The sequence below is a fragment of the Pezoporus wallicus genome, unplaced genomic scaffold, assembly GCF_028554395.1.
Source record: "Pezoporus wallicus isolate ANWC-B61680 ecotype Strahan unplaced genomic scaffold, APGP_CSIRO_Pwel_v1 contig_13614, whole genome shotgun sequence".
In the NCBI taxonomy this organism is placed as follows: Eukaryota; Metazoa; Chordata; class Aves; order Psittaciformes; family Psittacidae; genus Pezoporus; species Pezoporus wallicus.
The window spans coordinates 294,272-365,313 of NW_026642178.1; the positions used below are offsets into that span (position 1 = coordinate 294,272).

At 50.0% G+C, this 71,042-nt stretch overlaps 2 protein-coding genes across 2 annotated transcripts; one reads left to right on the forward strand and one right to left on the reverse strand.

Annotated features, from left to right (window-relative positions):
• Nucleotides 1-7,373: 7,373 nt before the first annotated feature.
• KCTD16 (potassium channel tetramerization domain containing 16) lies at nt 7,374-58,316 on the reverse strand. The gene is made up of 3 exons (XM_057427811.1): nt 58,079-58,316; nt 56,669-57,806; nt 7,374-8,277 (listed from the first exon to the last, which is right to left on the reverse strand). The coding sequence occupies exons 2-3, from the start codon at nt 57,498-57,500 to the stop codon at nt 7,826-7,828; spliced, it is 1,284 nt and encodes a 427-aa protein (XP_057283794.1). The 5' UTR covers nt 57,501-57,806; nt 58,079-58,316; the 3' UTR covers nt 7,374-7,825.
• Nucleotides 58,317-64,521: 6,205 nt separating this feature from the next.
• YIPF5 (Yip1 domain family member 5) lies at nt 64,522-69,923 on the forward strand. Its single transcript, XM_057427812.1, has 6 exons — nt 64,522-64,642; nt 64,841-64,951; nt 66,453-66,625; nt 66,758-66,903; nt 68,007-68,188; nt 68,833-69,923. Exons 2-6 carry the CDS (start codon nt 64,851-64,853, stop codon nt 68,993-68,995), a joined length of 765 nt encoding a protein of 254 aa, XP_057283795.1. The 5' UTR covers nt 64,522-64,642; nt 64,841-64,850; the 3' UTR covers nt 68,996-69,923.
• The last annotated feature ends 1,119 nt before the right edge of the window (nt 69,924-71,042 follow it).

Below are 71,042 nucleotides of genomic sequence, written 5' to 3' on the forward strand. Positions count from 1 at the left end.
GGCAGCTGGTCACTGGGGCGTTAGAGCTGTGGACAGGCAGCCTGTCCTCTGACAGGGTTTGAACAGTGATGAGGGGGTGCCACTCTTCCTGCTACCACTTACCTATGTGGTACAGAGCTGGCCTGGTGCTGCCCACCCTGACCACTGCAACTCAGTGAGGGAAAGAAATACTCATATGTGTGTGTATATATATATATATATATTTCTATATATATAAGCTCCTTTAATTATACAGTTGTAAGGCAGATTAAAGTTATTTTCTCATATCAACTGGCACCAAAGGGAAGCTCTCCTGCTTCCCATGCACATCGCACAGTGCCGAGTAGGGAAGGTAATGAAATCCTCAGTAATTATCATGCAGGTATTGTAACCTGCATTATCTTACCGGTATTCTAACCCGAACATCCACTGCTCTCACATCAGCCCTCACACGACAAGAGGACCAGGCACTAGTCACAAGTGCCAGGACCAGCAGTGTGCAGGCTCCTGCCCTCAGAGGCGTGCGGGCAGCACGGTGCTGAGCCCTGCTCGGGACAGAGGCTGTGTGAAGGGGGAGATGCAGAAATGTGTGACAATGGCCACATGGCTGCTCCAAAACTGAAGGCTTGCGACTTGAGTTCTCATTTTTCAGTTCAAACCTGAACTAATTCAAACAAAAAAAAAAAGAGCAGAAATGGGTATAAGAAATCATTCTTCATTTCTGTGTTGCTTGAAGCATTTCTTTCATTGCAGCTCAGACAAAACGATTCTTGTAGTTTCACATTAAAAATCGACTTTGTTTTTTGTTTGCTCCAAACTGTCGTTAAAAAGCTCTGATCAGTCAGCGCAGGCAGGATCCAGCAGTCACAAAGGTCTCGGGCACACACACCTCATCTCCTGGCGCCAGGCACAGTGGGTTCCTCTGGGAGCCGCAACAGCAGCGTGGAGCTGGCAGGGCCCCACTGCTGGCCCCGCAGGTCCTGGCATGCAGCCGCCCATGCAGGAGGCAGACGGCTGGGGTGGGAATTGTGCTCTTGTGTGGCTCAGGGGCTTCCAGTGCCGTCCATCTCCAGGCTGGAGCAGGGCGAGCATCCCACTCACCATCTGAGGAGCCTGAACCTCCGGCAGCGCTTTGCCTTCCGTATGCTTGTTCAGACACTGTTAACGTCCGAATCCCTGCGATGGTGAAGTGCCATATGGGGAGAGCTCTGCAGTGCCGGGATCCTTCACCTTCTCTCGGGAGGGGGCCACTGGAAAGGGCTTCTTCTGAGGAACAGCCGAGTGCCACAGATTAAACTGAAATTAGAGTCATTTGGGGCACTCAGCCCCCAGATGAGCAGCACCTGGTTTCTGGCTCTTTCAGACCCAGCCTGCAGTGACGCTTCCCAATTCGAGTGGGGTGACTGCATACGGGGCCAGAAGAGTGATGTGAGCCGGACGGGCACTGAGCCCTGATCCCACTCCAATGGCTCTGCAGAAGGGAAGCAGCTGTGACAGTAAACCCAGCTGGTGAGCCTGTCATCCCAGGACAGCACTGCTGGGGGAGAGGATGGCAAATGCCTTCCTCACACCCTCAGCAGCCGTTCCCTCTTTTCATCTTTGCAGCAGCCCTGAAGGAACGTGGAGCCTGTTCACCAGGCATCATCTGTGGATGGACGGCATGGGGACAGCTCTCCATCTCCAGAAGAGACACCCCAGCTTTCCTTCTGTATCCTTCTCCTCCTGCCGTGCCCTGCGCTTTCTCCACTTGCAATGAAGCCAGCACCTTTGGAACAACACAGGATAAAAGTGTTTCAAAATATCCTCGGAAATACCCTGGCAGCTGGCCCCTGATGCAGCGATGGCTTTTCCAGAAGTATTGCTGCTGGTGACAGTGCTCTGAAACCACGGAATCAGAAAATCTCTCTTCAAGTCAGGAAGGCAGAAGAACCTCACCCTGCGACCACCAACTGGGTGCCAGCCCAGCCCAGAAATAAATGAGACAAAAACAACCCCATCACCTTCTAGAGAGAGTAACCCCCAGCCTGCAGGAACTGGTTAACAGGAACCAATGCTAGATCACAGTGGGCAAGAAAGCACGTATCTAGGTATGTATGTATGTATCTATGTGTGTGTGTATGACAGTTGAAGGATACCGAGTTACTTATTCTTGTCTGTGCTCTTATAGTGCATAAGCACTGATTTATCTGGATGGCAGGACACAAATTAGCTGCAGTTTTCAATGCCCCAACACTAATGGCTGCACTTCTCACCAGCACGCTATGTAAGGCCTAACTAGCACATGGGGATGAGGAACACCAAGCAGTTCCCTTCACCCATCAGCACTCTGAACACAAGGTCATCTCTGCCACCAGCACCCCCCAGCCTCTAGAAACAGGTCTTTTTTTAGCAGCTGAATCACAAGTACCTGGCAGGTGCCATTGCAGGAATGACTCCACACAGGTCACTATGACACGGTTGGGTTTTCCAAGCTGTTCTTTCTTTCATGGTGTTACTTGTACCAGGGAAATACAGCAGGCTAAAAGCTACATGGTTATTTTCTTTTTTACATACCACAGTAGAAACAGTTACCGAGTTACATTTGTCAGAGTCACAGTAGTTGATGCATATTTGCTATTCACAGACTGCAGAATATTGCCAATAACCTCACTGGTGGGGACTGACAACACAGAGATACATGCATTCATGTGAGACCATTACCAATGATGCCTATACTGTATTAAGCACATTCATTTCTTTAAACACCTTCCAGTAAAATCGATTCCTTGAAATTTGTAGTTAAAACTTTTTGTTTTCTCCACAATTACGCACAAAATAACCTGTAAACAGTTTGACATCACACGTATGTACAAGTGAACCACGTTGGAAAGTAGAGAGGTAATTCAGTGGGTGCCACTTAATCTACGTCAATGTGCAACAGACTGACTCAGCCTCGGCAAAGTCATCGAGTGCTTGTATGAGGTCCGAAAATGTACCAGAAGCAAGGCCCCGAGTAGGTGAGGACGTCTCCAGCCCCCCCGCTCTGGTGCCGTGGGCCCTGCCGCCTCCTCCGAACCTTCTGCCTGCTCAGCTCCCAGTTCTGCCTTGTCCCGTTTGCTTTCGCATTGCTATAGTTTAAAATCTGTAATATCATAAACTGATCCTCAGCTAAGTGGTATTGCTGCCAAGAAAAATAAAGAGTGTCTTTTTATAATATAAATAATTTAAATTTAAAAGTGCTTTTTTTTTGTTCTTTTAATCTACAAAACCCCGCTGGGGCATAAACTATCCATGAGACTGGACAATTATCTTGTACCATGATACACATGGGGCCTTATGCATAAAGTACTCTGCAAGTCAAGTCCACCTTGTACTCGCAATGGTGGCAAGGGCTTCAGGCCAGGGTGAGAACTTGGGGGGTGTTCTCCTGGGGCTTGGAGAGCTGCGTATGGTGCAGCTGAAGGGTTCTGCCATGTTATGGTCATTGCCAATAAAAATCAACCTTGTTTTCTCCTTCAGCTCCCAACTTTGCAAGTAAAATTAATAAACGGACTCACAAAAGTAGGATTTCAACCCCAAAACATTCTGCAGAGAGCTGTGAGGCCTCTGCATGGTGCGTGCACGTGATTTAGGGAAAAGTAAAGCAGTCTGGTCCCCACAGGTCTATGTAAATCCCATGTTCTCCCTTGGTCTCCCCCTGATGCTCTGAGCCCTGCTCAGGTCCCCCCCGTAAGGCACTCGCCCACCGTGTGCTCACAAAGGGGCACATCAGCCTCCCCTCACTCCTTCAGCTCAGTGCCTTAAGCAAGACTACAAACAGACCATGGCAGTGAAAGCCTGGCCACGCAGGAGACCCCTAAACACCAGACCTCTTTGCCATACACAGAAGTGATAAGAAGCATAAGTGGATGTGAGCTTTACTAGAGCTTAATGGCTTCCCCTCACCCTCACTGGTGTAAGTGCCCGTTTTTCTTGAGAAAAGGTGTTTTAGGGGGGTCTCAGTCCCACTGAAGTCAATGTAAGTTTCAAATTAGTTTCAACAGAACCTGTATTTGGTCTTTGTTGTGTGCAGAAAGAAGCTCAACTCCCGTTTTGCTCCCCAGCTATTTTAGAAAGAATAAAGTACTCTGTTAACCGAGTTTTGTTCTGGCTTGCTATCGCTAAGTGACCAAATATGTCCTAGGGACAGACACAGGTTCTCTCACTGAAAGAAAGGAGAATTGACCTGAATATTCCCAGAGCTCCAAACCCAGCTACCTTACAGACAACCTGTTATTCCAGCTTCAATTCCCTCCACTGCGTTGCCTGTCTCCCACCTTTCCCTTATCACCCCATTTCAGCTGTAACATTTCCACACCCACCTAGTACAGGAATTTCTCCCACCCCTTCCAACAGTCAATGGTGCCACATCCTGAGACAGGGGAGAGCAACCATGCCAGGAAGGCAGGAGTGTTTGCCCTCCTCCCACGGTCATGTATCTAACTGTAGGTATGGGTATGGACTTGTACTGCTTTGGGGAAGAGGTCTTCCAGAGTTAACACCTTCTTGCCCTCCTGTGATAAGAAAACCTCTGTGCCTGGGCAGGGAGGGGACCATCAGCACTGGCACACGGTCTGGTTGCTCTTTCCTGACCTGCTGCCACCCACAAGTGAATTAAGGGGCTCTGGAGAGCAGCATTTCCCATGGCCATGGTGCCTGTCTCTGCCCCTCGGCAGGGTCCAGTGCCCAGCTGATGGTGGCAGAACAAGGTGCCCAAAGCATGGCTCTTTGCTGGGGTGCAGTTCTGGCAGTGGGGTACTGGTGGTCCAGAGAAAAGCAGCAAGGAAAGGAGGGGGAGAAGGGGACTTGGAGCAGCAGTAATGGATGCTGTGCAGCATCCAGCAGCTGAGACCCACTGGAAAGGGAGAGAGGGCTCCCCACCGTTGCCCAGGAGTTTCTTGGCAGCAGGGACTCTACCACCTCGAGCCTGCCAGCACAAAGCCTCAAAGCACAGCCCATAGCTCCTGTGAAACAACTGCAACATGACGCTGGACCAGAATGAGATCCCTGCATAACACAGCAGCACAAGAGCGCATGAACACCCACGTGTATCCCCATGCCCAGGCACCCGCTCTCCTCTGGCCCCATCCTGGTTGTGGTTCCTGGCAGGTTGGGCCTGCCTGTGATTACTGCAGTTTAAGACCTTTATTTCTGTAGCACTGGAGAGTAATAACCATTTCATCTAAAACTGAAGACATGAAGGCCACATAAATCAAGCCCATTCGGGCACGTTTCATTTGGTCTAATTTTTCTACAGTTATTCATCATGGCGCAATCCTGTGCGCCCTGAACGTCACTGGAACACACACACACACTCACACACACAGTGCCTGCTCTTCCGCTGTCACACATTTCAGAGCCCCAACAACTGTGGTATTAAAAAGAGAAGGGGATGATCTGGTGTGGTGGGGAGGACAAGGTTTTAGCTGCAGCCTGCTGCTGAGGGGTGACCTGTCCCGAACCACACACAGCTGGAAACTGAGGGTGAGCCCTGTCTGTCCCCCAGTTCTGTTTGCTCGGTGATGGGGGGGGGGGGGGGGGGGGTAGATGTGGGAAATATTGAGTAGGAAAATTAAAATACTCTAAACCAACCAACAGAGAACTGAGAGCAGCCAAATCCACGGGTCTTGTGCAAAGCGCAGATTTCCATGCAAAAATGAGCAGGTAAGCAGAGGGCTGCAGCGCTTCAGGCATGAACTGGTTCTAGAGCCTGATCCCAAGACGTGCTGCATTTTCTCACCGAGCCCTGCGCTTCCCAGGTCAGCCCCCGCTTCACAAGCTCACTCTGTTACCAGTGCTGCATGCTCACTGCAGGACACAGCACTCTCCTTGTGTGTAAGGCCTCAGCAGAGATGATGCCAGGCTGCCACATCCAAGCCCCATGCTCCAAAGGCTGGGACATGCACTGCTGGGGGGGTTTTCCCCCTCCCCACAGCCAGCTCATGCCATGGATCCCTCTGGACAAGTATTGCTTCCTTTTCTGCTGGTAAAATCTGCACCTCACAATAAGCACAGCTGCAGCTGCACAGTGGGTACGAACCTCTGCACGTGCAGACCCAACACCAGGGCCCCTGTGGTGTCCCAGCCAGGCGTGCGGGCACGATGGAGCCCTGCAAGGGTGAAGACATCACCTTGCATGAAGAGAACAGAAATCACCTGTGCAGACTTGACTTCACCTCCCATAGCAGCTTCTGAAAGTTAAGAGGGGGGAAGCCCTGGAACCTGCAGGACACTAGAGAAGTTAGAGTCAAAGTGCTTTGTGTTACCAGCACTATCGCTTCCCGTACTTTTACATATATATAAAATATCTCCTTCTTCCTATGCCTTTAGAAAACAAATAATTTACCTCAAATACTGCAGCTGCTTCGTACTCGGCTATGGACAAAGCAGGTAAGTGCAGTAATTCAGTTTTCCATCACTCCATAGCTCGGCAGCCTGAGCTCACCCCCAGCCTGTGCCTGCACCGGGTTTCACCAGCCCTCTGTCTGGGACCACTTGCCAGCACCCGGCACCCTCCGGCCCTTGCTGAGGCGCTGCCTGGCACTGAGAGCCTGCTGCACCCCATCGCTCCCATGCCCCGAGCTCTGCACGCCGGGATGTGATCCCTGTGATCCATGCAGGACCAGCCTTGCCCATGGACCCCAGCCAACAGGAGCTCACGGCACTGTTTGCTGGCTCCCGCCCTGCCACGGCCGTGGATGGGAGCGGCACAGCCGGGGTGTCTGCGGGCACGGGAACACGGGTACCTCCTCCTGGGCGTGTGCTGCCTCCTGGAACGTGCACGACTCCCGTCCCGCAGCGAGGATCCCCTGCCAGGCACTGCACTGCACTGCACATGGCTCCTGTAATCCCTCGGGATGGCTTCTGTGCAGAAGCTGGGGCCAAGCACGCCTGCAGCGCTCCACCATCCTCACCAGCACCGGCAGAATTCCTACAGCTTTCCAACTGGGATCAGCACGCATCCAACCCACTGGTACCGGAGAGCCTTGAGAAACACGACAAGAGGCGCAGGGAGGACACAGGGGGAACAAGATCATCAAAAACAAATGGAGTATTTTGCTGACGGCAACAAAGCCCCACACACTGCTCCCTGGTCTCCACTGAAATGCGTTTACAGTCTCAGAGAAGGAGGGGGAAGAGGGAGAGAGGAGAGGGCCCGTGGGATGGGTTTTCTATTGTTCAACCCTCAAAGACCTGAAGAAGAAACAGAACATCCACAGACTGCTAAAAAATGCTCTTTTTGGAGAAAGTGCAGTTATAAGGAGAGAGCCAAAAAATCTTTAAGCAATATATATTGATATATATATACATATATATATACACAGAGATATATATACACACATATATATATGCACATATATATATATACACATGCTAAGGTAAACTGTCATGGCATAGCTTGTTTCTGTGAGCAGTGTACAACCCTCCAAACAAACTGTGCACTACGAGGAGACGGGGGGAGGCAGCAGCCACGGACCAGGATACTGCCTGCCCATGGGCCACATCCACCACCAGCAGCAGCAGCAGCCTCCCCTCCCCAGCCGAGCATCCCTTGCCCTCGGCATGGATGTGCCCTTAAGGTATTCAGCTTGTGTAAGACTCAGAGTTTACAAAGAAAAGCGTTTGTCATTGTGCTTCCACGACTGGAAAAATCTTGTTGCCCTAGGACTAGAAATGTTAAGGTGAAAGAGGCAAATTAGGCAGTACCATAGAGATGAATTCTGTTTCGTTTGTGACCTAACAAATAATTATGATTGGGAATTATTTTCGTATCACTTAGAACCCTGCTCTAACGGTGAGCAGGTCGTGTGCTTCCCCCGCCCTGAGCCTATAGGTGGTACTTCCGCAGCAGTTCGGATTGCCAGGGATGTTTCCTCTCTGGAAACCTGTCTGGGATTTTGATTTTGAGGAAATCCTGGATGCATTTTTCCAGCTCCTCCTCAATGGAGAGCTTCTCCTTCACCGCTTTCTTCTTGCTGGAGTTGGACTCGCGGGAGCCGGAGGTGAGAGTCCGGAGCAGGTCGCTCTTCCTGCGGATCTCGGACTGCTGCAGCAGCTGCACCGGCCCCTTCTTGGGCGGCCGGTCCAGAGTCTGTATGTTGGGCTGGCGGGTGACGGGGCCGCAGATGACGGTCTCCTGCGGGGAGCTGGCCTCAGACTGGCTGTCGCAGCTCGACGTGGACAGCTCGTTGCAGGACGTGCCGCTCTCCCCCTCCTTGTCGCCTTTGCCGTTCTTGCAGCAGCAGTCGCAGTGGGACGAGGACCACCGGGAGGGCTCGCCTGCAAGAGGAACAGACCCGGGTTAGCGGCGGCTCTGACACCCCGCTGTGCCCGGGGCAGGCTGCTCACTCCCACTTCCCGGGGAGCATTCCTCAGTGTGCCCACAAACTGACACCGAAACCTCCACCGGGCTCGGCTGGGAGCCGATCTCCACTAACTTGGGAGCTCCTTCACCCACCCCTCTGGCCTGTGTTGTTCAGCTCCCTCCAGGGTCCCCTTGGCTTCCAGGACTCAGAGAATCACAGAATAAACCCCAGCCTGGTTTGGGTTGAAGGGACCTTAAATCTCACCCAGCTCCAACCCCTGCCACGGGCAGGGACACCTTCCACTGGAGCAGCTTGCTCCAAGCCCCTGTGTCCAACCTGGCCTTGAGCATTGCCAGGGATGGGGCAGCCACAGCTTCTCTGGGCACCCTGTGCCAGCACCTCAGCATCCTCATGCTCTGCACACCTTTAGGCCACAGGCACTCACCAGATGTAATCCCACAGCCACAGGGAAGAAGAGGGGGTGCAGTCCCTCATGCCATGCTGGAGGGACAGACTCTGCTCAGGGGGTGCTCTATGGGCTGGGGGACACCCCAGCTGCCATCAGGCACATCTAGAGTGTATACTTCATTACCACAAAACAAGCCTTTCATAAGTTAATTAAGGCCTAATAGATGCTAATTTCACTTAATGAATATTCACCAAGGATGGGCATACAGTGGGTGAGCCGGGAGGCAGAAATGCATCTATTCATGAGGTGGAAGAGCGAAAACCAGGCGAGATCTGGGTGCTGGAGACAGCGGTGGGTTTGGGAGGTTCCGGGGATAACCTCAGTGCCACAGATGGGAGATTTCACCGAGTTTGGGTCTGAGGCAGTGGAGAACCTTTATTCACCATGGGATGAGTGGGAAGCCATCAGCTTCAATCCCCAAAGGACCTGCATCTCGTGGGGAACCTCACAGTTCCCAGTGCTGGCATGGGTCTCCTCATCCCGGCTCTGGGTGCTGTCAGAGGGGCAGACAGTGCCCTGTGTTTTGCAGTGAGGGGAAGTGCCTGCAGCAGCACCAACCCATGCAGAACCCGTAGCTGAGCAGGATGGGTGCTGAGCCCTGGCACCAGCCACCATTCCCGCAGCAAACTGAACATCGCACTGATTTAACCACTGAATTCATTAATTAATGTCTAAATGCTTTGAGATTCTGAGATAAAAGGGGCTAATTAATTCTGGCCTGGCTTTCCTGGCTTTCTCCCTGATCTCAGCACATTCGTCTCCCAGTGCCCTAATTATAATTATTATTATTAGAAGCTTCTGAAGAAGCAGCAAAGACTCTGATGTATAATTGACACACAAACCATCAGCCTCCCAGTTTTTCTGTTCTCCTCTCCCTCTTCCACAACAAACCCGCTGCAAGCAGGGAACAGGAAATCCCTGTGCAGGGAGGCTGCTGGTGTGCAGAAAACCAGGAAGAGAACCGAGACAGAAAATCAAACGGGCACAGAACCTCCCCACCAGAATCAGTGAAGTCTCTTTGTTGTGAGAAGGGGCGCACAGACCCTCACCCCAGCCATCACAGATAACCAGCTCGCTCCAAGCCCGTGTCCAGCCTGGCCTTGAGCACTGCCAGTGATGGGGCAGCCACAGCTTCTCTGGGCACCCTGTGCCAGCGCCTCAGCACCCTCACAGGGAAGAGCTTCTGCCTAAGAGCTCATCTCAGTCTCCCCTCTGGCAGGTTAAAGCCATTCCCCTTGTCCCCTGCAGTTTCCACAGCCCTTTCCCTGAGGCCTGGGGTTGGTTTGGTCTGGGGTTACTTTAGGGTTCTTGTTTTTCCCAGGGGAAAAGCTCTGTGTGAGGCCGGCACAGGATAACAAACAGCGGGTTTGTTGCTACAGATACGGAGCTAGCAACAAACTGCTCATCAAGAGGCACTGAGATTTTTTTACTCGAAGGGAAGGGACAATGCAGGGCACAGAAGTTTGGCACTGAGTGCTCCTTGAGGCAGTGTCCAGACACTCCTTACCCCCACATGCATGGGCTGTACCAACCTTTGTCTGTGAGCATCCTAATTCGAGCCACTCTGTTTTACTGCTTTCAATCCAGTCTCATCCATTTCTGTTGTCCTTGTACTCTTCTTACTGCTTCTTTTGCTCTAGAGCCCTAAAGCTGTTAGCTTTAGGTTTCTATTTCCAGTTCATATTCCCTTTCTTCTTCCCTGTCCCTCCACCTTTAACCTCTCAACTGTTCTCAGGCTTTGTTGATTTCTCCACACTTTATCTCTTCTGCTGGGGCTAATTGCAGCAAATGACCCCCACCTGAGCAGTACCTAACACCACAGCCAGGACTATTGGCAGGTGGGAATGAGTAGCTCCTGCTCTGAGCCAAGCAGCCTCTGAGCCACCCTTGGCCAGCCTCCATCCCCTCCAGCCCATGGGGACCTATCCATGGAGCACCTGAGGGGCTGATGCCCTTGCCTCCATGCTTCCCTTTGTTTGCAACCTGGTGAAGCAAATATTTTCCCTTCCACACCAAAAACATTGAAGAGTTCAAGCTTTCAAAAATACTGCACATTATTCATATAGTAAATAAAAAATGGATTGCCTCTAGGTCTGAAGATAAGGTGATGGTGGTGAAGTGACAATTTGATTTAGATCACTCATTCATGCGTGCACAACGCCTCTAACAATTTTGGCATCCATGCATGAATTAAAGGTGTTGTGATTGATGAGAGACCAAGGTCTAATTGGTGTTTTAATAAATATATTCTGACTTGGTAATCGAGCCAGATTTATCAGCAGAAAATGCCCCTGTCTAAATAAAATTACCAAGGTAAAGCTTAGGAACAATGACAAATGCCATGCAAGTAATTGGCTCGGGGACGTGTGCTGGCAGCAGGACGGGTACGAGGCAGGTTTATTTGCATTTGGGATCAAGTATCTTCAGTCAAATTTCAGCAAGCAAACAAAGCCAGGGACGGACTTGACAGTAAGGTTATTGCTTTGAACTCTCCCCTATGTTCAAAGGAGGCAGCGAGAGGGAAGGAGGGTAACTGATGGAGCCAGGACGTGAGCTGCTCTCCTCAGATCCCAGCTTCCTTCCTAGCCCAGTCTACTCATTTAATTCTTCTATTTTAAAGGGTTTTCCATTTATATTTTCTTAACTTGCCAACCCAGTGTAAAAACCAGAATTATTTGCCCATGGCCTCTCTGTCTGCAGAGGTCTACGCCTCGTGCAAGAGAACTTGTCCCCAGCCAGCACATACACTTCTATCAGGAGGCTCTCTCCCAGCACTGTCATTTTAGCAGCGCTCCTGTGATTTTCCCTAAAACACTCAAATCTGGAAATGAACTTAGGTAAGAGTATCAGATTTTTTTGAAAATAAAAATAAGTTCCCCAAATGGTGGAGAAAATATGAGACCCGGTGTTAACATACCAGAAGGCATATGAAATGAGCCAAAATATTTATATGTGGATCTTTCTCAAAGTAACATGTGATGAAGTTAAAATTCAGGGTGGGAAGGGAAGCACAAAGTGTGAGCAGCAGTGTGGTAAGAAACAGAAAAGTGTTTGGAGAAACTGCTCAACCATGGCCATTGGCGTGGTCAGGCATTCCTGACCATTGTGATGTACCCCACGGCATGCAGGCTCCTCCTTGCAGTGCATAGCAAAAGCCTATTTATCAAAGGAAAACCACTTCCATGGTCAATTTGGTTTTTTGGGCATCACTTTTCTATGCAATAAACACCCCTGACTTCACACTGAGAACAACCAGCCACTGGAATAATCTCCCCAAGGAAGTGGTGGACACCCCAACACAGGACACTGTTAAGATTCGGCTGGACAAGGTGCTAGGACATCTCATCCAGGCTGTGTTTTGCCTTGAATCATTGGAGCAGATGATCCATAAGGTCCCTTCTCAGCTGGGACTCTATGATTCCATGATACCCAGCAAACCCACCCCAGGAGGACCCTTCAGCTTCAGGCATCTCCCACCACAACAAGCTGTTGGCAAGGGTGGCTGTCCCCACTGCAGGAGCAGCCTGGCCTGTCCCATCAGCATCCTTCCCAGGATGGGGTGATACCTCAGCAAATGTCTGTCATTGACTCAGGACATCTATCAGATTCTAATAGTTTCTGATTATGGTCTCTTCAAACCAATCTTTTTTTGAAGCCTCTATCAGCCTAACCGTAGCTGTCTGCTTCACCAGATCCTCCTCTGGAAGGCTGAGCAATACCCTTCCAGTTCTCACCTGCATTCTTCATTGACAGTTTAACAAGCATTTAACCGAAGAAGAGAAGGAAATGAATAGCCTGGTTTGCAGGCTGAAGAGGTCTGACTGTTCAGCATTCCCAGTATAAGAAGTAATTGAAGGATTAATCCAGTGCTGCTGGCCTCCTTGCTTTGTACTTCCCTTTCCAAATACTGTGATTAGAAACAATATTTGGCCATCAGGACTGTGCCGTTTATCTTCCCCTGGGAAACTGACACTGATATAAAAACGGAAGCAGAAGTGTTCTCCTGCCTACAGTGTTTGCTCTTTCCATCTCTCTGTCAAACATCTCCAGCTTGTTTAAATTGAGTGCACAGAGAACGAAGAGCTGCCACTACCAGCATCTTCCTCCTTCAAGTCCAGCCTTGACCCCTCAAATGTAAGACTTTTCTGTATCTTTTTGAACTAACTATTGCTGTATTTACACCATATCTTAATACAATCACTCCTTGGACCTTCTGTTACTTTAAATTTACACCCAAGAACTTGGAAGTGGTATGACTGAATTAAGCCAGCCCTGGTTGAAGAGCAAGGGTTTTCCTCGTCTTCCCTGAGCAATCCCCTGCCATTACCATGTGGGGAGCTGAGATCTGTGTCACCTTCTCAGCAGGAAAAGACACAACCCCCCTGGTAGGACATTGAATTGACCCAAACCCAGGGAGCAATGCAGGTGATTGGGGATTGACACCCCCCCCCCCCAAGCTGTTCTGCACTGATGTATTCCTGATGCTTATAAAGAAAGAAATTCCAATCGCCCATTAATTACAACACAGGTATAAACCAAATTAGCCGGAATCATCAGAAAACACGTCCCCTCCCAGTGCCCTCATTTTAGCATTACCCTCATGAGCATTCCTGCAGGCTCCTCAGCAGCTAAAGCAGAGAAACGGAATGAGATGAATGTCAATGAAGCATCAGTGCCTCAAGGCAAAGCCAGGGCAGCTTCCTCAGCTAGGGCAGGAGCGCCCACTGTGCTTTAGATCCACAGCTCCACACAGCTCTGGTCTGGTAGGAAAGACCTCAAGATACACGCATCTGTACATTTGCACACCTATAGGTAAGCCCCACAGTTTACATCATTGCCACTTGAGCCCTGGTTTGGACACCTCTTGTAGTTAGTCAAGCCAAAGCGTGTACTGCTCCTGCTTCGTGAGGATGTGCTCTGGAATGTGCTGACAGATGGTTATGGAAATATGGAGCCATCACGTTTGAAAATTAGAACTCATGAACTCAGAAATGCTCTGGAGATACGAAGCTATCGTGTCAGCCTATGTTGTTCCAATTAATTGCAATCAATTGCTAAATGAGAGCTATTTTCAGACTTGCCATTACTCTGAGCATAATTTGTGTGCTCCACTTTGCCCCCACCACAAATGACATTGGTGCAAAGAAATCTCAGGGAAGAGAGTGAAGAAGAGGAGCAGAAGCCAGATTCCTGATTCTGTTCTGCCTTTTTGGCAGGTACAATGAAACTAGGAGCTGCAGATTTAAAAAACCTACAGGACAAGAACTGAAACAAGGAATCACAGTCACCTGTTGGGGCTTCACCTCTAAAACCTTCCAAAAAGGCAGCTCTGATATTCCTGAGTACAGCCATTTGCTTAATCCCTGGATTTACAGACAGTACTGAAGTCTCATTTGTTGAAAGCAATGTCTTCAAAGAACACTGCACCTCAAATCCGAGCTTGGATACAGGCTGGAAGGGGTTTGGAGCAACTTGGCCTAATGGAAGGTGTCCCTGCCCATGGCAGGGGTTGGGACTGTGTGAGTTTTAAGGTCCCTTCCCACACAAACCAGCCTGGGATTCTATGAATAATGGTGAAAAAGTGTCAAAGGCAGAAGGCAAAGTAGAGCCCAGCCTGTATACACAAAATTGTGTCACAGGCTCTGGAGAGGACTTGGGAAATGTGGTTTTACAGGCAGCAAGAAGGCAAGCTTAAACCGCACCTGATTAATAGGTTTGCAAGAGCATCACTTGCACAGGAAATGGAGAAGGAGAAGGAGAGGTGCCTGGCAGCAGGGACGCAGGCAGAAAGGTCTGCACGCATGCCTCGTGTTAGTATGGTCATGCTTTAAAAACAAGGGCACATCCTTAGGGAAAGGAGGAGCCGGTTGGGATGGGTTCATGGGCACACAGCAGCTTGGGCTGGGTCTTCCCCTGGACTGGCTTTACAACAGAGGGCCCCAAATCCCAACAGAGTTGTTTTGACATAAGAATCCAATGCCCTAAAGAACTGCACAGCGTTCAGCAAGAGGCTGGGTGCTTCCTGCCAAAGCTGGTGGAGCAGGGAAATCCAGTCGGGTAAGAGGCGTTTACAAGCAAGACCAATGCACTGAGAGGCAGCGGGTCTGTCACTCAACAGCTACATTCAGACACGCACCAGCTTGACAAGCTATTTCATGATGTCAAGCAGAAAAATCCCCAGGCAAGGAGATAACTAATTCTTAAATGAGGAGTTTCTGCTAACGGTGCTGCTTTCAACCAACAAGTGAGATTTTATTTTAATCAACTTGCAGCTCTGCTGTCTTTTCATTGTATTTTACTATGGCTCCAGTTGGAACAAACTCAGCTCTCCTTTTGAAAGACCCAAGTTAAAATTGTTCTTCCTGATTATTTAATCACCTATTCTCTTCCCTTTTACTTCCCACCTGGTCCTAATATATATATATCTATCTCCTTGGATGCTGTCTGTGGACATTTACAGTTGCCATCATCACAGGGATAAATTCACCCCCTTTCACCTCACATTTATTCTGTTCTTGCAGTCTCTGTTGCTCCAGTTTCTTCTCTCTCATCTCTTACTCTCAGTATCAAGTGATTTGCTATTCTTGGAGCATCCTCCCATTGTCTCTTTGTCTCTGCTCCGGTGCTGCTCCCAAAAGTCACCCTTCCCATGAACTCTTCTTTTGGGGCTCCTCACTCAGATCTCCCCCTGGACTCTGCTGTCCAGTTCTCCTTTTCCTTTGGGTTACCACCTTCTTGCCTCTTTTCTTTACTAGTCTTTTTCCTTCACTTTACTCACTCACTGCATGGGGGTTTAGGATGCTATAAATTAGTAATTGAGCTGTAACAATAGGCAGTGAACTGCTACAGCTCAGAACTGAAATCTCTCAGTTGAATAAGAGGTGATGATGAACCTAAACCCAGTGTTACTACAGGTTCATTAACACATCCAGGCTGCTCATCCTTGCAGAGCTGAACCTCCTCCCTGGGAGAGGGGGAGCAGCCGCTGGTTCTTGCCCTGCCCCGGGGAACCTGCAGACTCCGAGCAAGATCCTACATCCATGTGGACACCATGCACAGGATGGGAGGTGGAGGGAAGCAGTCCCTGAGTGCTCCTCAAGGCCCTGCCAGCGGTACCATGTGCCTGGCAGGGAGTCAGTACCACTGGGACAGGCTGAAGCTGCCTGTTGAGCACTGCTGAACATCACCTGGGCAGGAGACAGCGGCGGCAGCAGCACGGAGGGACCAACACACAAGGAGTTATTATCCCAGTGGAGCCCCATCTGCCAGCGCTCCCCTTTGCACGCGTGGCACTGGCAGAGCTGAGAGGAGCAGCCGCTGGCCGGGTGGTGAATGGTGACATGATGGATGTCATTATTATGGCATGAAATGAACCATGGCTTGTGCACCTGGGCCAGGGGCAGAGCGAGGGGAGAGCAACAGCTCACACCAGAAATAGTTCTGCTGAGAGATCCAAGGGAAAAAGTTACTTATTGAAAACAGGCACTTTGGAAATCACTTTCTTCTTCAATGCTTAAAGCTATCACTAACCTCCTAATTTCCATGAGATGGCTTTTGTCTTACCTTTGGCTCATTTTAAACACTCTAATATCCTTCACTTACCACTCAGTGTTGTGTAAAATGTCCCTGCACACCCATTGCGGGGACACCAGCAGAGCTGCCCAGTGGCCACAGCACCTCCTGACCACAGTGGCTTGAGCACCTTTCCTCCATCCTAAGGCAGCATTCCAAATGAGGCTGCAAATTAAATCCAGAGTTACCAGGAATTAATGCTGCAACAGCAGCACAGCCGAGTGCTGTACCTGACCAGTGGTGTTTGCAGCACAGTCCCTGCTTAGGACAACAGTGGCATTTCACTCACACTAACAAACAACTCGTGTTCTTTGCTGTAGCAGCTTGTTTTCAATAGCATTGACCCAAACCTCATTTTCCCCAAACAGCTTCTTAAGAAGACCACTGCTTGGTGCTGGCAATCAAAAGCACAGACTGGTTTGGGTCTGAACTCACAGCCTGGGGCCTAGATGGTACCGGTGCTCTGCATTTCTGGAAGTATCAGATATCCCTTTCCATAGGGGCAGATGCTTGTTTTTTACCAGCTATTGAAGACACTCTCTCTGGAAGTTTTCCTTAATTATTTTTTTTCCTGTCTGAACTTTATAAAACAGCCTTCTGCTCCATAGAGATAAATTTGATTTACGTGAGAGAAGCATTCCCAGCCACAGTGGGCTTTGCCTTAAATCCCGTATCTCGCTGTTCATTGTTGCTGCGGCTTAGCCTGGTTTATTTTCTATCCTTTAAGTGGTGAATTGAACTTTAAGAAATGAATGGTTTGGTTTATCAGTTTTACCTTCTAGACCAAGGTACTTCTGCATCATATAAATGTGTGCAGTGGAGATCCTCCAGATGCTGCTTTATTGCAAACATTTTTAGCACCAGCTCCAAGACCAATTCCGTTACCCATGCCTGGGCAGTCCTAAATGCTCTGGGATCATGAGCTTTGCTCTTCCATGAAGTTGAGAGCCTCAGCAGTGAGCACTGCAGTGGGGCTTGTCCTCCTGTTCAAGGCAGGTCTGTGTAGGTCACTCTGGAGCACTCTAGCACAGCATTAGCATGAATGAAATACCTGACTCCTTCTATTTTGCAGTGTGGGCACTAGCGCGGAGGGGCACGAGTAATTCCAGAAAATGCCCCAGTAACATTTTTGAACCTGCTCCGTGCGAGTAAATCCAAGTGAAATCTGGAATGAGTGGCACTTAGTGATGTAAAACAAGGCACAGCCCCATGCCTGGGTGTGCAGGGGTGCGCTGGAACGCCCCAACCAGGCAAAGCTTGACTGGGAAGTGGAGGGGAGATGGGCACAGAGAGAGGCAGGCAGGGATGTGGCATCCCGAGGTGTCCACAGCCCACCCCATAGTCCCCAGGGCAGTGACATCCCCTGGCGCCAAACCTGGAGCTACCCGGGATGTTCATCCTGCAGGGAGGGCTCCTGCCGCATTCCGAAGGTTTGTCCCTAACTCGTCTGCAGGATGCTTTGACTGCTTCAGGGAGGGCACACCTTGGGCTGGGTGGGTTTGGGGAAGAGGCACTGAAGTGGGTTTTGACCCCACGGCTCCACCCTGCATTTGCACAAGAACAAATTACAGATTTTGATCCTGCTGGATCTATCAGACTATCGGATGTTTCCTTCCATACATTTCTAAAGCAGAACGCAAGAAGTCCTTAGAGATGTTACTGGTTTCTATTACACTTCCCCATAACAATGCAGAAAGTCTCAAGGATTATGAGTCCAGTACCTCTGTGGATGAAAACCACATTCACAGGAGATCCCACGGCATTACGCATGTATCCAAAATAATAATAACAGACGGATTTTTTACATGCTGTAATGTGGAAATCTGTCAAACACAGAAAAAATTGGACTCTCTGTCCTTTGACCTAGAAGAAATGCTGCAAACGTAAGTAAGCCCTCAGCTATGGCAAGATGTATCCTAATCCCTCTGGAAATAGTAATGTATTTCCACTGACTGACAAGGATTTCAAAGGAGCACCCCAGCAGCATCTGCAGCATCATGGTGCACTTCTGTGTTCTTTACCTTACAGAGTCTTTACTTCTTTGGAAATGCCTCCATCCCACAGCTACCCCAAAGCTAACAGGGCAGGTTGTGAGGGCAGGCTGGGCGCACAGAAAGCTTCAGAAGGACGAAGTAAATACACACACACAGAGTGAACTGCGGGACTGGTCAGTAAGGCTCCCCAGCCTGCCTTAGGGATTGCTCCTCAACACGGCACCGAGCAGCCTGGTGATGGACTGTGGTTCCATGATAGCCCATGAACACAGCCCTTGCCGAGGCAGACCCAGCCCAGCTGGTTGTGTGTCTGGGAAAGGACCCAGGCTGGTTTCACCCACTCGCACCCATCACAAAGGAGAAACAGGATCTGCAGCAGAACTCAGGACCCCCCCCAAAGGGAGAAGCAGCCCTAACTCCTGCAGGTGCTCGAGCCCAGGCTGCTTCTGACCAATAGCAAGACGTGGGGTTGCTTTTCTAATTAAACCCATGGGCCTGATGTCCTGGAAAGCAGCTCTGTAGAAGAGGGAAAGCAGAGGCATGTGGGAAACTGGGCTGCCAGAATTCAGGCTCAGCTGTAGACAGGCTTCCTTGGCTCCCTTCTATAATGTCCTAGCACCGCTTCCCAGCAGAATGAAAGTAACTGGTACAAAAACACTTCTTTAAACACAGAATTTTTTTGGCTTGTTGAGCAAAATTTGCATTGATTTTTTTAATTGCATTTCAAAGAAAACAATCACCATAAAATCCACTTTGGAGGAAAAACCTGATATTTCACTTAATGTAGGAGTGTCCGCTGACGGCAGAACTAAGAACTCACTGTTGGCATTGTGACTGTCTGGTGGGCACAGCTCTGAGCTGAGGCATCGCCATGCCCAGGTACACGAGGGCTTTCTGCAGTAGTAAACCTCATGTTTCTGCTCAGCTGAAGGCAGAAACGGGCAGCACGGTTGTGCCAGCAGCTCTCACATGCTGCCTTCAGCTGCCCTGAGAGCTGAGCTGGTTCTGCTGCAGTTCCTGCACACACCTTGCATTGCCTTTCTGAATAGTTCAGGTTGGAGGAAAACATAACCCCCATCTGCCAGAAAGACTCGGAATAGAACAGGCACAGGAGGGCTGGGTTTGCATCTCTCTTTTTTGCCATGTATTTAGCTCTGGCAGTGTGAAATCATTTCACCTCTAGTCAGAGCCTGGAAATGTCACTCACCACCTCAAGCAGCGCACTTCTGTTTCTCTGCTATAGGTGCCACCCCATTCATCCAACAAGTTGGCTGGAATAAATGCAGGGTTTATGCACTCTCTGGGGCTTAATATTACATTTCACACTCCTGAAGTTCAACCTATTGCCTTTGAAAGAACAAAACAAACTTGTATTCAACATGGGAGATTAATCTGTAACCACAATGTTTAATTACTACAGTGAAATTTCATTTCATGGGTACTTGCATTTCTGCTGTGATAAGCATTAGTTAGAGATCAGTGTGTCACCCAACAGTGCCTAAGACAAAAGGATCGTTCGTCTGTATCGCAGTCGAGCGTAACAAACAACTAAGCAGTGCTTTGGCACAGCTCTGTAATGTTTGCTGTATTAGCCCTCTACGTGAATAATTTACAGCTCAAGGCCTGTCTCGTTGCCACCATCAGATCACAGGACACTTGCACTGGTTATGATATGACAGTGACATCCTGCCTGCTCCTCCTCCAGCACCACCAAGCCCTGTCCCACTGCTGGTCCCCTGAGCAGAGGAGTGAGCACCGTCCATTGCAGCACAGAGCCATCAGGACACCAGGGAGGCTCTAGGGTATCACCACATCCCAGTACTGCTCAACTCAGTCCCCTTTGGTGTCCTGCCTCCCAGTACTAACCAGTCCTGCTGAGCTCAGAGACTCGAGACTGGGCTGTGCCACTGCTCTGAAACACTCCAAACCACAAGAAGACCGCCTGCCTTTAACACAGCACCGCTGTGGGGGGGATGTTTGAGGTTGTTCTGTAGAATGGATGCCTGGTCCTCAGCGAGGGGGAAGGAGGCTGTAGGAGCACAGGCTCACGAGCTGCCAAGCCTCAAAACCATCCCAGAGTTTACTCTTTAAGATGTTTTGTCACTTGGAAAGCTCCACAAATCCACCAGCAGTGCAGTCAGAGTCTCATGTTCACATTAAACCTTTTCCTACCTCTCTTATTGCATACGAAGGCCATAAAACAAGCAGCAATATGATTTCCTCATGCTTCAAGGCCCCTTTACAGAGCCAAAATGATTTATGGGGCCTCTGTGCACATGACCAACAGACCCTTAATATTTAACAGCTGTAGAAACACAGCACAAGCGCTTTCTGCATTACTGAGTCACTTCTGGCCTACACACACATTAGGAGAACTCTGCACACATTGCAACTGGGCAAATATTAATCACTGAATAATTTATCCTGTGAAGTGATTTTATTCTAAAAAAAATCATTCAGCAGATGTATTTGTCCACCCTAGTGCAAATACATATTTATGATATGGTTATTGCCCTAATATATGTTTTCTGGCATCCTCATTCCAGGATAAACATAATAAGAGTTAAATCCACCCCTAGGAACAGAAAGGAGGGACTGTGAGGAGTTGCACACACAGGGCTGTGCTCGGCGAGCTGCTGCTGCCTGCATCCAGGGAGCTCTGGAAGTGAGCGGGGGCAGCCTCTTCGAATCTGGATGGCTTCACTGGGGCTGTTATGAAAGCGCTGGAGAGAGGGCTGGGGACGATGCCAAACCCCAGCACATGGGGCAGCGCCCGCAGGAATCCCGGCATGGCTACATGACAAGAGGGGCCACCAGCACCCCGGGACCCTCCTGCTCTGCACCTCCCTTCCCCTCTGCACCCACAGAACAGGAATTGCCCAGAGAAGCTGTGGCTGCTCCATCCCTGGCAGTGCTCAAGGCCAGGTCGGACTCAGGGGCTTGGAGCAAGCTGCTCCAGTGGAAGGTGTTCCTGCCCGTGGCAGGGGTTGGAGCTGGAGGAGCTTTAAGGTCCCTTCAACACAAACCAGTGTGGACAGCTTTGAGGTGACTCAAGCGTGAGCATCAGCCCATCTCCAGGAGCAGTGACTGAGAACTGCCTCGAGCTGTTGCAGCTCAGCGAGCGCCTGCTTGGCTGCCCTCAAAACACCCAGACAGGAGGAGCTGGACATTGAGCTATTGAGAAAGAAGTTTGGTTTCTAGCAAAGCGTGCGAGTTCCTCCAGCTCCCGTCACAGCATCACAGCAACGAGCCTGACAGTTTGAGGAAATATACACTGAATTGTAAAACATCTGGGAAATTCCGTTAAGTGATTTATCATGCAACTGATGAATCTGCAATTTAACATCAAAGCCCTAAACAGCATTAAAGAAAGCCTCATGTGCTCAAATTAACAGTAAAATATTTGACAGTGAAAATTATTGTAACAGCAAACCACGTTGTTCTCCAATTAGCCTGATGTGGTGCAGACAAGGATCCGCAGGCGCCCTGGGATGCACACACTGGGGTTAGAGTACGAGGCCATTCAGTGCAGGCAGAGGAGGGCTACACATGATGCTGGGGCACACATCAGCACCTCTGTCCTGCTCCATCCCAGCCAGCTCCCACCTCTTCACCACATCATCCTCCAAGCACAGAAGCTGTGGCTGCCCCATCCCTGGCAGTGCTTAAGGCCAGGCTGGACATAGGGGCTTGGAGCAAGCTGCTCCAGTGGAAGGGGTCCCTTTAAGGTCCCTTCCAACCCAAACCAGTCTGTATTCTATGATCTCCTCACAGCGATGCAGCACCCAGCCGGCTGCAGCCCATCTCCTCTGTACCTCATCTCTGCAGCACTGCAGGCAGGAGGGGGGATTTGCAGGAATTTGGGTTGCAGAGAGGAAGGAGCATCCTGCAGGAACTGTTTGCTGCAGCCAACAGCACCCATGGCAATTCCCTGCACTGGGACATGAGGGGCTGGGGCAGCATCAGGCCTCAGCCAGTGCCTGCCTCGTTGGTTGACACTGTCTCCTCCAGTACGTGCCAGTGAGATCCCACTGATCAGATCAGCAGCGAGAAGAAAAATCTCCTTTTTGTTTCTTTTTCTCAGGGCTGCTGGCAGCTCGGCCATGGCTGAAAAGCCCCTTTAGCCCCACACCAATGTGCGAGGGCAGCGGGGAGGGCAGGAGCCAAGCACCTGCATCCCCACTGCCGGATGCTCAGGTGGGTTCAGCATCACACACAGCAGGGGCACGCCTCCGTGAGCCCAAGGAGGACAGCTCTGAGTGAGGCCCATGGAGCCTGCAAGCCGACTCCTGCAGAAAGTGCCTTAAACAATGGCCTTGGCCCTGATTCCAGGCTGGAACTGAGCTGAATGGAGCAAGCAGAGCATTTACTCACTCTTGTGTTTCTTCGCATCATCCTCAGACAATGCCGAGGGCTGCTCTAGTTTAGGGAACCTGGAGCAAACCTCAGCAGCAGCCCCAAGTGCAGGGAACAGTGGCAGAAGCAGCTGGAACCATCCCACTGCTCCCTCCCTGTGCTGGAGATGCACGGGCTCTGCCACAGGGATTCACATCTGACAAGGAATGCAGAACGGAGGAAGAATGCCACTGCCTGGAAATGTTTAGTTTGGAAAAGGGATGAATGGAGGGGGGAAGGAAGAAGAAATCCATTGGTAGATGGTATTTACTTATCCTGTGAAAGGAAACAAAGACTTCCCAGGGCTGAATGGCTCAATTAAGCACTTGCTGGAATGACAGATTTAGTGCTTGCTCAACAAATACATTTCAAACCAGAAGCAAAACCAGGATGAGAGAACTACCCGAGAGGGAAGGAGAGCCTCAGATAACCCAGGCCAGAGCTGCCACGCGGCACAGGGAGCAGGCGCTGCACAGCCAGCTCAGGTGATGGGGTTTGCAGCTCTTCATCCCTCGGAGGGAGGAATCACCCTTAGGAGATGATGCTGCTCCCCAGCCACAGCTCAGCTGGGCAACCCCAACAGCCACGGGGGCCCAGCCGAGCACCCCAGCCCTGGGGTGCCCACCACAAGGGACTGCAGCCGTGGCTTGCTCTATCTGGTTAAGGAAACATTGATGATAAAGCAATGACTTGATGGTTTTGGTTTCATTGCTTACCTGGGACCGGGGCTGTGATGGAGCACACGGGGCTGTGAACACACCAAACCACCATGACAAGCAACGGGCTCATTCCCTGTTCCTCCAGTCGCACACGGGCAGAGCAAAGCCCTGCCCAGGCTCTGCAGCTACATCTGAATGAGTACTCTGGTAGTTACTTAAACCTCAAAAATGAGATGCGAGGCCTTCAGTGTAATAGGAGGTGCTGGATTCCGTGTCCCCCCAGGGGCAGTGAGGAGCGTGCTTCTTATTTTGGGCACTCTGCTGAACAGCAATCTCCAGCTCCACTGAGGAGGTTTTGATTAAAGCAGAGGATCTCCCGCATTAGTTAAGGTAAAGCTGCTTCCAGCCAAGCTCTCTGGCAGGCACGTTTTATTTCAGCAAACCAGCAGCGATGGCAGGAATTCAAGATTTGCAGGTGCCCAGAGAGAAGCTCAAATCCTCCTATTGCTAAACCTCCATGCAATTATAGCAGACAAATAACTGTCCTGTCCTCATTGCCCAGGCTTAGAAAGGATTCGTGGGTTTTCCATTTCAGGCAGACTTTGAAAGGCACAAAGGACTGATGTGTGTAAAACTCCCAGTGATAATCAATGACAGTTGGGTCCTTATCCATCATTATGTTCTCCAAAATCTTCACTTTTGTGATTAACATATTGTTCCTTTGGCTCTCTTCTTGATTAACAAGAACCACAGAGAAAAAATTCTGCATCCTATCATTACTTTCTAAGGGAGCTCCACAATCACATGCTCTAATTAATATCCTTGTGCATTTCACAGAAACTTTGGGATAAGTCTACTTTTTTGGCACTCAAACCGCATCCATACGTGGTTTGAGAGCTTCCCCCCGCAGCCTGAGAGGGTGTGAGTGATGAAGACTTCCTTCACAACAACTCTTTTGTCCTTTTTCAAGTGAAAATTTGGAATTTAATCCAGCACAAACAGGAATCCATTTCTCACACCCTGCCTTGCAAAAAGCTCCGGGTTTGAGTGTAACAAACCCACCTTTGCAGTTTTTGGGGAGGTCACCATGACTTCCACCAGAAGTCATTCATCAAAGACATCTCCAGTCAAACCACAGACCCACCACCACCACCATCACCACCGCACCACGGAGCGTGTTTTAAGCTGGTTTTCACTTATGCTGCACATGGGTCAAAGTGGATCCCTGTGGACCTGGGGCCTGGTTGGGTCTTGGCCAAACGCTGTGTTGCATTATCCTGGCTGCAGGTGGGTTTCTCAGAACTGGGATGTGAAGCTGAGCATGGTCAGGATGTGGATGATGCTGCAGCTCCCACGGGGGCCACCTTCTTTCTCCCCACTTGGACCATTCCCCTTCCTTCTCACCCTTTCCCTTCATCACTCCTTTCCATGGCTGGCTTCTCTCATCAGCCTCTCCTTTTGCCTTCCAATGGGATGCAGGGGGAAGCGGTTGGAGCTTTGCCCTCAGCCAGCCCGGCGCTGCAGTAACACTGAGCACAGGATCCTCCTCTGAACCACATTACACAGCTCATCTGTATTGCAATCTGCTGTCATAAATTCTCTGCTCATTCGACACACTGATTGTACCAGGAGTCCCATGGAAGGAACAATTGCACAAAGCCTGTCAAGTACCAGAGTGTGAATCAGAAATAGGAATTTTCCCTGCAATTAGAAGCAAAATGGTGCTATGACTTGCCTTGTGAGAGGGTGTGCATTCAGAAGCAAGGCAAGGAGGAAACGATCTTAGTTTTAAAATAGGGGAACATTTCTGTAGGGAAATAGAAAATGGTTTCAATTCTGAAATGTCATTTTTTTGCCAAGTCTTTCTATGTGAAAAATTACGGTTATCTCTGCTCTGCTCTGCCTCCTTGTACCAGCAAAAATGACCTGATGCCTATTGCCAATTCCAAGCTGAAGGTTGTCAGTGCTTGGATTTAGGATCCAATTTGTCCTCCTGGAAAGTGTGGATCACAGAATTTGCATTTTGGGCATCCCCAAGATTCAGAGAGAGATTTTCATCCTACATGAGAAATAAGCCAAGCAACCACTGAAGCTACAAGCGATGTTCCACACAGGCATCCTTTTCACCCTCAGCCTGCAGGCACTGTCCCCTAAGCCTGTGCCTTTGCCTTGGAAAACCAGGTCAGGGGCTGAGGGAAGCACTGCTGTCCTCTTCCTCGCAGCACCAGGGTGCCTGTGCACCCTCCGAGCCCTGCTCCCCGCCCGTGGCACCCGTGCCAGTGCTGTTCACAACCAGTCACAACGCGACGAGCAGTTGCTGATTGCTTTGATCTGTGCTCTGCCGAGACCCACAGAGCGTAATCATATTCTTGCTTTAAAAAGAGCGCAGAAGAAAGGCAGGCTTTATTTTGATGTTTTAGTGTTTGCTTCTCTGCAATATGTGCTTAAAGGGAACTGGGGTAATTTATCTTTCCAATGCCTGCGTTCTGCATCGGGAGGAAAAAAAAGCAATAGCTGCTGTACATTTGCATTTTTAGCTCGAGCAACTTGACAAGGATTCAGTTAAATGAATCGGCACAGTTTGCAACGAAAGCAGCTGAAGTAAATAAAACCTCCAGGGATGCTGACAAAAAAAGGCACTAAAACCAGGACCTGTTCTCTCACAATGAAAGAAATCCAGCAGCTGGGGTATGATAGGATGTTCACTGAGCCTCCCATCAGCTCCAGCAGGCTGGGAGGACCACAGCCCCCTGCGGCTGAGGCCACAGTTCGTTCTGGGACCAAACTAACGCTGGGATCCACTGCAGGGGATATGGAGATAAGCAGTGAGCAATGCCGACAGTTCAGGGGAGAGCCTGAAGAACCAGAGGAGTGGAGGGAGCCCCGCAGCATCCCACACCAGCAGAGGGGAGGCGCGGGCTGCAGGACCCACTGATGGGTGTCTTGGACCAGCACCACTCCCGCCGAGCCCCGGTTTTGTTCAGAGTTTCATCAAAGAGCATGAAAAACACCTTCATTTCCCATTCACTCAGGAAAGAGGAAAAAATATTGGCCAGCTGCACTTTTTATGGGCAAGTTATGAGCTCTGATCTTTGAGAGCTGAGAAATATGGTGCCGCTTTGGCATAACAATGACGTTCTGTGGTTCAAGAGGATGCTCCCTCGGCTGCCTCCTCACTCCAGGCCACACTGCTTTCTGCTTTCTCCCGGCCTCCACCGCTGCAGCTCCGCTGCCTCCAGCCACACTGGCAATTTCCCCAGTCTGAGGCTTTTCCCCTTTGTTTTAACCCCGTCTTTGTGTGAAGGTCACGGGGCTCGCAGGGAGCTGGTTCAGAAGCACGGTGGATGTGGCTGGTGCTAATCCCTGGCTCCCAGGGAAGCGGATGCTGCGTGCTCTCACAAGCCCTTCCCGAGTCCGTATTATCTTGAAGTGCAGCGTGCTGGAGAGGCTGAAAGCAAAGGTGGGGCTGATCTGGCTGCCCCTGTGGGAGCTGAGCTGAGCAGTTTCATTAGTGAGGCTGAGCTGAGAGAGAAAGCTTTCATCCTTTGATGCAGCAAAGAGGATGCAGCAGAGCAATGGTTTAAAAGGTGCCTGGTGCCCTGGGCGGGCTTTCACTGGGTACCGTTCCCTTTGTTACTCAGGTCCTTTTGGTCCGGTGAATCTGGTCACTCCAACGGTTTACTTATTTTGTTTGAAAGAGCAGGAGGAAAATCCACCCCTGCTACAGGCTTGTGGCTGGTTGGATCAGACCCAGCAGCAGCTCCCAGTCCCTCAATACCTCTTTCCATCACAGCTGCCCAAGGCTCCCATCTTGGCCAGCAGAGCTGCAAGCAGCAGCCATGGTCAGGTAAAGGCTCACAGGGAAAAGTTGTCACCACTGGGTTTATTCCAGGACAAAACAGCAACAGGCATCACCGTAGACGTGTCTTTGCCACCTGTGTATCTACATCACGGCCGGTGTTCCTGCAGCTGAGTATCCACAGCACCCACCGAAGCAGCACTCGCTGTCCCAGCTGGCTCTCATGGGCTTGGGCTCTAACGTTCATCCCACAAAGGGTACGTGCTCACACAAACTCAGCTGCTTTTGAGCTGTTGGCAGCGAAGCCTGAGCACTCTGAGCACAGGGCTGTCATCTCCATGGCATTCCCAAGCACCCGCTTCTTCCTCAGATCTCACCTCTGTCTCTCCTCTGGCAGGTTAAAGCCATTCCCCCTTGTCCTGTCCTTACAGGCCCTTGTCCAAAGCCTCTCTCCATTTACATAAAGATTCCACTGCAACCCCCTTAGACACAGAACAACACAAAATGTAGAGCTCATCTCAGGACGGTGGTTGGGACAGGCCACCACGTGCACAGTTCATCCAGGCAGGAGCTGTGTGTCAGCATCACCCGCCATTCACACTCCTGGTCACCCAGTGCCAGCATCCTCTGGTCACAATAAACCTTCCATGGCTGCTGGATACTGCACAGCTCCAATCTCAGTGCAGCACTCGTGCACCATCCACATTAGCGAGAATCTCAGCAAAATGCTGCCATTTTCTGAACAGGAAGAGACAACATCCCAGCATTTTGTTTTACTAAGAAAAGCTTCACACAGGAGGGAAAAAAACCCAAGCCTATTTCTGCTTGGCAGTTGTTTCCCTAGTGCCAGATGAGGTGACACAAGAAGTTATAAATACTTTTTCTCAGAGAGCACCTGTATGGACATTTTCATCTGAGACATAAGGAAGGAAAGGCCTTGGACACAGTGTTTGCAGTGAAATATCTCAAGAGTACTTTGAGCTAGAAATGAATACACAAGCTCCCCTCCAGCAACAGATTGCTTTCTAATTCACGGAATGCAAATGCAGATGCTGTTCTTGGCGCTTAACCAAATTATTGCACAACACATTTGTTTCTAGAGTAGCAGCATTTAATACAGCACCAGTAAAGGGAAAATAATACCTGGCATGCCCTGTATTTGCCTGTATTACCTGTGTTTTGGTGGGGATGCAGGGGAAGCATCTCCTTCCCCAGGCAGAAGCCCCCACCTTGGGCAGCTGGCTATAACCCCCTTTTTTCACAGGGTAAATAAAGCCTCCTACAGCTCCTTACACTCCAAAGCAGTTAAGTGTAGCAGGTTTTACATGCAAGGATCATCTTAATTAGGCTGCAAGTAACATTTTGCCCCTCAAAACAAGCCCATTTCTCCCCACCAGGTTTCAGCCAACAGCCTCCATCAGGAGAAACGTTCCCTCTAAAATGATTTGGGAATGTGAGGGATTACCGATTTGCTATCAGCTCACACAAATTACATCTTATCAAAGAGGCACTGAAGTACATAATACAATTACTCAAAGAACAATTCGCTGGTGCCAGACAGCATTTTACATGTGCCACTGAAGGTATGATGTAAGATTAGGTACTGTCAATGAGCACCGATCCGACGCGCTTCCCTCCTCTGGCTTGTTCCTTGCTTCCTCTTACTTGTTGTAGCCCCAGTCACTCACTCACATACAACTGGAATGACTGACAGGCTAAGGAGCTCCAGAGAGACAGGTGCCCACACAGGAGCCTGTCAAAACCCACTGGTGCTCCCCCAGTGCAGGAGATGGAGCAGTGCGGTCCATACGCTGAATCTCATGGTCTTTCCCACCTTTGAGCAACTCAGCTGCTCGGTGTACTCCTTGTACAGTTCTACCTATTTATCTGGATTTATACACATACAACAACCTTATTTACCTAGACAGGATGCTGTGTAGCATGTAAGCAAATATTTGATGAGCATTATCCGAACTTTAAATGTTATTAGTAATAAAAATGTCAGCTTGAAAATCAATTAAGTCCCATGGAACCAGATTCTCAGCAGAGATGAATCAGTTTGCTTCTGCGGAAGTCAATGGAGTTAAACTAATTTACACAGCTGCTAATGCCATCCAGATTTCTGAACAACAATAAATAGTCTGTTCCTCCCTCCATTTAAACAAAAGTGTGATGCTTGTTTTAAAAGAAAAAAGCCTCACCGTGAGAGCTGCTGAGCTTTTCACCCCGAAGAGATCTGCCTTTTCCTTTAAGCCAGAGAGCCAAAACTGTCACCTGGGTTCTTTGCTGTATATAATATCAACTTCACTTGACACAACCTTGATGAAATCAATATCAGAGGCGAAAATGCATCCTGCTTGGGTCTCAGATGGATTCTGCTTTGTTCTCAGAAACTCCCACCTATGTCTTTGAGCCTCTTCTGTAAGGATTGCATTGGGTTTGCCAGCAGAGCCGAGGACAGCGGCCGGGGTTCTGCAAGGAGAGAGCCTCACAAAGACTGTTTCATGTCACTAATTAAATCTAACAAAACCTCCCACATTTTACGGCCCTGTGAGGTACCACACAAGTATTTCATGCCTAGTTTACTAGCTTGAATTACGGACACTGACAACATGATTTAAGAGGACAAACGCTAAATGCTGCCCCGCTCCTGGTGAAACGGCACACGTTCTGACAGAAGACATTGAATTAAGAGCAACAACTGAATTAAGATCCCTGCTCTGTGCCCTGCCTGCTGCCCCCTCTATGTTCTGGGTTCTCACAGTTGGTGCCAGGCTCGCGGCTGGTCAGAGTCCCCAGTTCAACTGGAAGCCTTGGATGGAACAGAACCCAACGCTGCCGAGCATCACCCCCATGGGGCACAAACCAACCCCATCCAGCACTGCGCTGAGCTCTACACCTCTATAAGCCAGGTTCTCCGCTTCCTGAAAACATATTTCCTTTCTGCTGTCAATATTTTATATAAATATCAACGTGCTGTACCATAAATATTTAATTACAGGTAACTGATGAAAACACTGCAGTTAATAAAAACCTCCAGGTAGCATGCAAATAGCAAGGAACATTTCCACAGATAAGTGAGAAGACAGCGTATGCTCTGGGTAAAACATGCAATGCCTGCCTAACTGAATTCATGCAGGTTAATTAAATCCTTCTCAAATAGTTATTTGTTTCCTATTTGTTACAGAACACAAAGCAAGTCCCTCCACTGCTGTGTGCTCAGGTATTACCCACAGATTTTGGTAACTGTTTTGTCTCCTATGTCAGATTTTGTTCAGTCTTTCTAAACTCTTGCAAAATACAGGAGTGAGAATTTGTTTCCACACAGACCTTTCAGAAGCCAATCTTGGTTTAAAGGAGAGTGCAAATGCAAACCTTTGAGTGCCCCTGCCCGGGACAGAGGGTTGGAACTGAATGAGCTTTAAGGTCCCTTCCAACCCACACCAGTCTGGGGTTCTATGACTCTTCAGTGGGCTACAGTACAACCTAATAATGGCTCCTAAGATGAGGTGCTACACATTACTTTGATCTTTAAACCACTATCATAATATGAAGCGATTATCAACACACACTCAGAGCGAGAATAATTAGCGCATTATCACTAATAAAACAGGGTCATCACATAGAAGATACAAGATGATTATATAGCATAGCCATGGAGCTGAAAAGGCCCAGAAAACAAATGGAAAATCAGCTAAGACCAAGGAAAGATGAGGCTGACTGGCACCAAGGTGATGTAACTGCAGTGAAACCAAGCAGATGTCACTGTCCTTCCTCGAGGCAGCAGGAAAGTCACTGTCTGTAATTGCACCCTGCGTTAGGGAAGAAGTGGCCTGTGATCTCCACCATCCCCTCCCTGCAGGACCTCCTGCGCCCGGAGCCTGTCATGAGCAAACGCGCACAGAAAACGAATCCATGAAATTAATAACTACCAGCAAATTCCCTGAATGTGCAATTATTTCACCCTGAAATGCTCCTGAGAAACCAAAGACAAGATGGAGAACAAAGCAGCTCGCACAACTCGTGTAATGCAATAGTTATTCAGGCTGTAATTGGCACTCTGAAAAAGCCCTGTACCCAGGACTGGCTGGGCAGAGCAATACCTCCAGTGCTGCAGAGACCCACAGACACATGAACCTGCTACAGCCACACACACCCAGGGCATTTGCTCCTCCACACAGGCTTGTGCCCACATCCCATTTGTTTTGCTCATTAGGGAGCAGCAAAGCGGAGCCAGCGGGAGCCGGGCTGATATCAGCTCTGGGCACTGCAGCACCGGGCAGAAAGGATTGCTGCTATCTCAGGATACGCTTCACCGAGGCTTCTTCAGCAAGAAAACTCCAACAAACAAGAAGATAAATCACTCCTGAGAGCAGTGCTGAGCATCAGCATTGCCCCCCTTTACACTACCTTCTCCGGCTGCCCTACCAAGTGAGGGCTTGCAGAGATCGTATGGTTTTGAAGCAGTTCACGGGCTCATCACCACATCGCCATGAGCCACCCATGAGCTGGTTCTTACACAACCTCCCATTTCCACTTCCGTAGCTCCTGGCTCTCAGGGCTCAAGCATTTGGTCCATTTGTAACAGGACCATCTTAGTTTTGCTCCAAAGAGAACCTGGAGTAAAAGCAGCCCGGGATTCTGGAGGCAATGCTGATGGGAAGTCATGAACCCTGGCAGCAGGGAGCATGCTGCTGGCAGCAGCTGATTGCCCAACAGAACCTAAATGTGGCTTTTAAAGTGCTTCTGATTTTACCTGTGTGAGTATAAACCCATAAACACTTATGTGGATACAAGCAAACACCTCTCTGCACTAAATGGGTGGGTGGAGGGAAGCAGGGAAGGAATGCAGACCATAGATACCATACCCAGCTCTGCTTAAAAGGCTGCTTTTACCTGAGCTTGTCGGCTTGCAGAACCACTGAAACATCTCTTCCCTGGCGTCCTGACACTGCCCCTGCTGGCTGCACGCTCACAGCAGCACACACCAGCCCCTCTCACACCTTCAGTTTTGCACTGAAAAGGGAGATGAAGTGGAGCCAGTAGACACAGGCCGGGCAAGGGGTGGTTTTGACTACTGCCATGGCATGAAATTAGCACTTCCAACCCTGACCACCATTATATGATCCTATGAAACACATTGGGAGAGTTACAAATCCATTGCATTTTACTCAGAAATCCAGACTGGAACTGCAGGGTGGACATCACCAGCTCATGGGGTATCCGTGGCCCCCAAATGACAGGGCTGAAAACAAGGAGCAATTGCATTGGGCCATGGAATTCCCTGCTGCCACCCAGGTTCTCCGTCCTTCTTCTGTCCCTAAAACCAGCTTTCTTTTTTTCCCCTGGAAGGACCCATAAAAACAGAAACACTAAAAGGCTGGTGGGAATTGGGAGATATACGACTGCAGCCATGCTGGGAATGTCTTCACGTGCAGAGCTGCGGCGTTCAGAGCACCTCGTCTGGGAGTCAGATAAATCACAGGCTGAAAGATGATCTCAGGGAAAGGACTTTATGGAGGAAAGGCAGGCAGGGAGGATAGGACCATCAGGCTGCTGGTGCAGTGGATGTAATGAGTGCAGGAACAGCAGCGTAATAACATAACCCTCACCCCCACTGAGCAGGGGAGCCAAGAATCCCATTACGTGCATATACCTATATTACCTTGGGATGAATTACACTTGACAAGATGCATTTCTACATCCCTTCGGCTTCTATCAGCCCTCACACACACATCCCAGCATTACCATAACCTATAATGCTTCCCACGGGCAATACATTACATGTATCATTCATGCTTATCATGTACATAGCACTGATTTCCACAAGCAGGGACAAGAATGAAATCACCCCATTTCAACAGAAAATGAGTTTAGGAAAATCTGTTCTCATTTTAGGGCTGGCTCATCACTGCTATGTGAACAGAGAGTTCCTGCGTGTACTTATGGCAGCCACAGACATCAGTGCAATGACTGCCCTTGGTAATGAGCTCATCTGCCCAACAGGGCTTCCCCTTGGGGCTGGTGAGACCCTGCCAGGCACCAGGCAGGCATGTGAGCATCACAGTGTGTGCACCACAGGGTTCACAACACCCCCATTCGGGTCAGAGCTGGCTGCCGGTAGCACAGGTTGGGATACGGAGTCATTCCCCTTGAAGGCATTAATGCAACTTGTCCAGAATCTGCTTCCAGATCTTGAAATGCAACCACTGCCGAGGGCCACAGCCCCACTTAAAGCCAAGGGCTTTCCCCAGGGCCCAGGGCAAGCTCCTTACCCTCAGAACTGCTGTTTGCTTGGATGCAGCCTCAGGGCTCAAACTCTTCACTCTCCTGTTCCCCAGATTATCTCCTGTTACACCTGCATTTGCACAGGCCTCTTCACTGGCAACATCAGTTATCCCAGATCATCGCTTCTGAACTGCACACTTCTAAAATAACCTACTTTACACTACCACCACTGTCGTGTTTCAGAGGAATGCATTCATACAGATATTACAGTTATTCAGATTAACTATTCCATTTTAAATCCTTAATCAATAGCCCAGGTCTCGAAAGGGATCGGGGGAGTGAGCAGAGGGCAGCAAACCCTTCCCAGCTGCTTGCACCAGGGCAGGATGCTCCATTTGAAACGACCGAAGCCACAGATTCGGGGGACCAAGGGAAAGGCAGTGCCCTGTGGTGACACTGGAGGTGGCTGCAGGTACCAAAGTGGTATTTCTGGCTGTGAATGTGCACCACTGCTGTGGCACCGGACTGTGGTTGATGGCAGTAATGCCTGGTGCTGACCCTGTCCCAGGCTGGGGTCCTCACTTAAGGTCCTTAAAATCACAAGCAAAGGAGGGAACAGAATGGCTGGATGGCATGCGTGCAAAAAGTGGGCCTGAAATGCAGGGGGTGTTATTACAAGTCTCTCAGCATCCTCAATGTATTTTTAAGCATAAGGTCTCCTGCGCTGCTTGCAGCCTTTCTAGAGTAACAGCTAACAGGCATTGATTTTCTTTCGTAGCTCCACTTGTACTGAACACTTGCTTTGGTTAGAAAGGCAAATAAAAACAGGGAGGAAAGGAAGGCAGCTCGGGGTTAGCAAACAGGACATACACTGACCTTGGCTGTACTGACCTGGGCTCAGCTGGGCTCTGCTCCGGAGCAAGGTAACAGAACGCTCGTGGCCTCTCCCTAGGGACACCAGCCGGGGACCATGGACTGTGACCCAAAGCAGTTCAGTGTGGCAGGGATTTAGGAGAGCACAACCCCAGGACAGCCCCTGGGAGTGCACCATGCTGAGGCCCTGCTGCTACCCCCTGCCCTGGCCCTGCAGGGGACGGTGCCTGGGGAAGCAACAGGGCTGAAAGATGAGCACGGGGAGCAGGAGCAGACAGGACGTGTGTGCACCGGCTCTCAGCCATGGGCTGTTTGCAGGCAGGGGGAACAACGCTGGTGACGATGACTGCAACGGGAGATCTCTTCCTACAAGCCCCAGTTTCACACTTTCCCACAGGCAAGGCGGGATGGAGGTAAATTAAAAGCTGTTGACTGATGCTGCAGATGGTGCTCGGCTGCAGCACCGAGGCAGAGGAAGCACGAACGCTGTAATTGGAAGGTGCGAGGGAGCCGTCGGCACCAGCAGCTGCTGCTTGAAATTAATCCTGGTTTTCTACTTTGTTACCCTATCGGTATTCCCTTTTTAATGTCGGAAGGAGCAGAACAGGAGATCCCTTGGCACCATTCACCCACAAGGCAGAACACAGTTGAAATGCAGCACGCTCCTGCCTGGCAGCAAATTTCTTCACCTCAAGTCCTGAGCCACCTCTTTGGCTTTCAGCATTTTCCAACATAATTCCATTTCTCCACTGGCACCAGACTGGTCACCTGCAAACCCAGGTCAAGAGGATGTTGTCATCATCTTGATTGTACAAGTAACTCAGCCTCACAGTTTGGGATCATCCTCATCTTGGGTCAGTCCATGTCCCCATGTCCTGGCTATATCCACATCTTGCCAGTTCTTCATCCTAATGATTAATGATGCATTCTCTGCCCTATTTCCATGCAAACCAAATCCTCATCCCCATAACTGCAAACCTCTTCTCTCTGGCTGCTTTACCTTCCTGCCACCAGAAGGTCCTGGGAAAGGTCATATCCCCGAGTGTCACTTCATCCACATGAGCCTGCAAACCCTTCCTCTGCCTCCCCTTCCTCACAGCCATGAGCTGATGCTGCTTCTCTACCCACCCTGAAGCGGCATTCATGATGCCCATGAGACCCCTCCAAGGCTGCTGGGGAACAGGCTCTCATCCTGACACCCAGCAGCAGCACAGCCCAGTTTAGCCCTGCAAATACCCCCTCCAACCTCCAGCAGTTCTGCCCTGGGCACCATCAGCTGAGTTATCTCTGATCCTGGATGTCACCATTCATAGGAAGCAATGGGGAGAATCACGGGCTCTGTGAGTGCGCAGGGGGTGCGTGTGTGTCTTCACCTTTATCCCATGCAAGCAAAAGGAAAACGAAGCTTTGGCACCTCGAGCACTCAGAGACCAGCCTCCAAAGGGAAACAAACACAAACCCATGATGTTTTCCTTGCAGCAGGGAAGGCTGACACAATGAAAAGAGATGCCCCAAAACGCAGGAGACCATGAGCTGCACTGGATGGCTGAGGAGGCTGGGAAAGGAAATGGAAGGAAAGCTGCGAGTGTCAAAAGGGAACCAGGGCTGATGCCTGTTCCTTGTAAAACTAAACCCCAAACCCCAGAACCTCTTCCAGCACCGCCTGGGTTTGCAGCCCGTGCTGTAAACAGGCTCATAAACACGCCAGATGCCTTTTTCTCTGCTGTCCCTGCTCATTAGGAAGCTGCAGCCCCCTGGGAACAGCACTGCCAGAAGTAAATGATGAGAGAACATATTGCCTGGTGCTGGCGCTCACCTTCCTCCAGGATGGAAACAACCGTGGACATTTTGATTGTTAGGGTGAGAAAACCGCTGATGATGTGTTGATGAACACAAAGTTAATTTTCCAAAACATCTCCTGCAAAATGTTTCTTCAGGAATTCTCCTTAGAGCCCAGAAAGCAGCTTTAAAGAGCTCAGTACTGGCGGCTGCTCTGGGATGCCCACGGAAAGGGATTTGGGCAGCATTTTTCAGGGCAGGGCGTGATTTCTGTTTGGAAAAATGCCTTTTCTACCTCATTAAGGAGGAGGGGGAAGCAGGGCGGGCTGAGCTGGTCACTGCTCATGTGTGGTTGGGTCTTCCCTCCCCCAGAAACCTCAAGTAAACCTGAGGACAGCAGTTTCCCAAGCAGTGAGTGCAAATTCAATGGAAATATCCCTCACTGCACCCCAGGGGAGAGCAAGGAGGAGTCATCAGGGAGGGGAAACAGACCCATGCAGAGGTGACTGGGACCAAACAGATCCCAGGGAACAAAACCAAGTGAAGGACAGAACAGGAGGTACAACGTGCAGGGTCCCAGGAGAGGAGCCTCTGCTTGGCCACACGGACCTTTCACGGCCCCAGAGCTCACCACTGCGAGCTGCAGGTTTCCTTGCCAGGGTCAGCAAATAAATAAATGTTAATAATCAAGAATAAATAAACACAAAAGAATCAAAGGCATGAAAAAGATCTGGCAAAGTTGCTGCACGGAGCAGCTGGGGGTCAGTGCCGAGAGCTCCCACCAGTGCCCAGCTGGGAATGCCCAGTGCAGATCCGTGCTCACCGCGCTCCCCTCCACCCCCAGCGAGTGGAACTGGAGCGAATGCACTGACAAATGCTTAAGCAGCACTTAAAAGGGAGCGTGAGAAACATAGTCTGAGGATGAGAAATTGAATTCTAAGCCCATAAAGCAGTGCTCGAGCGTGGCCGTTCCCAGGCCCTCCCGGCTCACAGAGGTTCACCCATCCCCAGGCTGCAGCGGGTGGTGATGCTCGGGGGGGTGCTGAGCCTGCACCCCACAAGGGGACTGTTTCTAGGAATTTTGACAAATTCCTGATATCAAAAGACATTTCCAGCATTGGTGCAGGATATGGGAGCCTGAGCAGGGATTCTTTCTATACCTAAAGGGGCTGCAGGAAACCTGGAGAGGGGCTTTCGACAAGGGCCTGTAGGGACAGGCCAAGGGGAATGGCTTTAACCTGCCCGAGGGGAGACTGAGATGAGCTCTTAGGCAGAAGCTCTTCCCTGTGAGGGTGCTGAGGCACTGGCACAGGGTGCCCAGAGAAGCTGTGGCTGCCCCATCCCTGGCAGTGCTCAAGGCCAGGTTGGACACAGGGGCTTGGAGCAAGCTGCTCCAGTGGAAGGGGTCCCTGCCTGTGGCAGGGGTTGGAGCTGGAGGAGCTTTAAGGTCCCTTCCAATCAGTCTGCGATTCTATGAAGAACACAGTTAAGCTCTGCACACCCAGTGTACAGCAGATATTCTCCACACGGATCTAAGCACCCACAGCATCAGGTACTTTGCATTTCTCTCATTTTCTGATTAAGAAAGCATCAACTTCACAACATGGACAAATGGCTCAAGAATAACACAGTTTTCCAATATAATTTGTACCATACACTGCAGCTAACATGTATTATGTTGAGGGATTGCCACTTCCCTGATTTTCCAGGCTTCTTAAGCCCATAATACAGAGCACATGTCAGGGATTTCATCGCCTGCAGTCAGTGGCAAGAGTTATTCTTCCTCGCTGCCTAAGAAGGTAAGGCACACAGTTATGCTCTTCTGCAGTGTATGTCACTGGAAAATACAGATCTCTGCTGTAAATTAAGGCCCATGGAGCAATACATCAGTTCAAAACCCAGCAGCACGGGGAAAATGGCTTGATCCATCATGTTGTATGCAGAGGTTGTGGTGTCAGTCTCCTTAACCCTGTGGCAGAGGAGGGAGGGATCCATCCCTGCACCCCCACATCCCCTGCTGGAAGAGATGCACCAGCTTCCCACAAGGGCCAGACACAGCAGAAACAGGCACCCGGCTCCTCATCAGAGCCACAAAAGCAGGAGGGGACAGACCTGGCTTGCATTTGCCTTGTTATCGGCACCAGTGCCATGGGTGCAGGCAGCCATGGACCATCACCTGACAGCTACAGTTCATCATCTCGCTTTCCATTTACCCCAACACAGAAATGCTTGCAATAAAGTCTGGGGCAGAGATACATAACCCAGGAGCATGAGGAGCTGACAGGCTTCCCGTTCTTTTCCTCCAACACTGACACATACCAGCTGCAGAACGTTTTGTCCTTGAATCACTCGGGCATGACATTTATTTTCATGTATCACAAACTGTATATGGAGGATGGAAAAAAAACAGATTCATTTTGTACTTTGGATTCAACCACACTTAGCACATTATCTGTCCAATGCCCCATGCTGGTTTGGTTTTGGTTTTTAAATAATCATACTGAAAATACAGAAAACCCCCACTTTTTCCTTTAAAATTAAAATTCACTGATGAAACACACTCAGCAGTAAAATAGTTCAGTTTTGCTCGTCATCATCAAGAAGCATTTGAGTGACAGAGTTAAGTTAAAAAGCCCTGATTAGCACATGAAATAACATAAAAGCGCCAAACAAAAGCACAGCTTCAGATCCCTCAAATACAAATGCCCCAAATAAATGAAACCTGGGTGTTGGCAAAGCTTGTTTGCAGGATACACAGCTCATGGGAGTAAAGAATCCCCCTTTTCTTCCGGAGAAACCTCAGATGGCAGCACCTCTTCCTCCTCTCCAGTTTCCTGAAGGAACTTCACAAGCACAGCAGAGCAAAAGGAAGAAAGGGCCTCATTTAGTCTTGCAGGTATTTAAAGCCTGTTGATCCTAATGAGCTATCATACTTCAAACCAAAGCAGATGAGATGCATTCAACTGGGCTGCATCCCCGAACACCAAGAGCTTTTAGAGCTGACCTCAGAGCACACCCATCAGAACTCCAGCAGATAATTACCACCAATTTGGCTGGGGCAGACCTTTGACCCCGCACTGCATAATCTGGGGGAAAATCAAACCCAGCTGTAGCTTCCTCCTTGTTAAAGGTGTTTTAATGGGCTCTTCTGCTGCCTCACATGCTCCCACTTGTATTGCCTGGGTACTGATGAGTCCAGATCTGCATAAGCCCAAGGGCTCTGCCTTTGCTTCTCACACGTGTATTTTTATGTTGATGACATCCTAACTGGACAAAAAGAGGATCTCATGCCATCAGGGATACTTCACTATAGGTGCCAGCTGGGCTTTTGCATTCCACCAGTCCAGATCCACATCAGGAGCCTTTGTCCCACCGAAGATGAGTTGTGGCCCCATGATCTCCCCATGGTGCAATAGGAGCTCCAGGACACAGCACTGGGCCCCATCCCACCCTCTTGCTCCCCAAAAGGCCAGGCCAGTGCTCCGCAGAGCTGCCTCCTGTTTGCTGCCAAGGTGGCCCTGATTCTACAGACACATTTAACCTGGTCCCATTTTAATTTCCGCATGTGGATCCGGTAATTGTTTGGATTTTCACAGTGAATCCACGTTTCAGTGATTTGCATTTAAATGTGTTGTCAGAGAACTTCCAGAAATCTTTAATAAGCCAGATTTGCATTTTAATGTGCACTTAAAGAATTTCAAGAAACCTTTTCATGTGAAGAGTGTTATCTGAGCGACGTTCACATGTGAGGGGGACGAGAGCTGCCGAATCACTAACCACAGTTCTACCGTGGTGACACAGCCCAGCCCTGCTGGACTTGGTGTAGGGAAGAAAAGGTCTTCCTGAAGATGTGCTTTACAGGGGGGCTGGAGAGGAGGCAGTGGCACCTGGGCTGGTGCAGGGGAGGCTGAAGAGCAAATCACGGCGGGCTCAGCCTTCACCGTGACCAAGAGCACTTTAGAGAGGCCTGAGCCCATCAAGGGCTCCTCAGAAGTCTCCTCCCCATGGCCACAGCCGTCTTGCCCAGCCAAGGCTTCCACGGCAAAAGGCAGAGACCAGGACACGGACAACATCCTGCAGCCTTCGGAGGAGATGGAGAGCTGCCCATGGGCTCAGGGAGCGGCTGGGGCTGTGCAGATGTTTTGGCATCTCTGGCTGACATTCCTCCCTAAATCCACAGAATACCAGCACATGTCTCCGTTACGGTAATCACTATGAGCAGCATGGTTTAAGCGCTAGGGAAAGCATCTGTGCTTCTGCTGATCAGCTTTATCCCATACTCATTCCTAAGCAGAGCAAAACTCTAAGCCGACGTGAAAACAAGTTTATCTTTCCATCTGTAACAGCAGTGAAGAAACGGCTCCTCCAGCTTGGGCTGTCTTATGACAGATTTGTACATTCCTGCAGATTATTTTAACAGAAAATTAGGTTTCTACGTTGCTCAGGTTCGTTATGTTCTCACTTAAGCTCCAAATAAATTCAATATGCAGAATCACTCAGCTGATCGTGCAGTTAAATCATGCACTGAAGTTTCACTTTTACTGAGTTAGCTTGGGTGTTTTCAGATTACCAGAACAGACACAGGACCTTGTCTCTACAGAAAAAATTCTCAGGCCAGGTTTAGCTTTAAAATCAACCAGTCTAAAAATACATTTCTAAGCACTCAAAGCAGCGGAGAAGCCACTGCTCCAGTGCTCTCATGTCCTCACATGTCCCCACATACCCCTCACCAATGCTCTGCCCTCTGCTACGCCCCCAGAGCCCACCCCTGCAGATAAATGGGCTTCACTTCAAACCCAATTATAGCTGTACCAACAGAAGAAGTCGGGCTAGGGACTGTTTCCGATAGGTAACTGACAGGGTCATCACCAGCAACAAGTGGAGGAACTCAGAGACTATTGTAAGATTAAAATCTGCTCTTTTAGGCCCCAGGAGTTACCAGCAGCTAAGGCAGTGCCAGTGGAACGCAGGAGCCGTGTCCTGCTGCTAAACCAGCGCAAGGCTGAGGCATTTCTCAAGACCAAATGAGTTCAGGAAACAAAGACCAGGCTGTGCTCAGGTCACGGAACTTCACTGTACCGGTGGCTCAGGCTGTTTCGTCACCTCCTGGGCACTGCTCCTGCCATCACCTGCAGGCTGCACCCCAGCGCTGCGAGAATGAGCTGAGGAGCTGGAGGAGGAACCAAAGAGCTCGGACCCAGGCTCCTCTGCCCTCCTTTCCCCGCTGAGCCTGGCTAAACCACAGAGCATCCCCATGCTGCGCTCAGCACAGGTACCAGTGATGCGAACACCGGCACGCTGCTCCCCGTGCGGAGCTCGCAGCTCACCCTCCACAGCCCTGCCGGGTCTTGCAGTGCCATCAGGACCTTACAAACTGCCATTAGCAAGGCGGAGGCACTCGCAAGGAGCCAGCACAGTAATTAGTGCAAAGGCAACCGGATACTTCGGAGTTTAAATTATAGAGCAGATAATTGGGGCATAAGTAAGAATATTTGTGTGTTTACTCGCGGTGGGGTCACCGACTGCTTCCAGAACAGAGCTGGCATTGATAGGAAACCAAAAGGCTTCTGCTGCTTCAGCCAATTATTTTCTCAGCACAGATCAGAGCCTCAATGAGAACGAACAAATACGGCAGTTTCTGATCAGCTGAAACATTGGGTATGTGAGATTTTTATCACATTCTTTATTGCAACAAACATAAACAGAGTGTTGCAATGCACCAGCACCGCCAGCTCCGGTGGGTTTTCTGAGCATCTCCTGACAGCTGATGTTCAGCCTCCAGCTAATGGTGTTCAGCATCTAGAGATAGGGTGCTCTGGGCATGGGGGACCTGGGGGGTCTGTAAGGTAAGTACAAGTGCTACCTGAGGTTTACAGACCATCAGTAAGCTTGTGCCTGGGGCAAGGCTACTGGTGGGGGCATTTTAACCCTGTCAGAGGCAATGCAGCTGGCCAAGTCACGGGTTTTACAAGCCCAGGTTCCTGCTCCACTCCTGCCTGCCCAGGCAGAGCAGCCGGGAGGGGAAGGCTGGCATGCCAGGAGGACACGTCTTGCTATGAGCAGTAAATCCCACACTAGTACCAGGTGGAATTGATCCTTCTGCATTGTTTTAAAGAGCTGCTGGTCCACGTCACACATCCTATTTGGGATGCTGGTGATGCATTCCTAGGGAAAGCACAGTAATAAGCTGTTAAAGAGAAAGCACAATGACAAGAGAGGTTTTGCATCATCCTACATTGAAATGGTGGTTCTAAGCACAAGGAAACCTTGTTGTAGAAGCTAGCTCTGTGTTTCTGATCAATTTGGGAGGGTCCAATAAATACACGGGTTATTTGGCACACTGGAATCGGGCTGTGCATGCACACCAAACAGAACTGCAGCTACAAAGCCTGGAAAGAATGTAAAGGTCTCACTGAAATCATCTGAACAGTGCTGGTGAAAGGGCACAGCAGCCCTGCTCCCACAGCCACCAAGGCCTTCACGGGTTTTACTCAGGACCTGTGGGTAGCACATGTCAGCTCGAAGGGCTGATGAGCAAGAGCTGTCAGATGGATCTGGTCTCCTCCGGGGACAGACGTGACATGTCCCTGTCCTGCAGAAGGGGGTTGTTTTATATAAGGGTATATCCAGGTGGACATGTTCAGAGCAGCTCAGTAAAACTGTGACTCCTGTACACGCAAACAGCTTTTGGCAAGCCACATCTCCATGAATCTATCAAACCTGACCTGTCTTCCCAAAGTGGCTGTGTTGCTGCACACCGAGTTGGTGCAGAAGATGATGGGGCGTGTTGTGACAGGCAAAACCACGGATGAGCACTTCACCACATACACAAGCATCCCCTGGTCTGCATTTTCAGATAGGAGCACAAGAAAAGGCTTTAGGTTGAACACGGTGCTGTTGAGGTCCATGGCTCCAGCCTGCCTCCCCTGAGCCCTGGCAGCCGCACAGTGCAGGGGGGCACAGCAGAGGCCAGGGTGCCCCCTTTCAGCACAACCCTCCCACCCCAGGCCCATGGAGAGGAAGTGGTGGGAACAACCTCTCCTGAGAGGCTCCTGAAACATCCCTGCTTTGGCTCAGGCATGTTTCTGTATCGGACTTGAGTGTTGCAGTAGGACACTGATAACCACGCGCTGGCCATGGACAGCAGTGAGAAACACAAACAGTCTAATACCTAATAACCTTCTGCAAAGCCGATGAAAGGAAATATGATTTTCCCTCACGGAACATTCTTTAAGGTTTAAGTTAATCTGTTCTCTTCAGTTACTTCATCCCTTGGGAATAAGCACATTAAAACACCGACGAGCTGTACAAGCAAGAAAAGGCATTACAATGCCATTATCAATACAAAGCAACTTAAAATGCTTCCAATATTTAGAGACGAGCCCCAGCATGACTGCAAACAAAATCTCTGATCACTTTTTCAAACAATACTTAATCTGTCCTATAGCTATTGCTCTGGAAAACTGCATCTGCAAACAAAAACACAGCGTGTAACTGAAGTTGTCACTACAGCTGAGCAAACACATCCTGCCTAATAGTTTACTTGTTGTGCCATACACTTTACAGACCATTACATACTTGCGTGGAAAGAAAAATGACTCCATGCCATGGAGAAACACGGCAGGGTGAGGTGCAGGAAATCTGGGTACAGGAAGATTTCCCTTTCACCAGGGCAATGGTTTATGTCACCAAATGGTCCAGGGGAAACTTGGAACACAACACTGAGGTTCAGGTTTGGTTTTATGGCTATATTAACACAAGCAGCTCTACTGACACTGGTTCCAAGGCTGGGTTTGATTTCAAGCCATCTGGGGTGTGCCACAAGGGGTTCAGTGCAATGTGCCTGTCCTTTCCCCTGCAGGTAACCGGGGAGACAAAACCACGCTGTCTAAAGCAAGGAGGCAGCTGTGAGGATGTGATGGAGCTGCTCTCATACACGGTGCTGCAATGCTTCCCCATGAAATATTCATCACTCATCCCCGCTCACCCTGTTCCCATCAGCACTCGAGCAGCCGAGCAGAGGAGAGGCCGAGCGGCAGCCCCGGCACTGCGCACAGCCTGCCTGGGACTGCAGGGAAAACCAAACCAGCTCAAAGCCCTCTGGCTATGGCACGGCCTTCTCGGTCAATGTCATCCTACCCAGGATAATTATGGAAAACACTAATTATCAAAAACATGTGGAGCACTTTTCTGTGCTCCAGGGATCCCAAAAGCCCTCTCTGCATCAGCGCGGCCGCCCCAGCAAGGGGGGACATACCAGCCCCATGGGCATCTCGCTCCAGCAGCGCTCTGGTCTGCAGCTCGCCCCAGTGTCCCTGCGGCCCCCAGCCAGCCCTGCTGCTCCCTCCAGCCCACCAAAGCCCTTCACATCCTGCACCAGCTGCCCAGGAAGCAGAACTAACTGGAACCGAGGGCCCCATGGAGGGAGCTGGGGTCCCTGGGTGCCGGCTCCCTGGGTGAGGGGTCCCTGCTGTGGGAAGGTGCCTCCATCCCAGACCCACTGTGGTTTAAGGATAGGAATAGTGTCTTCTAAACCACTGTGGGCTTGATGAGCAGCAGGGAGATGGGTACATTTGCATGCGAGAGGAATGAGTAATGGCAGCAGGCACGAGGGAGGAATAAATGAACCTGATTATACCTACACCTGCAACTGGAGGCTTTGCCCTTCTGCCATATGTTTGCAGCGTGTTTCATGGAAACCCTCCCTGCAGTGGCATGGCCGGATGAACACGTGGAATGCATCCAGGACAGGTAACAGACCAAGATTTATCTTTGCTGGTCCAGTCACTCGATCACAGTCAGAGCTCAGAAACAAGTTCCCTTATTAGAAGCAAGCTGGGCAGATGCTCACTCAATGATCTAACCCTTGGGAAACGTCTCCCCCAGTCTAAAGAGCCCAGATACCTGCAGTGTGTTTCAGAGCAGGAGGCACTGGGACCCTCTGCTCCCTGGGCTGGGCTCCCAGTTAAACCCCAACACCAGAGGCAGGCACGAGCTGCCCTGTGCCCACCTGCCCGCAGCAAACAGCGCAGAGAGGAGGAGCAGCAGCAGCCACGTCAGCCTCACCCCCGGGAAGATGCCCCAGTGCAGCCCCCGCAGGCAGGCAGCCAGAGCAGGATGGAGCTGGCACACAGGACACAGCCTGGAACATATGGTCACAACCTCCCTGAGTGTGGTACATGGGGTGGGAGAAACAGCACAGAGAATGTGTGCAGGGGCTCTGTGACACTGGGGTCTTTACAGGAAAATCAGTGCCATGCAGTGGGTGTGAGGTGCTCACACAGACATTGATGATTTGAAGCAGCAGAGATCTTTTTCTATTAAATTAACCCAGAAATTTCAGCCTGGAGAAGAGAAGGCTCCTTAAGGGGAGACCTTAGAGCAGATCCAGTGCCTGAAGGGACTACAGGAAAGCTGGAGAGGGGCTTTAGGAACAGGACAAGGGGAATGGCTTTAACCTGCCCGAGGGGAGACTGAGATGAGCTCTTAGGCAGAAGCTCTTCCCTGTGAGGGTGCTGAGGCGCTGGCACAGGGTGCCCAGAGAAGCTGTGGCTGCCCCATCCCTGGCAGTGTTCAAGGCCAGGTTGGACACAGGGGCTTGGAGCAAGCTGCTCCAGTGGAAGGGGTCCCTGCCCATGGCAGGGGTTGGAGCTGGAGGAGCTTTAAGGTCCCTTCCACCCAAACCAGGTTGGATTCTATGATTCTATGCCACAGCCACACACATAAATGCACACACGCATGCAGAGGGAAAGGAAAAGGACAAGTAGCGCGATAACAACAATAGTCAAAAAGTAATTTGTTCTTAACCTGTTTCAAATAAAAATAACAAGTGTGCAAGTTCACTCCTCGGACCATCTGCAGCTCGAGCTGAAATCCTGACACCATCTGTTCAATTGGGACTTTAATGCTGTACCAGTATGCCAAAGCACGACCACGCGAGCAGGGACGCAGCCGCCTCCTGCACCACGCAGCTCGCTGCTCTGCTGGAATGATCTGGGGAAGGAAAAGCAGCCAACCTGGAGCAAACTGCACCGGGGTGTTCGCTGCTCCCCGCGGGGTGCGGACACAGGCCCAGGACATTTGTGCTCCCAGGGCTGCTCGCACAGCCCTAATGTAAAGAGGCCGCTTGGGCAGGACATCCAGGGAGTGACAAACAAACAGAAGGAACCCCGTGGGCTCCCGTGGGATGTTTTGTTCTCAAGCACAGCAGCACGTTCGCCATCCTGCAGAGCTGGCAGCCCCAGCAGAGCCCTTCCAGAGGAGGGATTTACCACTGCTGGGATGAGGATCAAGTCCCTTGGCACGAGCCTTTGCTGGGCCATGGAGGTGGCTGGGACTCGCTGGTCCTTTTGCACCTCTGTCAGACCCATGGGGTCACCCCCTGTCTGCCTCTGTGATGGATGGAGGAGGAGATGCTGAGATCCCAGCAACACCCGGGGTGGTTGGGATTGTGAATTCAAGGATGAGTTTGGACTCAATGGCAAAAAAACATCTTGTGAAGTGTCTAAAAAAACCTACCTTGCTAAATTAGCCTTGCAAGATTCATACCCTCTTTTAACTAATTATAGCTGGAGAGGCTGTTGAAAGCCTCTGCTTCCTTTTTATTGGTCCTAGTGGGAAAAAATCCATTTTGAGATGGAAATTAATATAATATCTGCCCAGCCTTCTTTAGTCATTTCTGTTTGGGTTTTTTTGCTTAGCAATACTGTAGAGTGACAACCCATACATCATGTCCTGTGCTGATTAGGATCAATTTCCTCAAGAAAGAAAAACAGAAATGCATTTCCTTTCCACTGTAGGATATAAAGCGAATGTAACTGAGGGAGGGGAGGAAGACAATACTGTCAAGCACTTAAATCTTAAAGACAGAGCATACACCCTTTTTTTCCTGATCAATGGAACTACGTAGGCATGTTCACAAAATGTAATTAAGTTTGTTCCCAAGAAATCTATGTGCAATATTTCCCTGCAATTATTTATTTACTACCTGGCAGGTAGCTTTTAGATTTCATCCAGGAGAAGACTGGCTGTGCTGCAGGAGATGCGCAGCAGAGTGCCTCCATGAGGGATCGTGGGGAGGTTGGCTCTTCCTTCGCTGTTGGGAGGTTGGCCATCTTCTTGCAAAGAAAAGCTATTGATGCCTTTAGACACAGCTCCAGTACGATGCTGTTTGTACCAGAGCCACCAGCCACAGCTGGAACAGGAATGTAAAGTGAAGAAGAGCTGGTTCTGCTCAGCAGCAGTGAGTGCTGCGGGAGCCGTGGTCGTGCCCAGATGTGGCATGATCCCCGGTCTGCTGCTGCTGGATTGGGAATACACAAACTCAAACCTCTGCTCTGGAGCCAGGCTGAGAGAGCTGGGCTGGGTCAGCTGGAGAAGAGAAGGCTCCTGAAGGGGAGACCTCAGAGCAGCTCCAGTGCCTGAAGGGGCTGCAGGAAACCTGGAGAGGGGCTTTGGACAAGGGCCTGTAGGGACAGGCCAAGGGGAATGGCTTTAACCTGCCAGAGGGGAGACTGAGATGAGCTCTTAGGCAGAAGCTCTTCCCTGTGAGGGTGCTGAGGCGCTGGCACAGGGTGCCCAGAGAAGCTGTGGCTGCCCCATCCCTGGCAGTGTTCATGAAATGGTATCATTTGACTTCTGCCTTCACTCCCAGGACTCTAAAGCAGCAGATTCTTTAATCAAATCTTTACTGGTGAAAGCACTTTTATCATCATTTTTAATATTGTCTGTGGAATAGAAGTAAGGCAGGCCAGCTTTCTACCTGCGCTCTGAATTGAAGGAAGGGAATGATTTAATCCTCACGTAATACAAGTGCATTGACTTGAGAGAATGGAGGATTTGTTCTCTTGAATGCTCACAAATGAATGGAATCAAGAATAGCTAGGAACTCCTCTGCTCCCAGCTGGGAAACACGCTTTTGCATCCTGATAATTGTGGCTTCACCAGGGAAAGTACAGACAGGCTCGGGCTGCCTGTGGCTTAGGGGAAACAGCATCCAAAGGAATGACAGAATTCATTCGAGCCATGGGTACAAACCATCTCTAACCTACAAGTCCTGTGCTTTAGGAGGTGATGGCAGGATTGAGAAAGCTCTTGAGGACCAGCTCCCTGCACCAACCTTGAGATCACCTAAAAACTAGAGAATAAACTAAAGGCAACATACTTCTGAAACAATCAGCAACTCATCAACTCCCTCATTACTGATCTTTTTGTGGTTTAGATCTCATTTTCTTCGGATGCCCCAGTCTTCCTGCTCCTGCCCAGCCTACGCTCATCTGCCATATGATAACACACTAAGGCACCGACCCTGCAAGAGAAAATCCTGTCAAGGTTTGCCTGAAAGCATCCACTGTCCATACAGGTGTGACCAGTACCTTATTGATGCAGGTGTGATCAGTGTGTTATTAATATGGGTGTGATCAGTACGTTATTAAAATGGGTGTGATCAGTACATTATTGATACAGGTGTGATCAGTACATTATTGATACAGGTATGATCAGTACCTTATTGATACAGGTGTGATCAGTACGTTATTAAAATGGGTGTGATCAGGACATTATTGATACAGGTGTGATCAGTACATTATTGATACAGGTGTCATCAGTACATTATTAATATGGGTGTGATCAGTACATTATTGATACAGGTGTGATCAGTACATTATTGATACAGGTGTCATCAGTACATTATTGATACAGGTGTGATCAGTGAATTATAGACAGAGGTGTCATCAGTAATCCTGCTGTCCTATGGGCACGCAAGCAGTAAATTTGCAAGAAACCCTTTTCATTTCCCGGTCCCGGGATCAGCCTCCGCAATCCTCCTGGTCCTTTAGGGAACAAAATGTTGGACTTGCCAGCACCACCAGAGAAAACTGTGAGCTGAGAAAAAGTGGTAAAATTCCTTGTGTAGGGGCACAGTCCCATTTCCCCGGCTCTCCAATGACATGCCTTTGCTTTTGCCCACTCAAGCTTTGCTCTCAGTTTTTGGCTTTGAGAATATTTAAAGTGCAAAACTCAGTCAAAATCAGCATGATCCACTGGGTTCTATTTCAGCCTGATTTAATTCTGGTGTAAAAATACACTGTGATTCAGTTTGATGGAAATTCAAGATGAAGTCTTCAAATACGTCTCCTCCAAAATATGCAGGGAGAGAATTTTTCCTTTAAATTTGGCTTTCAGGCCCTGGCCACAGCCTAACACCCAGCAGCAGCACAGGGGCTCCATTCCCATCTTCAGCCCTGGCTCGGAGCAAGGACGAGCATCCCCTGGGCTGTTGCTCCCTCAGAGTGATCCTATTCCTCTAAAAACACACACCAAAGCGTGGGGTCATTTTCCTGTTTGGAATGAGAGGTTTGGGGATGTTGCAGTCATTTTCCAACAATCCCCAGAGCCCCATAGCACAGCGACAGGTCTCCACAGGCAGACTTAGAGCAGTTTGTCTGGAGGCTTTCAGGATGGATTGCGAACCGGGGCTCTCTCCACTCTATTTTCCGCAGAGGAATTTTTTAGCTGCCTTAGCAGCTAATCAATGAGCTCCTATAAATCACTGATCACTTGGTGAGTAGATTCAGAAGCAGCACAGGAAAAATCTTCAGTGATTTATGAGCCAGCTTCCTACATCCAGGGGGTTGCTGGAGCCGCGCAGTGCTCAGCCCAGCACCGGCCCATGGTTCTACACAGCTGATAGTCAATGCAAAGTGGTCAACAGGAGTGCACTCTAAGTGAACACCGTATATTATGGGTGTTTCAGCAAAGCTTATACCCAGCCATTGAAATGTAAAAACTATTCTGACTTCCAGACTTCCAGCTTTCCTTTAAACATCATTAGAAAACTTATTTAACAGGCTAATGTGGGAAAACTAAGGAAAACAGCCTACGCAGTACTCTGATGCTCAGTGTACTGCTGCTCATTCTCTCTGTTACTGACCCAGATCCTACCAACAGAGACAAAACCAACGGACATTCACTCATGAAGGAAAGCCCAAGGTTCCTGGGGCAGCCTCAGCAAGGCCATTAGCACAGAAATGAACACCAGCCTCCAACACGAAACAGCAAAGGGAGACCTCACCTCATGCACTGAGCCTTTATACCATGCATCAGCCACCAGAGCTGCCTCTGCATGGACTTCAGAGGCATCAGCCCTTCCCAAATCAACAACACATCATCAGGGCTGGAGCCTGAGCTCCACTGCTCCTTAAGCAGTTGGGTCAACATCAGGAGGCAGAATAACAGCAGCAATGTTTTATGTATTCCAGTACTAACTAGAGCTTGTCTCCTGAAAGTAGCACAGGGAAACCACTCAGGCAGGGTTCCTTGGCCAGCTCATTCATCACTACTGAAGCAATCCCACCAAGCTGAGCTACTCCCTTCAGTCTGTTTTCCTCCTTTACAAAAAACCATACATATCCGGACAAGTTTCATAGCCGGTTCCTCTTTCTCTTTGCAAAGATGTAATTCTGAGTTTGCTTCTTGTCTCCATTATTTACCGTGTGTCAGACTTGAACTTGAGAAGCCGGGAAAAAAAAAGGAGAAGAAACTGAGAAAATGTTGTGGTTACAAATTTAAACCAATGCAGGATGGGTGGACAGAAAAACCCAACCTGCTGCAAGTGTCCGTCTGCCTGCGCAATATGTTGCTGCTATGCAGTGAACGGCAAGTATCTGTGCTGTGTTCTCGGAGTTACGCTCCTTTGCCCTTCCTGGGTTTGGTTTCATGAGAACCACAACCACATTTCAGCAAGTTTTACAGCAGGCCAGACCTGCCCAGGCCGGGGAGAGCTGCACCAACAGGCTGATGGGAGCCCCTCCATGTGGCCACCACTGCTGTCAGGGCAGCAGACTGGGCATTCCCGCTTCTGCACCTCCCAACTGGAGTTGCATGCATCTCGCCAGCACACACGTACATCACAGCAAACCCCTCCTCTGATCAGCCTACCAAAATGGTGCTCTGGGACCTCATGTGCATGGAAAACATCCAGCTCAAGGCTGCAGTTCGAAATACATTGAGTTTTTCCTTCCCCCCTAAGTGCCAGCCCTCCCTGGTTAATCCTTTATTCCCCACGGCCCCTCCTGGATCACCAAGCAGCAGCAGTGCTGGTGTCCCCGGTGGGGTTCTGCCCCACAGTGCGTGCCCGTCTGTCCAGTAGCAGCAGGAGTGGTGGCCAGGCACAGTGAGGATGTGACCACAGCCCATGCCCACGGCCAGGCCCCCACATCCCTGAACCCTGCACAAGTATTTCCAGTGCCCGCCGATGCCTGCAGTGCACGAAGCACCCGCAGTGCTCAGCACGGCTTGGAGAGAGAGGGAAGACGCAAGCACCAGGTCAAACCCCACTCAGCACCCTCCCCCGGCAGCGCTGGTTTTGCCTCCTGAGGTCAGAGCCCCCCTTGCACTGCAGAGACCTCCAGGGACGCAGGGCAGAGGATTAAGGGCTTTCCTTGGCAGGAATCTGCCTGGCTGCTGCGCGGCTGTTGCGCCAGAGGGAGGGTCTGCATTGCCAAATGGTATTTGGGAGCAGCCAGGCAACAGATCTGTGCAATTATGCTAAATATCTATCCCAGATATTCAAGTCAATGAAGATCATACCCAAAGGGCTATGAAACAATCAGCTGCGTGTGAACACCGGAGAGAGACAGAGGCCAGTACCCAAATGCCATCCTTGCCGGCTCCTGAGCATCACTGTTCATACGCTGCTAGAATAAACTCCGAGCCCTACATCCAGCCAACTTTTAAACCAAGTTTTGCTTCAGTTACCCATTGAGATGGAGATTCTTAGACTTTTCTACCTGTCAGATTTGACACTGCTGGCTTCCAATACATAACAGCACTTTTCATCTATGGAATAGCCCTAATCAAAAACTGCAGCTTTTCAGCCTGCCATGACAAACTGGTTAGAATTCAGCTGCTGCTCCAGTCTGAGCAGCAAAGCTGAGAGCAAGGTCCTTCTGACATGAATGTGCTGACAGACTTGGCTGGTTCCAGCCTCACCGCCTGCAGATGATCATCCCTGTGAGAGGAGTTTTGTTTGGCAAGATGGACCAGAGTCACTGATGATGACAATAATTACCTGGAAGCAGAAACATCTCCTGTCCACAGGGAAGACAGCTTGCATTATCCGTTGGATTAGACATTATTTTGTTAACTTTTGGGTCATTTTGGTCTCCACTGATTTAAAAACAGACAGAACCAACTACTGGAACATATGACAGTACCAGTTCAAAGAGAGGGGAGAACAGGCAATGTTCCTCTTCCCCACGTAACCCATTTGACAGCACAGCTGTAGGTGTCACTGTACAAGAGCATTCAGTTTTGTTAGTCAAATTTCTACCACACAATTAATTTATGAGTCAGTGGTAGGTACATCAGAATGGGATCTTTCAGCTCTGTTCACACATGCAAAGTGACAGGCTGCGGCTGGCTGCATTAATCCCAAGTGGATCATCTTGTCTAAAGAACACCAGGATCATCCCAGATGTACATGTCCGATGGACGGCCATCAGCGCGCATTCACAGAGGGTTTCACATCTCCTTCCTGATGCACATCCCCACTCAGGAGGATTCTTCTGTTTATGCCAGGATAATCAGAAACCTACTTCAAGAGCCTCCTACCAGCAAGAGGAAAGCTCTCCCAGTCAGCACCTCCTTGAAAGAGTACGGTGAGGCAGCCCAAATTTACAACTGTCCCTAGTGCGAGCAGAGGCAGCAGCACATGCCCTTGAGGAGCCAGAGCCTGATCACTCATCTGGGGCTTTCCGAGCTACAGAGCCAGGAACATCTCACAGCAACATCTGCAGGTGCTTGAGCTGCTCCCCATGTGCAGACATGCAAGTGGCCGGCGCAGGGCAAGGTTTCAGCAAATCAGACCGGCTGTCCTGATTTCCTCATGCCTGCTCAGACTTCAAAGCACGGCCTTAGGAAGGGCAGGAACAGTTTATCTGAAATCCCTCTATTCTTTTCTGCTACTGAACCGGAAGGAGAATTTGTCAACCCCTCTCCTCCTATAGGAAAACATTAATTCTGTTTCCAGGTAATTATTGTCATCACCAGTGACTGACCTCAGAGAGAGCAGGGACATGGCATCAGAGGCTTGGGGGCAGTAGCACTATGTAGACGGGCTGCTGTGCTGTTTTCCCCACGCCATCCCACTGCCATGTCATGCGGTTCCTCACTGCTCCACAGACACAAGCACCCAGCCTGCCCTGTCCCTGATCTGCTCTCTGAAGCTAAAGCCTTCTCCATTCCCAACCTGCTCGTTTGCTCTTCTGGCAATCACAGCATCCACGTGCAGGGCTGTCACCACAGCCTGGCAAGGCTGCAAGACTGGAGCGAGGCAAGAGGAGCTGGTTTGTAGGTTATGGGAGGCGGTGAAAAGGAGTGTGCTGCTGCAACGTCAGGAATGGGGCCAGGCTGCAGAAGGCTGAGCCAGCCCATATGCTTTAACACCCCCCGCCCCCAGCACCACATTTACCAGATGTTCAAGTGCACACTTTTGATTCATCCCATTGCAAAGGTTGGAAACATGTAAAGACGAAGATCCAAGCACAGGCTGTCACCCTCTCCAAAAATGAGAGTGTTTGGAGATGAGGTTTTACTTAAAGATCATCAAACCAGAGGAGGGGGCAGCACCCACAAAATGGTTCAAGTCTGAAACGCAGCCTTTGCCAGCATGGAGTTTGAGTAAATGTCTTTGACATAGGAGAAAGTGGAGGGAAAGCAGATGCCTGAGCAGAACCTCACCTCCTTTCTTCAACCCGTATCCACCTGTGAGCAGGATCAGGCTGTGCCTCCTGCCCACCCACCACGCAGGAACTGTGCGTGCCTCAAAGCACTGTTTGATTTCAGCTGTACCACACCAGCACCGCCTCCCTCCAAACCCTGTTTGAAGCTTCAGTGGAGCAGAGCAGCACTCCGAGGACTGCAGTGTCATCCACAGCCCTTCCCAGCAGCCACGCAAAACAGCTGTGGGTTCCCTGCACTGGGCTCCCTGCGTGCCCTGTGCTTCGGGAAAGCCTCCTCCCCAGAGAGCTGGAAGCTCCATTAGCCTTAATAGCACCTAAATTTGAACAAGGGGAGAAGGCGTCATACAGCATCCATCGTGCCGTTCTGTTAACAGCCCACACTGTACCCATGTGAGCCACTGCAGGTTCCAGCCCCTTTGGACCAGCTGATCTGCTTTTAGAGGGATCTGCACATGAAGAATGCTCTTTGTCTTCATGCCAACCGCAGGCAGCTACCTTCTGAGCAGCTTTTGTACAATGTATTTGGTGCCTCAGAAATATATTCTTCCCTCTATTATTCCTCCTTCCTCTCTCTCTTCCTCCTCCTTCTCCTTCCTTTCCCATCTCTGAAGACTCCCTCTGGCCATGCATCTCACAGGAGTCATGGCATGGCTCTGCACAGGCCACCTCTGCATCTGCCTAACCACTTGGATAAGACACCTCCCATGCTTAGGCCCATTAACCTGCTCACAACAGCCTGATGAATTAATGCTTCTGTAGACACAGTTGGCAGCTTCTAATTAAGTAACTATGGCTAAGCAGCTGCAGAGAAGATGTAATGCCACCAGAAAACCAGATGTCAATTTTATTGGTCCTCAAAGTTCCAAATGACATGATCTGGGGAAATTTGGTATGAACTGACATTGGAAACTTGGGAAGGGGGCTCTTTCCCTCCCGGAGCATTCTGTGCCGGCTCTCAGGCTGCAGCCAGACCCCGGGCACGCGGCTGGAGAACCTCGGCAGCCCACCAGCAGCTTCAGAGCCAGCAGCCATGGCACAGAGCGCAACAGAGTGAGGAGCATAGAGCTAAGAGAGTGGTTTGGCATCATGGTCGCTGCTTTCGCTTTTACCTGGGGAAGGACCCTTTGGAAAACCCATCTCTGAAACTGCAGCAGTGTCAGAAGTCCACAGAACTGGCATGAGCCAAACGCAAAGCCAGGGTAAGGGTTTCCAGGAACCTGAATTGGATCGGGCTTCCCCTGCACTAGTGAGAGAAGATTTGTGACACCTACTGTAGACTTCCGCTCTCCAATGCTCCCAAGGCACCTCTGGGTACCCGGCCCTAGCTGGAGCGATGTGGGAGCAATCCCTAAGGGTAGGAATTTGAGTAACACACAAATGGAGCCTGTGTTTGCTGACTCATGCAAACCCCCCTTCCATCCCCCTTCAATGAGCAAACCCTGGTGCCCATAAGGAACTCATCTGTTTTTCTGATTTTTATATATAAATGCTAACACAATTTATCCTAATCCATTCCTTTAACTACAGTAATTCTCCTCCTAAAACTTGTACAAGACACTGCGATTTCAAGCAGAAGAAGCCTAATAACAGAACTCATCCATCCCTGTTGGAATGTAAGCGAATCCATGACCTTAGAACCATTTTGCTAAGAAATCCAGCTAGAAAACTAATTTTAAGTAAATCTATGCACGTCAGAAATACAGATGGCTTCAGGATGCTAACTTAAGCACCATTACATAAGCAGATCAGGGCTGCCTGTTGAGCCCCGACACCAGAGTAGATGGTGCTGACTCCGGTATCACACACAAACTGTTCACTTCCCAATACATCTTTCATCCCAAACTTTTGCCATCTCTCCTTGGTACCAACCTGGTCCCAGTGAGCCTCGCACACAGTGCCCATGGCAGAGCATCACCTTCCCCAGCCCCGCTGCCAATGCAGCTGCTGCCTGAAGCCCATTTCTACCAACGGGCTGGGAAATGCCCCATCCTTCTCCCTCCCGAAGTGAAAATGGAGGAAGAGCCGCATGAGCCTCTCAAATATTTAAGCACAGCAGTTGTGGAATGACGTTCTGGTATGGAATTATAGAATCAAAATTACCCTGGAGTTACCATTAGTAACGGTGCCTCCACCTGAACAGCAACTTAGGAAGTTAATGAGCCTGCCAGAGCTATCAGGTGAAATCACCACAACAGCATACGATCCGCTGTGACTGCGGGAAGCAGGGCAGGCACTTCCCATTCCGAGGCCAGTTTGGTTCTCACAGGCATGTTGCATAACACGGCACAGCAACCGCATCCTTCTGTTCCGAGCCCTCATTCCAGAGCACACCGGCTGGCTCCGAGGAGGCTCCCTGTGGAAAAGCAGCCAGGGACGGGACTTTGTTTTCCCTTCCCTGCGGGCAAGCGTGTCAGCTTTGCTGACAGATGGCTTGGCTGACTGCGCCTGACTATTACCAAGCAGCCATTACCTTTGTAAATGGAATCCCATCTGAAGACTTTCTGTAATTAACTCTGCAGTGTCTTCGCAAGGCTCAGGCTCCATCCCGCGCCGCCTCGAGAGCGTGCGGGGCAGTCAGAGGCGTGATTTACACCGCCGGAGGCAGCAGCACCCTCCAGCCACAGGGCTGGGAGCTTCTGGCAGTCTGTGCTGCCACCTAGCCAGGACCAAGCCACCGGGCTCGGCCTTGCCTTACACTGCGAAAGCTTAACCTGAAGCGTATCCCCAGACCCCAATGAGCCTCAGAGCGCGGCAGGCAGGAGGCAATTTGCACTCTGGGCTTTGAGAACTGCACGGCCAACAGAAGGCAGCAGCTTAAAGCAGGTCGTATTCCCCTCAGCAATGGCTTGTACTTACGGTAGAAGACATATTCGGTGTAGCTGGACCAGACCTTGTCATCTGTGTACTGGTTGACAAAGGAAGCTGTCACCGAGGAGTTACAGGCCACCATGTGGAATCCACACTCAGATAACATGTCGAAAGCCCTTTCCAGGTGCTTGAACTTGAGATAGAACCGGGAGGTGTACCTCTCTGGAGCCCTGTCTGGGTCTCTGCTTTCATTCAAACTTTCTCCAAAGACCTCTTTGACCAGAGCAATCCTTCCACAAACCAAAATCCTTGGGACCCTCCTGAATTTGGCGTCTGCTTGGCTCTCCCTGCCCACAATGCAGGACCCCCGGTACCCGATGGTAATGAATCCCCACTTGCGATCAGGCGGTAAGAGCGACGAGGGTGGGCATATTCTTGTGTCACTGCCTTGGGAGACCTCTTCATAGTCACTGTGGCAAAAATCATCAGGGCTTTGCTGCTTGTCATCAGGAGTCAGGAGTTTGACCAAGTCTGGGAGCTGGAAGTACTCAGCCTCCCTCTTGAGCCTGCCCTTCTCTGGGAAGTGGTCAGGCAGAACCACTTGCTTGTCCCTGAGATAGTCCAGAATGTAGCGGAAAAGGAAACCGTCTCTGTCGATGAAGAATCTTCCCTTGGAGTCCTTGGCCAGATCATTGGCCGTGTCTCTCTTTGGGGTGAACATCTTCCAGAGCAGGGAGTGAGGGGTGCCAACCAAGGTGGAATGGCGAGTGAAGTAAACCTGGCCACCCACATTTAGCTCCACGACCTCTGGGAAGGAGTGCAGCCCCGACCCCTGCTCTCGAGAAGGAAGGTAAGTCCTGCAGTTGCCACTCAGAGCCATTGTACTTCAAAACAGAAATCAGCAGCAGGAAGCAGCAGGACTATCAATCACATTAAAGGGTAGAATAAAGCTTCCAACACTGAGGAGAAACAGGGGGCAAAGGGGAAGTGAGAAAAGAAAAACAGCCAAAAGGTTTGTTCAAAAAAAACCCAAACTGTCCATGAGTGACAGGGAGGCAGAAGTGGCTTCTACCCTAAGCCACAGAGGCTGGAGAGCAATCACTTCACAAAACGCGATCACATCATTACATCTTCCAACAAAGCCATCAAAATCAAGGTCAAGCCAAGCCTATGGTCCTTCATGGGTCTGTCAAAAGGGAAAACAACACAGGACACAAATTACCCTTTTAAGCATCACAGAAGCTGCACCAGAGAAAAGCAGCTCGGTTTAGAAAGCCAAGCCAGGTCTCCTGCTAAATGGGTCTGGCATCTTGCAAGTTCTACACTGCTTTTTCACAAGCACTAATCAAGGGAAGGACCACATATGACTCCACCGATTAAAGGAAAATACATACTTCATCTTTAAGGAAACATCTCATTTAGACATGCACATGAGGGAACAAGAACAGCGAGCCTTACCTTGGTCACAGTCAATGCACAGCTCTTGGAAAGGAAAGCAAAATCTCAAGACACTCAGAACACACAGACAGGCACACAGAGTCCAGCGAGTACGAAATCCGATCCCAGCAAGGGACAGCAAAGGCAGGAAAAGTGCTCTTAGCAACATCCGTGGAGGTCTCAAGAGTTAACCCGACTCACAAGTTAACCGTGGCAGGTGACGACAGAGACCAAAGCACACAGCACGATGGGGAGAGCAAGAAAAAACCCCGCAACGACCCCCGAGTGAATCAGACGGGGCTCGGGGAGCTCGGGCCGGGGGGGCGCGCGTTCCGGCAGCCTCAGATGACTTGCAGAAACCCCGCAGCCGGCGCTAAGGGCTGCGGGGCTCCGGCGGCTCCGCGGCGGGCGGCACAGCCATCGCTCCGCCGGGGCCACCGCGGCCGGGGCCGCTCCGCCGGGGTCCGCTCCCGCTGCCGGCGCTGCGGGGCTCTGCTCGGCTCCGCTCAGCGGCGCGGGGCCGGGAGCGCGGCGGCCGATGCCGATTGCATCATCTTAAAGGAGTCGGGCCGGGACCGGGCGAGCGCCGGGGGCAGCCCGCGGACAGCGCCAGCACCGAGACAGCGCCTGGCCGCGGCCGCCCCGCTCACTTCGGGTGAAGTTCGTCCCGCTCCGCTCCGCCCGCTCCGGCCGCCAGCGCCCGTCCCCCGCCCGCCCGCCCGCCGCCCGGACGTGCCTTTGCCGGCTCCGCGCAGCCACCGCCGCGGTCTCAGCCGGCGACGCGGGCGGGCGGGGCGGGGGATCCCGGCGGGAGGGGGCTCCCAGCGCGCCCGCCCGTGGCTGTGGGGCAGGACCGTGGGCTCCCCCCGCTGCTGGCGCTCCGCATGTCCCCGGCGAGGGCCGGAGCCCTCCGAGAGCCGGTGCGGGGGCGCGGCGGGAGCGGTCCCGCACCTCCGTGCGCTCTGACGGGAGCTGGGGACCGGGGGGGGGGGGGAGCGGTCGGAGCCCGGCGCGGCCCCCGGCCCTGCGCGCGCCGGCAGCGCCACCTGGCGGCTTTGGGCGATCGCGCAGAACCGTCCCGGCGGCTCCGAGCGGGAGCGGAGCGGAGCGGAACCGGGGAGCGCGGGCGGCGGCGCCGGGACCCGGCCGGTAACGGCGCAGCCCCGGGCCGGGAGGCACAGAGCGGCCGCCGGAAGGAAGCCGTGAGGCGCGGTGAGGGGCTCCCCGCATCGCGCCCGCCTCGGCCCCCGCAGCCGGTCACAACCGCACCGCACAGCCCAGCTCTGCGTCCACACGCTCCGGTTCCGGCAGAACCAGGTTACCCGCGGTGATAAAGATGGAGCTGCTCGAGCAGTTCAGAGAAGGGCACGGAGCTGCTGCGAGGGCTGGAGCAGCTCTGCTCTGGAGCCAGGCTGGAAGAGCTGGGCTGGGGCAGCTGGAGAAGAGAAGGCTCCTGAAGGGGAGACCTGAGAGCAGCTCCAGTGCCTGAAGGGGCTGCAGGAAACCTGGAGAGGGGCTTTGGACAAGGGCCTGTAGGGACAGGCCAAGGGGAATGGCTTGAACCTGCCAGAGGGGAGACTGAGATGAGCTCTTAGGCAGAAGCTCTTCCCTGGGAGGGTGCTGAGGCGCTGGCACAGGGTGCCCAGAGAAGCTGTGGCTGCCCCATCCCTGGCAGTGCTCAAGGCCAGGTTGGACACAGGGGCTTGGAGCAAGCTGCTCTAGTGGAAGGGGTCCCTGCCCATGGCAGGGTTGGAGCTGGAGGAGCTTTAAGGTCCCTTCAACACAAACCAGTCTGGGATCCTGTGATTCTATAATAAATACAAGCGTTTCACTCAAACCCTAACCAACAGCTGGAGGGGCAGCTTCAGAGTGAAATCTGCATGTGAGGAAGCCCCTGTGTGCAGCCTGGCTTTGCTGACTGCTGAAGTTGCAGATATTTCTGTGAGATTCTTCTGAAAACATGGCCATAATTAAAAAGAGTAACAGTGAACACAACCTGCTGGTGCCACAAGTACAACTTTTAATGCTAAGGCAGGAAAACAGTAATTTTTACTCTCGCAGACTTTTCAAATTCAAATGTGAAAGTGGAACAGTCAATCACACCCTGGAGTTTGACCTCAGGGGTATGGTCAATGAGGGGCTTTAACACCTACAATGAGTGGTGAAACACCGGCTTCCTTTGAGAGCTCAGCTCCCTGGTGCTGCCCCGTTCAAAGCAAGGAGCATCGCACCAGCTTTTCAAATCCTGAACGTATTAATGCTAGTTAACATCCTGTGATAATATGTGTATCAGTTTTCATAAAGCCAGGGATGCCACAACTGGCAGGGCTTGAAGGATCTGCCCAGTAAAAACTGATCCTTGTTCAAATACACCCCTTGCGAGCCCACGGAATGGTCATGATCCAAACCACGAGGCAAAGAACAACCTGGCAGAAGGCTTGAGGCCTGAGTGGAAACCTAATGTACCTCTAATGTGCAGATGGGAGGTCATATAAAACCTGTGATTCCTGATGAGCTTGTGTGCAGCATCCTGACACGTGTGAGGGGCTGATGCTGCCAGATTGAAGCTCCAAGTCTGTTTAAAAATTATAACCCTTTGAAAAGAACAAAACCTGTGGAATTTTGATCACAACAGTGTTAGAAATGACCTGCACTTTTCAAATAATAAATGAAAGGAATTCAACACCTGCTTTTATTTCTTTACACAGGACGTTCCCATCATTTTACTGTAACATAATTTCCTTTGATGGAATTACTTCAGTAATAAAAGCATCCCATAATGCTTCCCAGCTCAGTACAAGCCATTGCCCAAATCCATCAGTGTTGCAGCTGCAGGAGAGGGAAACCGAAACACTCTGTGCCCCACAGGTAAGGCACATCAGGACCGTGCAGCCGCAGCTCCCACGCAGCTCCATTGCAGAGCTCTGCGGCTCCTTTGGGAAAGGGAAGCAGCTCCCGTGGAGGGGAAGGTGAACAGATGCTGTACTACCTCCAGCACAGCAAGGGGAATATTCAGCCTCCAAAGTCAGAGCAGAGCTATCCTTACACCTGGTGCACCAGTGACGTGACATCATTCCCAGGGCTGAGGTCACTCCTCATGTCAAAGTGCTAAATTAGCACCCGTGCTTTCAGGAATCATGGCACAACTGACTCCACTGCGTTCCGTGGGTGCTAAAAAAAGGCGTCCCAAAAGAGGCAGCGGTGAGTGTTAGAAAGCAAGGGGAGTACCCAGCGAGGTGTGTAGTAGCAAGGCTGTGTGTGCACCTCCCTTCCATCCTGCATATGAATACACAACCTATAAATACGATCAAGTCGCCCACTTGTCATGAGCAATAGGAAGCTGTTTATCAGCATTTAGCAACTCCATGCAGACGCTGAGGAGCTCCAAGCAGCACCAATTGGAAGTACCAGAAACTGAAGGAGTAATTCTGGAAAGAAGAAAAAAGCAATCTAAGTTGGATTTTGGACAGAAGATTTCAGCTAAAAAGCCACATGGGAACTTTCATCACTCTGGGTGGATTTTACACACAATAATTCACACAGAAAAGGAAGAAAGAAAACCCATACTCCCAGCTCTAGGCTTCCGCTTTGGATCAGAAATGGTTTGAAGGTGCCACCCAAGGATCCTCCAGCCACATCTGCTGTAACAGCCAGCTCTCCTCAGCAGTCTCCAAGCTAAACATGGGGCCAACACAGAGCTACGAGCCTTCCTGGGATGGAGCAGTCTTCCCATCACTCAGGTACCCCTGGAAACCGAGTTCCCACAAAAGGAGCAAAGCAAGTATGATACTGAGCTAAAATAGCACATTGTCCACTGATCCAGCAGTGTGAACTGCACACAGTGCACACCCCGTCTGCTGCAGTCCAGCAGCATGTGTGAGTCAAAGCCCTAACACATCCTCGCTTTGAAGAAGAGGCATAGAGAAACACTGAATGTGAGAATCTCCCTTGGAAAAGGATCTGCTGGCAAAAGAGCAAGTGCCACAAAGCAGTGCTTATTAACAGGCACATAGTAAAGCATTATCCAGATTTGCCCTTGATCTTTAATTCATAACTCAACTGGATAATGCATTTCCATTGCAAGAAGGCAAAGGCAGAGCAGAGCTCTCCCAGCTGCTGCGCGCGTGAGCACGGGCACGGCACGAGGAGGCGAATCCAACAGGACACACGCGACAATGTGTTTTCCATCACGCAATGTACAGAGTGTGGGCACAGCTCCTGCCAAGGAAGCTGTCCCCTCCTTCTGCCACACACCAAATGCACAGCAAATGCAGTGTGCAGCGTTCTAGGCTTTCAAAAACTCACAGCAAGGGAAAAACCCATGTTCCACCCATTCAGATCACGATTGCTGGACATCCGGTAATGTTCTGACCCAGAACTGAGATACCCAATGCTGACAAATCCTTTAGAATTTTACAGGCACTGTTCAACAAAGCCTCCCACTGTTCCAACAGTCCTGGGGGGCTCTGGCACTGCAACAGACCCAGCACGTACAGGGGGACAGAGACCTCGTGCGCTCACAGCAGCATCCCAGGACTAAACTCAAACAAATAATGGTTGTTTTCAGCCACCCGTCTGTAAGGGAACCCCCTTCCCTCTTACACTTTCTGCCATAGCAAAGCCTGTTTCAGCAGACTTCCTCCTCCCTCCTTTCTCCCTTCTCCCACACTTCCAGAGTTGTTTCAATGACACTTTTGCTCACAGTCCGGTTCAAATTATTCTCTTATTAACACTGGTGTAATTTGAATGTTACAGGTAAAGCAAAGTTTGCACCTCCCTGGGTAGCACTGTCATGACCTCAGCACTGTGTACCCCATGTTAGGAGCATCTTTACTCTTCCCATCTTGGAGCCATTTTGGCCTTTTGCAAAGCCAGATCCCCTGTGCAGGTAACTGTTTAACTGTGACACCGCAGAACGGAAGGACTGGTGCCTGTGGAGGTTGTACCTCGTCAGGCAGGGCTGGGTGATCCCGGCTGTCCATTGACACCCTTCCCGGGTCCCCAGGGAAGGCAGCAGTGGTGTGGCTGCAGTGTCACAGCTTCCCTTGAACCCACAGGCAGGTCTCAGGCTGCACCCTGCAACAGGCAGGTACAAATTTGTCCTGTAAAGCTGGAGCAGATGAGACCCTACAGCAATGCTGAGATACCCAGCGCAGAGAGGACTCAGCCTAAGCTGCCAGTAAAATCTGGTCATCTACACAAATCCCCCCAGATTTCCAGCCAAAGAGCATTTCACGAGCAGATCAGTTACAGAGCCCACTGCCTGCACCTGGGCCTCATTTTACTGTCCAGTGAACTGCAGCAAAGTCACAGGGCTCAGCAAAGGGCCACCAAGTCATCAGCATCACTGCATGCCCTACAGGGCTGCACCATGGAATGGGTTCTGCAGGAGAGGCTTGGAACAGGCCCACAGTGACATACAGTGAGCTCACCGGAAGATTAAATACGTGACAGTTTGCACCAGAATAACTGTCCTGTGTCCTGGGCCAGAATGAATGGAAACAGAACAGCAGCCATCACCATGCACTCGTTCTGAAGTGTCAGAAACTGCCCCAGCCGGGGTGCTCCTGGCCCAGAGCCCAGCAATGCACACTTCTGGCTTCCTGCGCCCACCACAGCACCTCAAGTACTCAATACAGACAAATTCTACCTCTCAGTCTGAGCACAGCTTCTGCCCTGGCCCTACATGAGAATATGGGAGCAAAATGGTGAAACCAGGGGGATAAACAGTGAGTGACAAGGGACTGTGAAGGAGCTGCTTCACGTCAGTGTCCTCACAGTCCCAGTCATTCTTCTCCATTCCACAGTTTTCCCAGCAACTACAGTTTATTTGTGAGGGTGAGGCAACGCCTGGGCTTTAACGATGCCATGCAGATCCATGGCTGTAGCACATCTTCCGCCTGGCCTCAGGAATCCCTTCTTTAATGAGGATGTGTGTAAGGATAAGGAGGGCTAACGCTGATTGCTCGCTTTCCCCTCAGCCTGCTCCATCTCCTTCAGTTTCACATCAACGCTCCCACGCTGCTGCCTCTGCATCCACACCGGTCACGGGGAAACCACTCCCATGGGAACACCACGGGAGCTGTGGCCTGGGGATAAAGCCAGGGCACCTGACCGCAGATCCTTGTCACTCTTCCTATGGATCACGGGGCTGTCCCAGCACACGAGGCAAAGCAGGGAACAGAGGCACGGGCTAACGCTGCTTTAGTGCCCACACAGATACGGGCACAAGCTGATTCTTTACACGTATTTTACAGCCAGGGTTTTGCTTTTCTTCCCATTTCGGGCAGCGCACCGGGAGGCAGCGGTCACGCACGCCACAGCCTCAGCAGCACCACGGTGAACAGTGCAGCGCGGGGGCTGTGACCGGACTGACCGGGCACTCGCACGGGCCGGGGCAGGGCACTCCCGGCGCACCCCCCACCGCCGCCATCTTGCCCCCGCGCCAGCGCCACGCGGGCAGGGGCGGGGTCTGCGCATGGCCGGTGCGGGCGCGCCGCCCCGCTGACCCGGAAGCGGTCGTGCCGCGGGTGACACGTCGCAGGGGCCGCGGCGGCGGGAGCGGAGCCGGGCCCGGGGCTGTCGGTGGGTCCGCGGGCGGCTGCCCCGGCCGGGGGGGAGGCGCGGGGCGGCGGCGCGGGGCGGCGGCTGGGGCCGGGCTGAGCGGGGGGGGGGGCGGCGGGGAGGGAGGGCCCGCGGCCGGGTGGCGGAGGGCTCGGTGTCCCGGGGCGCTCCCCTCGGGCCGGGCCGGGCAGCGCCGCGAGCCCCGCTGCTCTGTTGCAGATCCTCTGCGATGTCCGGGTTTGACAGCTTCAACACCGAGTTCTTCCAGACGAGTTACAGCATCGATGAGCAGAGCCAGCCCTACGAGTACGGCGGGAGGCCCTACAGCAAGTAAGGCCCGCTGGCCTTTGAGCTCGTGTGCCGCTCGTGCCCTGTGCAGAGCCTGAGCTGGGCTGGGCTGGGCTGGGGATCGGGGTTGGGGTTGGTCAGGAAAGGGTTAGAGTCCGGCCACCCGCTGTGGCTTGTCAGGGGCTTCCTGCTGCTCTGCTCTATGAGCAGCATAACTTGTGCTCTGTAAACGGAGGAATAAAGCAGTTGTGTGTTGAGTACTCTGCCTTCTGCCTTTTAAAGCAAGAGATTAAAAAATGGCAAGAAAGGGTACGTGGGCTCTCTTGATTGTAAGCGTAATCTTTGGGAAGGGGAATGTCAGTGTTCTGTAAGTCCATCTGCAGGCAGTAAAACCAGCTGCAGTGTTCCATAAAGGAGCTGGCAATGTCAGCGGTGGTTCCTGGGCGTCAGCAGGGAAGCGGGGCCGATGTTCCTCAGCCGGGGCAGCTCTGAGGAGGCTGCTGGGAATATCCAGCCCCAGTCTGAGGGTCTGGGTCAGGTACATGACCCGTGGGATCCCTGCAATAGATGGAGCAGGGCGATGCCCATTGGTGACCTGAAAGGGATCTCAGTGCTGTGCTGAGCTCTGCTGGAGCAGGGAGAGGAAGGAGAGCGAGATCTGGATTTTCCTTCTGCATGTTTATGTTTTCACAGTTAAATGTTTTGGAAACATGTACCAGAATCTCTGTAGTCAGACTTGGAAATGATTAATGGTGAAGATAACTTAGGAGTTTGTTTAGGAACAGAGGATAGCTTTGATTTAGCTTAGACATACCAACATATATATTTTTATACATGCAACATTTATAATAGAAAGTATTCCAAAGGCAGGATAACTTGATTTGGTAGTACTTAATCAAGACTATGTGAAATAGAAACTGAAAATCCTTGTTTTATCCTCCCCTGCATCATGTCCTGTAGGTCATCACATGGTTAATGTCCATACCATTCTTCTTGTATGCCTGACACGCGTGGTGCTCAAGGGAAGGAGAAAACAGCTTTTCTCTCTATTGATTTATTTTTACTATGTTCCTTTTTTAAATATGGTGGGGAACAAAAGTGTCTTTGTGAAAAGCTTCCTTCTCTGACAGTGAGCTTGTAAACAGGCTTTCTAAATAGCAAATCCATGCTGGTGTCAGATGTAAGTAGTATTTTATGGCCAATATCAAAATAAGTTTGAGACACAAAATTTTACAACTCTGTTACAACCTGTAGTAGGGATTCAGTCAACGGATAATGCTCGTTTCTCCAGGCCTCCGACTTGAACCCAGAAAGCAATACTAGTGCGTATAGCAAAAATCATCTCATTTAGGTTAACAGGGAGGGTTCGAAAGATGGATGTGACTGTGTGCCCAGAGAGCCTGGATCCAAGTAGGGGATCATCTAATGTCACTTTATAAAACAAAGGAAGGATTGGTTGCTGTGAAAAGAACCTTTGCTTTTGCAGGGAGGTGTTTAAAATACAGTTCTGTGCCTGTCCATGATCTGATGTCATTCCTTGCAGGCAGTATGGAGGCTATGAGTACTCTCAGCAAAGTGGATTTGTCCCTCCCGACATGATGCAGCAGCAGCAGCCTTACACAGGGCAGATCTACCAGCCAACACAGATGTACAGCTCGACTTCAGCACAGTCTTTTTATGGAAGTAATTTTGAGGATGAGCCTCCTCTATTAGAAGGTATAACTTATGCTTTATGGCTGAAATCCAGAACTCTTCCCAGTTTGGGGATAAGCTGAGTGAAGCAGCTGGGAATGACAGGAAGGGCAAAACTGAAATGAACGTGCATAATTCTTTTCATGTAACTTGTAGAATTGGGGATCAATTTTGATCACATCTGGCAGAAGACGCTAACAGTGCTGCACCCGTTAAAAGTAGCAGATGGCAGCATCATGAACGAGACTGATTTGGCTGGACCAGTGGTCTTCTGTCTAGCGTTTGGAGCCACGTTATTACTGGTAAGATACTAATTGCCAAAGATTCCTGTTTGTGTGTTAATATTCTTGGAAACACGGGGGGGGGGGAAGCCAAATTACCTGGCACGTCAGAGATGACTTTCAGTATCAAGAGTCAGTCTGGTGAAACACTTGTAAAGTAAACCTGCTTTCAATTGTTTATGCCTGTTACTAGGTCAGCAGCTTTTTTTAGTTGAGCTTAATTGAAATAAGATTGTACTTTAATGACTCAGAATTATGAAATGACAGAGCAGCAGCAAACGTCGTCTTTGTCACTGAAGTAGTTATAGCTATAGTTATAACAAGCTCTTTTCTCTGAATGTCTTGAAGCGCCACATTTAATTTTTGCCAAAAATTTTGCATTGCTACAACACGAACACAGTGGTTTGGTACCAAGGGGCCTTCAAGCCTACTCTAATAAGTAACTTTATTTATGGAAACTAGGCCAGTAAAGTTAATGAATATGTTTCTAATAGATACATTGAATGTTCTTTTCCTAAGAGATTATTACTTTCCCTATGTTTCCCATAGAGCTTGAGGAAGGAGAGAAGTGGGTTATACATTAATTTGATCTGGAAGTAAGTGGATAACAGAGCTCAAAGCCACACAAGGTGGCAGCTTCAGTGGCTGCCTGGTCCTGTGTCCCTGCAGGGTGCATGCTGTTATGTCAGTGCAGTTTGGTGTTAGAAAGGAAGCAGTTTTAGACTTCAGCTCTTTTTTTTGTTAAGAAGTCCCCAGACTGCAATTTTTTGGTCTTTATACCCTGGTTCTGTAGGGATTATAATGTGCAGCCCACATGAGAAGTTAGTTGATTGAATCCTGAAGAATTTTTAGGCTTTTGGAGCTCAGATCAAAGCATAACAATTCAGTCAAACTCTGTTCATCAAGACACATGAAGTGAGTCTAAATGTACCTCTTGATGGCTAGAACATACAGGTGTCCTGGAATTCACGTGGTGGGATGTCCAAATCTTGAATTTAGATATAGGTGTGGGGGACAAGGGAGAAAGTGCAGATGCTCTGTGAACACTCTGCCCTCATCCCTGTGTTGGTGGGAGGTGTTACTTGTTCTGGTGACTAACCTGCATTGCTCTGCTTGACTTTCAGGCTGGTAAAATTCAATTTGGCTATGTGTATGGCATCAGTGTAATTGGATGTGTAGGGATGTTTTGTCTCCTGAACTTAATGAGCGTGACGGGTGTCTCATTTGGCTGCGTTGCCAGTGTCCTCGGATATTGTCTTCTACCAATGATCCTACTTTCCAGTTGTGCAATTGTGTTTTCCTTGCAGTAAGTACATAAACTTTATAATTTGGTAGTAGGTTCCTCTCTTGTGAGGTGGGGAAGGAAGTTATTAAAAGGAATTTTCGTAGGCAGTGATGAAGCTGCATAGAATTTGAGTATGACAGGAGCCCTTAGTAAGTGTAAAACCATAAATATTGACAGTCTCCAGGTAGATAAACGGTAGGTGAATGCTGGCTTTGGCTAGAAGTCAGTTACCAGCTTTTAAATACGTAGACTCAAATAACAATATCGAGTCTGCTTTCACAGTTCTGTATTCAAATCTGTCAAATCTGAAAAGTCTAAAAGTAATCATCCTATAAGGTGCAAATTTGAATTTGATGGACAGAAGATTGGTGTGATTCCTCATAGCCATGTGAAATTGGGGACTGAAAAGAAAGAACTTGCACCAGTTACTTTACTCACTGCTTCTACATTTCATATGCACGGAGTTAATTTGGGGCATTTTTTATGCTGTCATAACTGAATAATATCATTCTGAAGTCTTTAGTGAAGCTATTTCATTTAATGTCAACTATGAAAGCTGAAATTTGTCTTGGGATCTGTAAGAGGTGTTGCGAGGAGCCCAGTTACAGCTCCTCTGAGCAGGTATACACAAGGTTGGTATGAATTGTTTTCACTTCTCTCTTCAGGGGAATGCTGGGGATTATTTTCACATCTGCAATCATTGGCTGGTGCAGCTTTTCTGCTTCCAAAATCTTTATCTCTGCCTTAGCAATGGAAGGACAACAGCTCCTCGTAGCATACCCCTGCGCGCTGCTGTACGGGGTCTTTGCTCTCATTTCCGTGTTTTGAACAGACTGTCCAAACTGCTGGACTCCCGTGGGCCAAAATGGAAACATCAACTTGGGACATGCACCTGGACCAGAAGCAGCTGCAAACAACTGTGTAGTGTTGCTGTCACGACACTTAGACCTGGTTTGAATCATCTGGAACAATGAAAACAAATGTCTCGTGTTCACTTTTTTTAGGACTCTGAATACTGTTTTCAATTGACCTGAGGTGTCTATAGCTTTAATAAGTGTCCATGCTTCTCAAGTTAATGTAATTTCTTTCCCATTCCTCTATGTTTAGACAAGTAACTTTTGGTTATTTGAAGGCTGTGGGGTTCATTTGGGGAGGGGGGTGGTGTTTGTCTGGTTCGATTTGTTTCTAGGGGGCTGAGGGAGGGACAATGGTTGCAGTTATAAACGGATAGATTTTCATCCAAAAGAGTTACCAGAACTGCAGGTGCTGTAGATCTGGGGTACTCTGAATAAATCTGCAGTAATAAAGGACCTGTTTCCAGTCCCCTCTTACCAAGAGCAAAATGCACAAATGAGCAGAAGCAATTAGACTATTTTCTATATTTTAACAAAGGTCCTCTGAAGCTCCTTGGTCTCATTTATTTGTTCATTTGATGTGGTAGTATTTCAGGATTTAAAATACTTAAATTATGAATTAGAAAACATGGTTAAAAGTTAAAGGGATCTGTAATTCTATCACACTTGAAATAAGAATACGTTTGGATGTCTGAGTAGCTATATGTTACCTTGGATTTCTGAAGGTGATTTCAACTAGAGTTTCTTTTCCTGATGGTGCACATACTAGTAGATAAAGAGTAATCTCTTTTGCAGTACTTCCAAGAAAAACACCATTTCGAAAATGTAACGCTTGTCAGTATTGTAGTTACTGTATAATAATTTAAGGCATATTGATTAAATTTTCCTTGAATTTTGAAAAAGGTGGTTTGATTTTTTTCTATCTTTATTAATGGAGTTCAGTTACTGAAATAGAAACTTCATTACTGAACCAAATATCTGTTTAAAACTCTTCAGTTAGTGGATTTGGTCTTTGCTTCAGTCACAAACGAGAATTATAACCTGGTTTGGGATGTTAGTCACAAGAATTGTTTGAAGTGTGGGAAGTGGGAGAGCAAAAACAGTTCTTCTTCACATGAGCGCTCCATCTCATTGACTGTACCGCAGGTGTTAGTCTGATGTTCCTCTGTCACATCCATGGAATGATCTGTTCACAGACTCCAGGAGCTGAATGGCCGGTCAGCAGTGTTACTTTAACACCTTCTGGTAAGACTCGAGGTGTGGGTGCTGCTTCAAAGGAGAGCTTTCATCTGTAGTGATATGGGAGTGAATGATTTCAATGGCCCAGCACATGTTTTTGTTCACTCTTCCCTTCGTCCTGCACCTTCTCCTGAAAGCACCTTCCTGGTGCCACTGGAGGTTACTGTCAAGGTCCAGAGCCAGCTTTTGCCTGTGTCATTGGGAGCTGTGAGGAGTGTCCTGGGTCTAAAGCCTTTAAGAACCAAACACTGATGCACAGAATGTTTCTGACTTGCACTGTGTACTATAACTGGTTGTTACAGTGAATTGAACAACTCACACACAAGGAACATCAATTTCCTTCCAGAATGAATTGAAGAGCCCAGATAATTTTCTACTTTGGTACGTTATTAAAAAATATCATCCTAAATAAGTGGTGAGTTGGTTTCATTGAGCAGAACGTGCTTTATCACTTAGCAAAATGGCAAAATGTGTTGCTCTGTACTTGGTAGGATTCTCCGCATTGGTGGGCCACCTCTGCCCTGGTGCACAAAGTTCTTACTCTTTAATGAAGAACATTACCTGCTGGTGGAGCACAGTGTCCTGTGTTTGTGCAAATACATTACAGTGATTTCCAATGAGGCCTAATTAAATACAGAATTGTTCTTGTAGGTGTAAAAGCTCACATTCTTTCTCGAGCACACTGGGTTCTAATACTCATATTCTAGTGAAGCAGGCTCATTAAGCTGACCTTGCATAAACCAGTGTGGTTTGTTTCTTAAAGCCTGCATTGATGCTGTAGG

Bases quoted from the DNA above. Each gene is read 5' to 3' on its own strand.
- YIPF5 (XM_057427812.1), top strand. From the start codon at position 64,851: ATGTCCGGGTTTGACAGCTTCAACACCGAGTTCTTCCAGACGAGTTAC. The intron at 66,904-68,006 runs GTAAGATACTAA...CTTGACTTTCAG, and splicing joins TTGGAGCCACGTTATTACTG to GCTGGTAAAATTCAATTTGG. The intron at 68,189-68,832 runs GTAAGTACATAA...TTCTCTCTTCAG, and splicing joins GCAATTGTGTTTTCCTTGCA to GGGAATGCTGGGGATTATTT.
- KCTD16 (XM_057427811.1), bottom strand. From the start codon at position 57,500: ATGGCTCTGAGTGGCAACTGCAGGACTTACCTTCCTTCTCGAGAGCAG. The intron at 8,278-56,668 runs GTAAGTACAAGC...TTCCTCTTGCAG, and splicing joins CACCGAATATGTCTTCTACC to GCGAGCCCTCCCGGTGGTCC.